This window comes from Primulina tabacum, chromosome 15 (assembly GCF_025594145.1).
Source record: "Primulina tabacum isolate GXHZ01 chromosome 15, ASM2559414v2, whole genome shotgun sequence".
NCBI lineage: Eukaryota > Viridiplantae > Streptophyta > Magnoliopsida > Lamiales > Gesneriaceae > Primulina > Primulina tabacum.
Genome location: NC_134564.1, coordinates 17,143,962 through 17,216,050, shown reverse-complemented (window position 1 = coordinate 17,216,050; position 72,089 = coordinate 17,143,962). Strand labels below are relative to the sequence as shown.

At 36.6% G+C, this 72,089-nt stretch overlaps 3 protein-coding genes and 1 pseudogene across 3 annotated transcripts; 2 read left to right on the top strand and 2 right to left on the bottom strand.

Annotated features, from left to right (window-relative positions):
• Window positions 1–24,680: 24,680 nt before the first annotated feature.
• Window positions 24,681–26,321, bottom strand: LOC142527527 (large ribosomal subunit protein eL22y-like). Its single transcript, XM_075632358.1, has 3 exons — window positions 26,204–26,321; window positions 25,864–26,128; window positions 24,681–24,994 (listed from the first exon to the last, which is right to left on the bottom strand). Exons 2-3 carry the CDS (start codon window positions 26,109–26,111, stop codon window positions 24,850–24,852), a joined length of 393 nt encoding a protein of 130 aa, XP_075488473.1. The 5' UTR covers window positions 26,112–26,128; window positions 26,204–26,321; the 3' UTR covers window positions 24,681–24,849.
• A 10,851-nt stretch (window positions 26,322–37,172) lies between these two features.
• On the top strand, window positions 37,173–44,620 carry LOC142525918 (uncharacterized; annotated as a pseudogene).
• A 463-nt stretch (window positions 44,621–45,083) lies between these two features.
• LOC142526687 (uncharacterized) lies at window positions 45,084–48,139 on the top strand. Its single transcript, XM_075631233.1, has 3 exons — window positions 45,084–45,380; window positions 46,061–46,351; window positions 46,696–48,139. Exons 1-3 carry the CDS (start codon window positions 45,225–45,227, stop codon window positions 47,884–47,886), a joined length of 1,638 nt encoding a protein of 545 aa, XP_075487348.1. The 5' UTR covers window positions 45,084–45,224; the 3' UTR covers window positions 47,887–48,139.
• An 8,448-nt stretch (window positions 48,140–56,587) lies between these two features.
• On the bottom strand, window positions 56,588–57,565 carry LOC142525917 (uncharacterized). Its single transcript, XM_075630202.1, has one exon. It carries the CDS (start codon window positions 57,563–57,565, stop codon window positions 56,588–56,590), a length of 978 nt encoding a protein of 325 aa, XP_075486317.1.
• Between the last annotated feature and the right edge of the window lie 14,524 nt (window positions 57,566–72,089).

Genomic DNA, 72,089 nt, shown 5'->3' with positions numbered 1-72,089 from the left:
CTGAACATTTACCGGCCAAGGGTTACATTAGACCAAGTGTTTTTCCTTGGGGTATTTCAGTTATGTTTAGAGGTTAATGAAGCGTGTATTTTAGAAGTACTTTGATGATTTTATGATTATTCTATCGATGACATTCTGATATATTTGAAAAGTATGAATGATTATGCCGAACATGTGAGAATTTTGTTGAGTACTTCGAGAAAAGAGAAATTGCATGAAAAACTGTCAAAATGTGAGTTTTGACTGAGACAGATTGTATGTTTGGGGCACAATATATCCAAAGATGGTATAGAGGTTGTCCTGAATAAGTTGAAGACGTGATCAGTTAGCCAAGACCGACATTAGTGTCAGAAATTCGCAGTTTTAAGAGTTTAGCAGATCAGTATCGATGATTGATGTTTCGAATCTGATTGAATATTGCTGTTATTCTGAATCTGTGTTTAAAACAGATAGTAGACCGTGGAGAATTTATATTGTTAAGGCCGAACCAGAGCTGATTTTGAGAATTAAAGCGGCTCAAAAAATTGGTCAGAACATTCAGAACTCGATATCGATAGTCAGAGTAGGGCATTGATCCGAGTATCAAGTTTGTGACAGTGAGTTTTATGTGAATAATCGTCTTGTTGTGCCAGATGTTTCAGATTTGAAACGACAGATAGTGTCAGAAGTACATAGCAGTCGATTTAGTATTCATCCTGGTAGCAGGAAAATGTACAATGATTTGAAAAGACAGTTTTGGGTGGAAATAGATGAAAGCTGATATTACGGAATTTGTATACAAGCGTCTGAATTGCCAACAGGTAAAAGCTGAAAGAAAGAAACCAGGAGATCTGTTACATAGTTTGTCCATTCCTGAATGGAAATGTGATCACATTTCCATGGACTTTGTGACAAAGTTACCACGATCCTCCCGAGGTTGTGATGCGATTTGGGTTGTGATTGACAGATTAACCAAATCAGCATGTTTTATTCTGTACAAGATGTCGTACAGACATGACCAGATGGCAGAGATTTATGTCAGAAAGGTGGTCAGATTGCATAGAGTGCCGAAGTCAATTGTATCAGACTGTGATCCTCGGTTTACTTCGCACTTTTGGCACAGGTTGCAGCAGGCTCTAGGTACGAAGTTACATCTGAATACCGCATATCATCCACAGACTGACGGACAGTCAGAGCAGACTATCCAGACACTGGAGGATATGCTTAGAGCTGTAGTGCTAGATTTTGGCACTACTTGGCAAGATTCATTGCCACATTGTGAGTTTTTGTACAACAACAGCTATCAAACGAGTATAGAGATGGCTATGTTTGAAGTGTTGTACGGTAAGAAGTGCAGATCCCCTCTTTATTGAGATGATACCTCTGAGGTACCTTAGATTGGACCTGGCATGATTATAGATATGACAGAGAAAGTGAAGCTGATTCGACAGAGAATGAGAACAGCTCAAGACAAACATGCCAAATATGCCAATGTTCGACGTAGACCGTTGGTATCTGAGGCAGGAGACAGAGTATTTTGAGGATTTCTTCGTTCAGAGGTGTTGTCACATTTGGCAAGAAAGGGAAGTATATTCCCGATACTTCATATATTCTTCAGCCAGATGAGGCAGAACTAGATGAGACTTTGAGTTATTTCGAGAAGCCGATCCAAATTCTTGATCGTAAAAAAAAAAAAAGAAAACCAGCTCAGAACGAAGACTATTCCTCTTGTGAACGTTCAGTGGAATCGTCATGTCATTGAAGAAGCTACCTGGGAGACTGAATCAGATATGAGACAAAAATACTTAGAGTTATTTCACTGATGTGAGTTTCTTATTTAGCATCTATTCTCCATTCCTTATTGTATCTGATTGATATCTGATTTGATTGCCTGTGATTTCGGGGACGAAATCTTATCTTAGGGGGGGAGAAATGTAAAGCTCGGGATTTGTTTTATCTGCTAATCTGCGATTATTAATTTTGAATTGATATGATTATGAAGGATCATTTTGGGACACGATTTGAGGTAACGTGTGATATAGATTGTGCGAGGACAGAATACCTCGCGCATATGCGCGCCACTAATGCGCGAATAGGCGCGAGGCAGGCAGAGGACCTCGCGCCTATGCGCGAGCTGTGCGGGAAGCCAAATGCCAAGTCCAAAGAAGTTGGAGCAGGTGTGCCGAGAGTGGCGCGCATATGCACGAGGTGGCCAAGAGCCACGATGTCAATTCCAGAGAGTGTCGCGCACATGCGCAGACGAAGTACGCGCATATGCGCGAGCTATTGAATGTTCAAGTGCCGAGACCTACAGACCAGTAGGTCTCGCGCAAATGCGCCGAAGGAAGTCGCGCATATTCGCGAGACGTGCAGCTTGAAGGAGTGATACACGTTTCTTCACCATGAAATATATATATATATATATATACTTCATGTTTTCAGAATAGAGATAAGAGAGGAACGAGAAAGGCTTCCGAGGAAAGTTCAAGTTTCTTGATAGTAAATTCAATTCACGCAAGATCCGCCCGTCTGATTTTTAATCCGATTTCAGTACTGAGTTTCTATCGACGAGAGCTTCAACTGGACGTAAGTTTCTTATGTTTTAGATATGATTTGAAATTATGATATTGCCAAAATCAGATATGATTGATATATGGTGTTCTTGACATAGTAGACATCGTATAATCAAAACCAGATTGAAGAACGGATACCGTACAGAATTGTTATGATTTTCAGAATTGATTTGATTGAGAGTTGATATCAGATTTGTATTGTTATCGATTATGAGTTGTAGGAATTGATATTTGTTGATTTGTATTGCTGGGTATATTGAGATTGTGTCGTTATGCCGTTGAAACAGAATTAGATTGAATTCCGATTATATCCAGTATTGATTGAGATTGTATATTGATATTGTACCTATTGGGAATGCCCTTCCAGATTGATATATCAAAGGCTTCGAAGACAGATCAGAACCAAACCCAACGAAAGAAAGGTATAAATCAATGTTGATCCGGGATTGCACAACTCGAGTTAGATTTAACTTGAGTTTCCCAAAATCACATACTTAATTGTCATTGCCTCGATATGTTGCAATGTCTGAGATTGATATGCTTATTCTATTGATTTATAGTTAAGCATATGTTATGTGAAGAGTCATGGGCGGATGTGCCTAGTCTTTGGGCTGATGTGCCTGATATTTGGTGGAGATGCCAATTTGGCGGAGATGCCAAATCTTTGGCAGAGGTGCCAAGACACCGGACGTTTGGTCATATCGATGTTGCCTAGGAGTGGAGTGACTTCTATCGCGGAGATTCGATATAGAGAGGATCAAAGTCCGTAAATAAGAACGTACCGCCACCACGATCGGGAGAGTAGGTGGGAGATTGTTACGTTTTTATTCAGATCGAGATCCCTAGATTAGGAAAGAGTCGAGTCAGAGATTATGAGTCAGAGTTTGATTTACAGTTTTATATCGATTCAGGTCTTCCAGATTTTATACATATTATTGATATTTGTTTCATGATTTTATATCTGTTTATATGATTGCATGTATACATGAATTATACTAGGAATGTATTTCTCACCGGAGTTATCCGGCTGTTGTTGTGTTTGTATATGTGCATGGCAACAGGTGGGACAGGATCAGGGTCAAGACGAGGATGAGAGATTATACTTTAGCGTGTAAATTCAGACCCAGAAGTACAATAGGTTTCAGCACTTGATATTTAGTGGTTGAACCCTAGTTTGATTTTAATTTAATGGTACCAGACTTGTACTTTTATTTCGATATTTATATTAGATGGATTATCATGTGTTGTTCATTTAATTAATACATGTTCCACATTATAAAAAAAATTTAGACCCAGTTCATTTAATTGATCCAATTATTCCCAAAGACGATTAAGAAATGAATTAGCGTCCGGGTCCCCACACAAAGCATGAAAATTTCAGCCACTCTCTTTTGAATAGAAGTTTGAGCAGCCTCTCAAATTTCGATCTCCTACTTAAAAATCTCTTCTAATTTTTCTAGTGCAAATTGTAAGATAAACAAATCTTCTAGTCGTTGACATGATTAGAAGGATTGAAGGAAAGAGTTCTTGAAGAAAGTTCGTAGGGAATTCATCAAAAACTGTATCCTCTAACCCCGGAATTATTGAAGCCGTGTGAATCTTTCACCAAAGGTATAAAATTTTTAACTCCCTATGAATGTTTAATCATAAAACCATACGATAGCTCAAACAAATATATTTTGATTGTCAAAATAAAAGAACAATATTTTAAACTTCCGCTGCTTTTTGGCATGAGAAAATCGAGATCCAACACACCCTAGGACCCAACATAGCCCTAGACCATGACCCTTAGGACCCAACCCCAGACGTGGTCGAGCCCCAAGACCCCATGAATAGTGATCGAACCCTTTAAGCCACAACAAGCACACAAGCCTACAACAACTCTCGGTTCTTCTTTCTTCCCTTGTGTCCTACGGTTCCAGCCTAATTCCTATTGATTTTATCATGTTTCAATCACAATTTAACCATATTTTTATCATGTATTGGCAGCGTATCCGTTGGATTCATAGCGTTTTTCAAATAAACGTAAAATCGTCGTATTTTTGAAAATAAACGTTTTACCGTAAAAATAATTAAACCATCATATTTTTCATGCATAAACAATTAAATCAAGCATATTATGATTTATATGATGTTAAAAGAGTTTAGGAAACGTGTCTTTGTATTTATAACGCTCGAATATACGATTTTCGGCGAGGGTGCGACGTTGGACGACCGGACGACGAAGAACACAAGCTTTTCTCTCCTCCTAAATTTTGAAAATTCTGAATTGTGTGTGCAAGGTGTTTCACGGCTGATGAGGCTAAATTATGAGTTGTAGAAGACTAGGTTTAGTTATTTATAAACTTAATTATTTATTAATGGATTTTGGTTTTGGGCTTGTAAGCTTAAGGGTAATTGGGCCTACTTTAATTAATAAAATTAGGCTCAATAACACTTAATTAATTAAATAATAAAATTTATAAAATTAGTTTCCATAAAATAATATTTTTGATCTTTTAAAACTCCTTATTTGCTCGAAACCGGCTTCCCGAGAAAAATCGAGCTCGACTCGTAAAATAATTCGAACTCCAACATTTTTAGAAAAATTAAATCATTTTTAATCATATTAGGAAGCCTTGCTCATTATTTAAATAAAAATATATATTCTTGTCTTGGTCGCCCCCGGTCTCCTTTTCCCTGCCTATTATCGAATATTCGAGTAAAATCCTTGATTTCATGTAATCATGTCATATAATCAGTAATTATGCAATCATGATTTCAATCATATAATAAATATCATGCAAGTATTTAAAAACAATTAAATAAAACAATTAAGCAATTAAAATAATTTTTCATGCATGTGGTTTACGTAGGTTGATTTTCGGACGTTACAGTAAAAGCGTTATCCAAAACAAGCATTTGAAAATACTTGTTTACCAACAAAATTTTGAATAAATAAAAATCATAGTAAAAAGTTTAACGTGCATAAAATCCTTTCATAACAATAGCAGTCCTCGGATTTGCACTGCACACAGTCCGAGAAAGCTTACTGGTCAGCACCTCCTATCTCCTCAAAAGCATCAACATCTGCATCGATCAAGTCTAGTGAGCCTAAAGACTAAATAAACATAAAGCATGAATAGCAAATAGTACTTAATAAAATCACATGCATTTGAAAGTAACAAGTACGAAATAACAGCTGAACATACATAAATATAGACGTGTCATAACTGCATAAACATTTTCATAAAAGTGCTTCCATCATAACATACATAATCATACTTAATTTTGCATAGAAATATGTTCAAAGCAAGTGGTCCGTAACATAAATCGCCTTATCAGACTAAACCATAGTACTAGGCTGGCAGGGATCACCACAACCTTTCGATCGGATGTCCACTCCCACATACATAAATCCTCGGTCATACTTTACCGAGTGGAGAGGTCTCCGGTCATGCTATACCGCTTTCCAATCCCATAATCATAAATCCCCAGTCATGCTTTACCGGCTGGCCACAAGACAAATCACATACCTCCAAAATAAAATATTTTTGCAGGTCGATCATACTTAAAAACGTCGAGGGCTTCGTTGGAAGGCTTTGGACATGCTGCCCCAAGCACATAAGCAAATATCCAAGAGATCCCAACGAAGCCTGCAACCAAAACTTGAGAAAATGTGAAGAACATGTACAAGCTTACACAGTTTGAGCGGTTTTACGATAAAAATCATATATCTATCATTTTTTATCAAAAAAATTACCAATTTGCTATCACATCGAAGATAACACAGAGTACTATAAATCATATGTTGAAAACATTTCCAGAAAACCAATATATCGCAGAATTAGAAATAACAGAGGGTGATGGGTTTTGTGACATAGAACTTTCACAGCTTGTGCGGTTTTAAGATAAAAATCATATTTCTCTCATTTCTTATCAGAAAATTACGAATTTGCTACAGAATCAAAGATAACACAGAGTGCTACAAATCGTATGTGAAAACATTTCCAGAAAACCAACCTATAAGCTGCAGAATTCGAAACAACAGAGGATGACGGGTTTTGTGACACAAATTTCACAGCTTGTGTGGTTTTACGATAAAAATCATATCTCCCTCGTTTCTTATCATAAAATTACTAATTTGATATTTAATCAAAGATAACACAGAGTGATAAAAATCATACATTGAAAACATTTCCAAAACATTTCAAGAAAACCAACTTATAAATCGCAGAATTCGAAATAACAGAGGGTGAATAGTTTTGTGACAAGGAAATTTCACAACTTGCGCGGGTTTACGATACAAATCATATCTCCCTCGTTGTTCATCAGAAAATTACAAATTTGCAATCAAATTGAATATAACACAGAGTGCTACAAATCATATGTTGAAATCATTTCCAAAAAACCAACATATAAGTCGCAGAATTTGAAAAAACAGAGGGTGACGTGTTTTGTGACACAGAAATTTCACAGCTTGTGCGGTTTTACGATAAAAATCTTATCTCCCTCATTTCTTATTAGAAAATTATGAATTTACTATAAAATCGAAGGTATTACAGAGTACTACAAATCATAAGTTGAAGACGTTTCCAGAAAACGGACCTATAAGCCGCAGAAATCGAAATGACAGCGAATGGCGGGTTTTGTGACTCAAAATTTTCAGAAATCGTTTAAATCATAACCCATCAAACTTTGCACATAACGAACAAATTTTCATGCTCAATATACATGAAAATACATAATATGACAAGATTAATGTGTAAAAGAAAAGTTTATGCTTGCCTTTGCGTCTAAACGCTAGAATAAACGATACCGGCACGAGGGTACATGGAGGATGAACGGAGGACGATTCTTTGACGTTTTGCTTGACAAAAACTCACCAAAACCTCCAGGAATATTGCTAAGATGAGTGATCAAGATGCTGCTGCTCAAGGGAGGCAAAACCCTAACTTTTTCCTCCAAATTAACGTGTATGTGTGTGTGTGCATGTTTAAGTGTAGGTGTGTGTGATTAGTATAAGTAATTAGAATTAGAAAAAGTCTAATAAAATAAATTAGTAGGCTAAACTCATACTAATTTAATTATTTAGACCAACTCAAAAATTTAATAAAATATTCAAGTACCAAATTTTTATATTAAAATCTCCAAATTTCGAAATCGTTAAATGGAGTACTTAAAATCTTAATTTAACATAAACACCAATTAAATGATTTAATTAAGGCATAAAATTTAATATAAAAATATTTTACACCCAATTTAAGGATTAAATCCTCAAATTCCACATTTACATTTAAAGCACTTAAAATCTTATAAATCGTCTAATAATTTAAATTGAACTTTAAAATGCTAAATTCATATATCCTTAAAATAACTAATTTCTTGGCTTAAAATAAAATAAAACATTTAATTTTATCGCATTCATCGTCTCCGGTCTCCTATCCCCGGCCAAGCATCGAATATTCGCCTGAAAAACTTAAACTCAAGAAATGTATTTAAATCTCATAAAAATAAACATATAAATATTTAAAATAAATAAAATATGTTGAATTCATCATTCAATTCTTTTAAATCAATTAAATTAATTAACTTATTAAATTATGCATGTGGTTTATATATACTGATTTTTGGGCACTACAATTCCTCCCCCCTTAAAAAAATGTCGTCCTCGAAATTCGTATGTTCTTGATTAAAGAAAAGCTTAGGCTCACTTATTCATTTCATACTTAATCCAATGGACTATAAAAGTTTTAGTCGATCTATCACGCTGTTGTTGTATACTCTGATAAGACATCTTTCATTTTTATACATTTAAACAAAATTTCTCGATCTCAAAAATCAAATATTTAACTAACTCAAGATCTTCTATCAATTATAAATCCTAAAATACCCTAAGTTATTTTAACCTACAAAAATCTAAATAATTAGTCAACTTTATCGTAAGTCGCCATAATCATATGTTTTAATTCACCCAAAATTTATTTCAATTGTTAAACCCAATATCGATCCATAGTCATCATATCGTATCCATGATTGTAAGAAATAAAACACTTTAATAACTGGTGGTTAACTAAAACTTCATTTCTATATATGCTAAACATATAGTTATTGACACTATCATAAACTTTCTTAATTTCAAAGCACTAAAAGTACTTAAATGATTCAAGTCTATCAGGTCACAATTTCATATCATGATTTCATTTTAAATCTCGCTATAAAATCAAACACTTATATGTAACATCGGAACTCAAGATAATGTCAAATAATATTACATTTACTAAAATCTTAACACATTAGGGAGGTAAAAAATTTAATTCGCCTTCCAATATAATTACTAATTCCATGATCATTTTTTTATATTAAATTTCTCTATGGGTGAATCACGATATGAAGTTTGTAGAGCCCAAAATCAGTACACGTAAAAATCATGCATTTATTTAATTGTTAAATTATTTATTTAAGTTTAAAATGATTTTTAGTGATGCATAATTTGTGTAATTGCATTATTCAAATAAGTTATGTTTATGTGATGCACGTTAAAATATTTTCTTTAGTTTCATGTTCAGCAATTATTCGTTGCGGGATCGAAGAAATGAGACCGGCGACGATTTTTGGTGATTTTATAATGCGGTATTTTATTTTAAGTTAGAATGGGGGCATTTTAAAATATTTAGTTAATTTTTAGCATTTTAAAAGCCTAATTTAATTATTAGGTGATTTTATGATTTTAAAATTTTATAGATATGACACTTGTGCATTTTATTTTAAATTAAGAGATTTTATTAGAGTTAGAGGTTGGTTAACATTTTTAATTAGTTGTTAATTATTAATTAAGCCAATTCTATTCCACTAATTTAACTAAACACAGGACACACACATACTTTTACACACACTACACATCCGAGACACACACACATGTTGTGGGGACCCGAACGTTAATTAAAGCTTTTTAATCATTCTTAGAATTAATCAATCAATTATAATAAACAGGGTCTAAATTTTTTTTTTTTAAAATACAAAGCGGAAACGTTATGTAAATCAATCTGAATTACATATTAAATATAAACATACAAGTCCTGTATTGTCTACAATAATCCAACTAGGTTCAACTACATATCAGTGCTGACTCCTAATTTATTTCTGAGCCTGGATCTCCACGCTATCTAGTCCAGCCTTGTTCTCTTTTTTACCCTGATCCTGTCCCACCTGTTGTCATGCACACATACAAACAAGACAACAGTCGGATAACTCCGGTGAGAATTACATTCCCAGTATAAATCATGTATACATGCAATCATATAAACAATATAAAAGCATATAACATATATTCATAACATGTATCAAAATCAGAACATGAATCAAATATTCGTAGCATGTATCATAATCCGGAACATGAATTAATATCAACAATAACCGTTACTCTAAACATGTACCATAATCAAGAACATAAATCAACATCAATCAATGAATCAATATCCGTAACTCTTAAACTCAGACTAGACTCAATCCTAGTCTAGGGATCCCGATTTCCAGAGGTTGGCATTCCATATCAATCACCAGTAATAGAAGAAACTCCAATTCTATCCACATTGATATGGTATCGATCACCAGTAATAGAAGAAACTCCCATTCTATCCACATCGTTTGCCAATCGTCCAGTGCCCTATACGTGATAGACATTGGCACTTTCGCCAATTTACTATCTTGTGACATCGTGCAATGTGCCCGTGGCGATCCCGCCACTATCAGGTACTTCTGTCACAAGATCACTCGACTAATACCTGCTTTCTATACATTCATAGAACAAGCATATCCAGTCAAATCAATGAACATAATAATAAGAAGTATGTGATTTAGGAAAACTCAAGTATATCATACTATAGTCGAGTCGATCTCCCGGTACCACATTGACTTATACATTTCTCTTCTCGGTCTGACGAAGACGAAGTCTCAAACTCAGCTCTGTCCATCTTCAGTCTGACTCTGTCGAAGTCTTGGACTCACTGCCTATCTATGTCAATCTGGCAATAACAATATCGAATATACTGTATTAATGTATAACTCAATTCAAGACATAATCTGATCGATATCACGACACCATAATACAATCTCAATCAATACTGAATCTGATCAATATGAATTCACTAATGTTTCGACGGCATGATAATACAACCTCGATAACCCCGTCAATTTCAACATCACAGATATAATAATACGGCTCATAATCAATATCAGATAAAATCATAACATAATCGAATTCGGTTTCAACGGCATAACGGTACCATATAAATATACCACGCAATATAAATCAACAGATATCAATTCCTGTAACTCATACTCGATAACAATACAAATTTGATATAAAATCTCAACCAAATCGACTCCGAAAATCATAACAAATACATACACAGTATGTTCTTCGATCTGACTTCAATTATATACTGAGTAGTATATCCAGGACACAATATATCAGTCAAATCATAATTCTCCCCAATATCATAATCTCAAACGATATCAGAATTCAATAAAACTTACGTCCCGTTGTAGCTGTCGTCGCTAGTAACACGTTACTAAAGTCAGATTGAAAATCAGACGGTTGGATTTCACGTAACTCACACTTCTACGTACGGGACTTGAAGCTTCTTCTTCTTTCCTCGTTTCCCTTCTCTTTGTTGCTGAGGAAGGAAGGATTTATATATATATATATATTATATATATATATATATATATATATATATATATGTGCATACACGTTGCATTGATGAACCAAGTGTCGATTTTTCATTCTGCATGACTCGCGCATATGCGCGCCCAAGCCCCGCGCATATGCGCCGAGAGTTCTGTCCGAATATCTATCAGCTCGCGCATATGCGCGTCCTCTACTCGCGCATATGCGCGACTTCACCCCACGCATTTGCGCCCAACTCTCTGCCTACCTCGCGCATGTGCGCGGCTCACGTCGCGCATGTGCGCGCAATGTTCTGTTATAGCTCCTTGGCTACTGGACACCTTGCGCATATGCGCGCCCTCACGCCGCGCATATGCGCGGGGTCTTCTGCCCGAATCGCGCATGTGTGCGCACTAGGTCGCGCATATGCGCGAATAGCACCTCCCTCGCACATATTTACGCGTCTTTCCCGGCCTAATCCATTCCATCTATATTTACCTCAATTAATCACTAACTCATTTCAGATTAGCTTCAGATTACAGTAATAAAATCTCGGGCATTACACATGTCATTTGTTTTGTTTTAATTTTTGAGAGCAAAACCTAGGGTTCATAGAGCTTGAGCAACCACCCCTTTCCTCTACATTTTTCCAACACATCTCGTTGAGTTTTCTTCAAGAAAATAGTTCAACGTTCGTCCTGGATCGTCTCTCGCATCCTTCCCACTTCGATATCATCGTTACGGTATTTTTAAATATCAAAAGGCATGTATATTCTTTTTTTTATGCATCGATCTCGTCATAGTATTTGTTTTTATGTTTATTATGTGTAAAAATTCATGTATGTTGCAAAAAATTTGAGCAGAAATTGGTTGGATCGATTTTGAAACGGCTTTAGATCTGGAAACTCGAAATTTTCTGTCATTTTAAATACTGCGACTTTTCGGTCGATTTTATGGAGAAACTGTAGAACCCGAAAAATCAGATTACGTATAAGCCATGAATAATTGCTATTATTTAAATTAAAAATGATTTTTATATATACATGAAGGGTTTAATTCATTTTAAACTTTGTTAAGTCACGACTATTTATTTTAATCGCAGAAGTTTAGTTTTATCTTTTCGGATAAGTACGCGAGGTCGGACTGGAGTTTGGAGAATTGAGATAAGATTAATAATAAGAAAATATTCCTAAATTTAATTTAAGCCAAGGAATAATTTATTTTAATGATAAAGAATGTTTTTAAGATTTATTAAATTAATTGGATTTAAGTTATTAAATAAGTTCTTTTATGTCCAATATTGGGTTAAAAGCCTAAATTAAAATGTGTAACCAATTGAGATAAATTAATCTAGGCCTAATATATTCAAGAAATTATAACCTAACCTAAATTAAAATGTATAACCAATTGAGATAAATTAATTTAGGCCTAATATATTCAAGAAATTATAACCTAACATTTTAATTAATTAATTTTAAGACCAAGCCATGCCATGCAAGAAATTTTTATCCTAATTTAATTTATTAATTCACTAAATACATAATGGGTGTTTAAAACTTTAAGAATTTAAAATACAAGATTTAAGCAATATTATACCCTACAAATTGTTAGCGAATTTCAGTCATCCCATAGACAATTTAATTATGCTTGGTAACTCTCCATTCTAGTCACCCTTCAATGGCCCTTCATGATATAATAATTTCCTCGCCTTTAACTCAACAATAATTAGTAATTCAAGCACCATTATGCACCTAATTTCCCTCAAACCACTAATCTAGCCTACCAATACCACACATTTCGTTCAGCAAGAAGGGAAAGAAGCAATTGATTTGCCATTCAAAATTCGCCACTTGTAACCCCCATCTAAATGCATTTCATGACTCATTTATCACCCCTTGTAACCTTCACCTTCATTATCTAACATTCCTCCACCGTTACCTTATAAATTATCGGAAGAAACAGCTGCTGAAATCGTGAAAACATCAGCAGAAAAACAAGAAAGAAAATCCAACTCCGACTCCATCGCGCCGTGTTCGTCGTATTGGTTTGTTTTCTTCAAAACAGATTTCCAGGCATGTATATGTTGTTTATTTTCTCTTCAATCAAGTCCTATAGATATTTTTAAACCATTATATGTTCTTGATTCATGAAACAAACATAATTTGACAACAACCATGCAAAAATCTGTACAGGCCCCTTTCTCGGCCATTAGTTTTAAACTCACGGGTGATGTGTTTTGCTGATTCCAGGGGGTTGCTTCGGTTCCAGGCACTCAAGGCTGCATCTATGCATGATTTAGAGTGTGTTAGGGTGTTGTTGGTTCATTTATTTAAGTCCATGCACTAAAGATTAAAGGTTTGACAGCAAGAAATTTCAATTGTGCAGAAATGGGCCACGATTTTTGAATTCTTTGGTGGTTAAGGTGAGTGTTCGCACCAAGGCTGTTCTAAGGACTATATACATGGTTAGAACCCTCCCTTAGCATGTCTAGAACGTGACCAATTCGGTCTTTCAAGGCTTGGTTCATGAATCCATCAAAATTTTACAACAACAAAACAAGTGCTCTTCGATTTTCAATTTTCCGTGTGAGTGAAGCTTTCGGTTTTGAGTGTTTTGGTGGATGGTGGTTGGATTCTAGCCCATAGCCACTGGTTCACTCAATGCCTCATCATGTCTAGATCGAACAATGGTCGATCATATGGCCACTGGAACGACACAAGACAGCAAAACAATTCAACCCATCACACTACACAAAATTTGGTGCTCTCGGTTGGAACTTTGGGTTGTCCTAGGTATTTGCTTGGATTGTGGTTGGCCTATTGCCCTTAGCCATGGTTCAAGCCACGCCTTAGGATGTGGTAAGAGACTCTGGTCGGTGGTTCAAGCCTAACGGCCATTAGTTTCATAAACTACACAATATATGCACAGCTGCTGCCACTGCTTTTTAACAGCAGCCTTGCTTTGGTTCAGGGGCCTTGTTTGAGTCCTTGGTTGGCTTTTAGCCTATGGCCTTGGACTGGACAGTACCCCAATGAGTTATGAAAGTCATGTTTTTGGCCGTTTGTGATTTGGGCAAGTTTAGAGGTCGTACGAGAATTTACGGTGCAATGTGCCAAAGTGACTCTCGAAAGAGTGTTTCATGATTTTGGCCTCCATTCACTATTTTTCGTGTATTACAGTCCCTATGGATATTATTTTCATTATGTTAGGTGTATTTTGATCATGGCTAAACGGTGGTTCAATGTTGGTTCGGGTTGGTACAAAGCCATGGTTGGAAACTAGGTTGTTGGCCTCGTTTGTCTCGTTTTTTGTTCGGATATGAAGTTTTTGTCAAGTTGAGATTATTTGCATGTGTCTCATGTTAGGATTAGGTCGCAGCAAGCCTGGGAACGATCCAACTTATCCGGTAAAAACATGGTTATAATTATATTACGTTCATAAAATATAAAATGTTTATTTTGAGATATATGCGATATGTCTTGTGGACACCTCACGCTTATGGGATCTCTCCACCCGGTGACTTACTGACCGGTTTACGATTATGTATGGGTACGTACATCCAGTCCAAGGGCTGTGGTGATCTCTATCGCCCAGTATACTGTGGTTTAGTCTGATCAGACAGTTCATGATATGTTATGGGCCACTTACGTTGAAACATTATCTCTACCAGAAAAATCTCGATATAGGTATTTTATGACAGAGCTCAATCGAGCAAATATTTTACGTACGATTTTCAGATATGCGCGTATTTATATTTACCCATGACACGATTTTTATGTTACGCTTTACGACACGATATTTTACGTTGCATACGATTTTATGATATATTTACTTGCTATTCACGATATATGCATGTTGAGTCATTAGACTCACTAGACTTGATTGTTGTAGGTACGGATGAGGCCGAGACCGAGGGCGGAGACCAGTGAGCTAGCTTGGGTCAGCAAGTAGTAGGAACCCGAGGACCTCATGTTTCAGTTTATTCACTCTATTATGTTCAAATTCAGATTTTAATACGTTGGATTATTTTTAAGTTGTTGTTTTGAAACACAATATTTACTTCCGCTAGTTATTTTAAAGTTAAATCTATTTATAGGTTTATTTTATGAATGAATCAAGTTATTTATTTAGAAAATTTTGATAATTCCGTAAAAATACGAATACGAAATACGGGCCTTTATAAAAACTTTCAACATATAAAACGTAGTACTTTTCGATACCTTCGATTTACCGTAAATTCGAAATATTTGGATAAGAAATGAGCGAGTTATGATGGTTTTCAGTGGGACTGCTCAAACTGTGATTTTTTGAAAATGCGTTTTTGATGTGTTCTTGAAATTTTATTGTGGTAGGCTTCGTTGGGGAGCGACTGGTGATCGCTGCTACGTTTAAGTATGTTGAGTATGATGTTGGGATGAGTTTTGATACTTCGTTTCGTTTCGATGGTCCTTGGGTGCATTAGAAGTCGTAGGAAAAGCTTTGGTGTTAAATTATCGTGTTCATGGGTTGTGTTACGTTGTTTGTGTTTCGTAGTTATTTTGGGGCGTTTGTTTGAGTTTGAATCAGTGCCATAGCATCCTAGGATGAGTCTTGAGGTGTTGGTTCACGGTCCGTATGATCGAGTGAGTAGGATTAAGTTACAAGTGTAAGGAATTTCGTTGGTTCACGATTCCAGTAGGTACACGGACCCGAAGCCGGACCCTTACACGGGGTCCGTGCCTTTTTTCCTTCAAAATACGAAATTCCACCATCTACCTGGACCCCTACCCGGAGCCTTACATGGGGTCCATGTACCCCTTGCAAAAAAATATTTAATAAATTTTTTTTTGGATTGTTTTGGGGTTTGATGTAATGATTTAGTACGATGATTAAACGAGGTCAAGTCCCAAGATATTTAGAACATCATAAGGAAATTTGGCATTTTGGGTGTGAGAATGACTAATACGTCTAAGCTATGAAAGATAAGTGTTTGAACTCATGTTAGTATGTGCAGCAGTGGCCTCAAGCGAGATCCAACGAATCCCTCAACGCCAAGTAAGTTTGTTCGACGTGCAAAAGAAAATACTTTTAAATTTTTGAGGTATACTAAATGTCTTGTGACCAAATTATGAACTGGTTTGGAAGTCGGTGAACGTGGCCGAGGATTGGAAAGTGGTAAAGTATGACCAGGGACCAATCCACCCGGTAAAGCATGACCGGGGATCTCATGTATGTGGCAGTGGATTTTCCCTGTCAGCCCAGTACTGTGGTTTAAGTCTGATCAGGCATATTTATGCTATGGGTCACTTGCTTTGAAACATATCTCTACGCAAAATGATGAAGTTTATGCATGTTCAAGTATGTATGATGCAAGCATGTTTAAGAAAAGTTTTACATTGATGGCACGTCTATATTATGTATGCATGTTCAAGCTTATGTATGCATGTTCAAGTTTCAAGTATGTAAGCTCTACTTTAAAAATGCATGTGGTTTTATTATGTAGTACTTGCTATCTCTAGTTTATATATGTTGAGTCTTTAGACTCACTAGACTAGATCGATGCAGGTGATGATGACTTTGAGGAGACGAGGGGTGGGGACCAATGAGCCGGCTTGGACTGTGCAGGAGGCTAAACCCGGGGACGTCAATGTTTTAAGATTTGATGCATGACAATTTTAATACTATCATTTTCATGAAGTGGTTTATGATGTTTAAACGATTATTACTTTTGGCAAACTTTGTTGTGGTTGTTTTCATTGCAAATATTTTGGATGAACATGTTATTGATGATCGAAATTTGAAAGTTTATTTTGTATTTAAGAAAATTATTATTTTTCCGCAAATTTTAAAATAGTTTAAAAGTACGGTGCGTTACAAATGTAGGTTATTGTGATTAAATTGTTTTTTTACCCAAACTTTGAGATTTGTCTCATCACTCTTAGTAGCGTATGAAGAACCAAAACTTATTGTCACTATGTCATCGATACCTATCAATATTTTGTGACTTACCTTACATAAGGTAGTTGTTTACCTGTTATACCAGAAATAAGAGTAATTTCTTAACCTCAATATATCATTTCTTAAATTTATTATAGTCAAGATAATCCAATGTTCTACATATCCAATTTAAACGCTTAGCATTCTTTAAATCTAAACTTAATGTTCACAAGGTTAATTATTGACCCAAAAATAATTTCTATATTGGAACATGAAAAATTGATTATAAAATTTTATCCAAAGATTTTTAAGTACCAGCTTCCTTAAAGAATTTATTATTCCTGAGTCAAATTTTTCCTTAAGTCGTAAGCTTAATTCAACTTATTCATTTACAAGTAGCTCCTCATCTAAATTCATAAGTAATACTAACCCATAACATCCAAAAGAAATTTAATGAAAATCGCCAAAGAGAACATAAAAGTCTACTAATAACAAGAATATGCTTAAGTGTTTATTTTCTATGTATGAATTTAATCGAGAGTTAAAGCTAAAATTTCCCATTTGAACGAACATCTTAATAAAACACTTAAACCCTTTACGAAAAATGTTTTGATTTTCTAGTAACACCATTATATATAGCTTAACAATATACCCAATATAAATACCCAATTGACTCTAATAAATATTTTTTTAAAATAATAAACCTAAAATCTGTTATGTTAAGACCATCGTCATTTCATTAATTAATAAAACTTTAGTTTCATCTAATTCTATAAATCTCATAGTCTACATAACCTAGCATCTATAAAATCATATATTATTTACTTCATAAAAGTTACTACAAAATCCCAATGCATATTTCTAATAAGTCTCATAATACAAAATAAATGTGTCCCGACAACAACTATGCTCTTAATCACCAATGAGAACATGGATTCAAATTTTCATAATCTCCAAAAATAAATATTTTATGATACTACAAATTATTTCTTAATAATTTTAGACAATTCTCCTAGTGTCTTCATCTTTATAAGGTTTAGCGACCAAATTCTAAAATAGAGGTTTCTGAATCATAGAAATCATAGTAATCCCAAGTGTCAATCAATTTAAACATAATTATAAATTATGTTACCTACTTCCAAAAATTCGCAATTAACTCATATAGTAATCCTCACATAATATTTTCTGAAAATCATATAAACTGAAATTTACAAAAATTATACGAGCTTATGTATTCTTGTTTGTATTCCATTATTTTCCATAATATTAATTCAATAATTTTATGTCTAATAAATCCAATTTATAGATGAGTCTTTGTACATATCTTAAACTTTATTCTTTTATTTCAACATCTGTAATTTCTTAAACACAAAAAAAATATCTCTTCAAAGGTCTATAATGACAAATCTCAAATAAGTCATTCTAGTGCTAAATTTTTACTTTCTCTGCTAAGTCATGAGCCTAATGTTCTAACATAAACATATTTAATTTATTATTTCTTTCTCTCTGTCATCTGATCCCTCAATTGCTAAAAGTTTAAAAATCTAAAATATAGATTTCTCACATTTTCAAAATAATATTAATCGTTGAACCAAAATTCTTATATTTTACGATAAAACCCAAAAAAAAATATTGTTGATCATTAAATCTTATTTTTAACACTTATATCCTTTATTTTTCATGACATACACTCATACCACTTGTAATAAAAAAAATTAAATCTCTATAATCCACAATAATACCTAAAAATTATTAATTTGAACAAATGTTACTTCATCATCAAAATCACTAATACCAATATTTCTAAATAACCTGAAACAATTCCTTGAGCGTCTTCATTTCTTATAAAATATAACATCTAAATTTTTTTATATCATACTGGATTTACTTTCCAAATACCATAATTCTTAAAAGCCTTTTAAGGACAAATATTCTTACAGTCCCAAAACATGACAATTATTCAATTACTTATATCAATTTCCAAAGTAATCTATTAATCAATCATATATTAGTAGTATCTAAAAAAACTCTACTATAAAAAACCTATAAAATTAACTCTTAAGGTCATAGCCAAAACTTATTTAATAGACTGGACATAAAACTCCAAAAATACTATGGTGTCAAACTAGAATCCAATCACAAACACATGCTTGTATAATTTACTTGTTCATCCCAAATTTTATGACCTATGTGAAATCAAAATTTAAGTTCACAAAATATGCTAACTTAAACATCAAATCCCATAAACTTAATTTGATATCTTGATAACATGAATTATTACCTCATACCAAATATCATCCAAATTCATTTTCAAAACTAACTCAAAGAAATATTTTCCCAAATAACATAAATGCTCATACTTTACTACCCAAAGGCAAAATCTTAATGAATAACTCTAGCTATTATGATATCTTCAATCTTAAACTAATAGAATTTGTGAAATGTACACTTAATTTTCAAATTTAATAACCTTGCCGCTATAAGGTAAAAAAAATTTATTTCAACCAAATAAAGAAAGGAAAAACATGATACATATCCCAATCAAACGATTCCAGACCATACAAAGCAATGACTAACGCTTACTCAGTCAATACGAGAGCATAATTGTATTCTCATCCCAGTACAACCCGTAACCAACATGCATGACAATAATATTCATATAGCATGCTAAGTGTGATTCAAATCTTTAATAATGAAACTAAAGAAACTCATACTTTAATGCTTATTACTTATAAAATCGTGAAAACTTACAGACTTGAGGCCTGACTTCATGAGCTTCTCGCAACCGACAGTAGGCACAACCCTTTACAAGAACACCGCTCTAATAGCAACTGTAACATCCCGTAATAAAATAACTAATACTACTTTAAAATTTGCAGAAAATAAAATTTTTTCTTATTTAAATAGTGAACCCTCGCCTTCTGAATTCAACAAATGATCGACTAAATTCTTGAAGATAACACAATTACAAGATATTCTCATGGCATAAAAAAATATCATTCATCACTACAGTAAAAGCGTTATCCAAAACGAGAATTTGAAAATACTTGTTTTCCAACAAAATTTTGAATAAATAAAAATCAGAGTAAAAAGTTTAACGTGCATAAAATCCTATCATAACAACAGCAGTCCTAGGGTTTGCACTGCACACAGTCAGAGCAAGCTCACTGGTCAGCACCTCGTGTCTCCTCAAAAGCATCAACATCTGCATCGATCAAGTCTAGTGAGCCTAAAGACTCAACAAGCATAAACCATGAATAGAAAATAGTACTTAATAAAATTACATGTATTTGAAAGTAACGAGTTCGAAATAACAGTTGTACATATATAAACATAGACGTGCTACAACTGCATAAACATTTTCATAAAAGTGATTCCATCATAACATACATAATCATCCTTAATTTTGCATAGAAATATGTTCAAAGCAAGTGTCTGTAACATAAATCGTCTTATCAGACTAAACCACAGTACTGGGCTGGAAAGGACCACCACAGCCTTTCGAACGGTTGTCCACTCCCACATACATAAATCCCCAGTCATACTTTACCAGGTGGAGAGGTATCCGGTCATGCTTTATCGTTTTCCAATCCCATAATCATAAATCCCTAGTCATGCTTTACCGGGTGGCCAAAAGACAAATCACATACCTCCAAAATAAAATATATTTGCACGTCGATCATACTTAAAAACGACGATGGCTTCGTTGGAACGCTCTTGACATGTTGCCCAAACCACAGCACCAAAGATCCATGAGATCCAATGAAGCTTGCAACCAAAACTTGAGAAAACGTGAAGAACATGCACAAATTTTCAATGCTTGATCGGTTTTACAATAAAAATCATATATCTCTCATTTTTTATCAGAAAATTATGAATTTGCTATCAAATCGAAAATAACACAAACTACTAAAAATCATATGTTGAAACAATTTCTAGAAAACCAACCTATAAGTTGCAGAATTCGAAATAACAGAGGGTGACGGGTTTTGTGACATAGAAATTTCACAGCTTGTGCGGTTTTACGATAAAAATCATATCTCCCTTATTTCTTATCAAAAAATTACGAATTTTCTATCGAATCAAAGATAACATAGATGCTACAAATCATATGTTGAAAGCATTTCCAGAAATACAACTTATAAGCCGCAGAATTCGAAACAACAGAGGATGATGGATTTTGTGACACAGAAATTGCACAGCTGTGCGGTTTTATGATAAAAATCATGTCTCCCTCGTTTCTTATCAGAAAATTACGAATTTGCTATCGAATCGAAGTAACACAGGGTGCTACAAATCATATCTTAAAACAATTTCCAGAAAACCAACCTATAAGTCGCAGAATTTGAAATAACAGAGGGCAATGAGTTTTATAACACAGAAATTTCACAGTGTGTGATTTTACGATAAAAATAATATCTCCCTCGTTTCTTATCATAAAATTAGTAATTTGCTATCAAATCGAATGTATTACAGAGTACTACAAATCATATGTTGAAGACGTTTCCAGAAAATGGACCTATATACCGCAGGAATCGAAATGACAGCAAATGGCGGGTTTTGGGACTCAAAATTATCAGAAATCGTTTAAATCATAACCCATAAAATTTTTCACATGATGAACGAATTTTCATGCACAATATATATAAAAATACATAACATAACAAGATCGATGCGTAAAAGAAAAGTTTATATATTCTTTTGCGTCTAAACGCTCGAATAAACGAATACCGACGCAAGGGTACGTGGAGGATGAACGGAGGACGATTCCTTGTCGTTTTGCTTGACAAAAAATCACCAAAATCTCAAGAATGTTGCTAGGATGAGTGCTCAAGAGGTTGTTGCTCAAGAGAGGCACAATCCTAACTTTTTCCTTCAATAGTAACGTGTATATGTGTGTGCGTTGGTGGGTGTGTGTTTAGGTGTAGGTAGGTGTGATTAGTATAAGTAATTAGAATTAGAAAAATTCTAATAAAATAAATTAATAGGATAAACTCATATTAATTTATTATTTATACCCACTCAAAAATTTAATAAAACATTCAAGTACCAAATTTTTAGATTAAAATCTCCCAATTTTGAAATAGCTAAATGGAGTACTTAAAATCCTAATTTAACTTAAACACCAATTAAATAATTTAATTAAGGCATAAAATTCATTATAAAAATATTTTACACCCAATTTAAAGATTAAATCCTCAGATTCCAAATTTACATTTAAAGCACTTAAAATCTTATAAATAATCTAATAATTTAAATTGAACTTTAAAATGCTAAGATTCATGCATCGTTAAAATAACTAATTTTCTTGGCTTAAAATAAAATATAACATTTAATGTTATCGCCTTCATCGTCTCCGGTCTCCTATCCCCGGCCAAGTATCTAATATTTGTCTGAAAAACTCAAACGCGAGAAATGTATTTAAATCTCATAAAAATAAACATATAAATATTTAAAATAAATTAAACATTTTGAGTTCATCATTTAATTCTTTTAAATCAATTAAATTATTTAACCTAATAAATTATGCATGTGATTTACATGTACTGATTTTTGGGCACTACACCAAGAATTCTTATGATATGATCGAGTAAGTTTTGTGATCATGGAATAAATTTGGGCTAGAAATGTGATTTCTATTAAAGTTGCTAATATGAAGTTATGGAAGAAGGAGAAAAACCGAAGAGGTCGTGGAACAACGCGTGATCACGCCTTGTGCCTGCTTCACTCATGCCTTGACAAAACAGAAAAGGTCCTGAAATAAGGCGTGATCAAGCCTTATGTCTGATTCACTTATGCCTTATGACAACATGGAGCTCGAATTTAAGGCTTAAAATACCATAATTAAAGTCTTAATTGTGGTATTTGATTTGTTGAATAATTTGAAAAAAAAAAGCTTTTAAAATTAAGATAATGAAAGATTTGATAGGGTTTTTATGCTTTAAAAACTCAATCTTGTTTATGGATAGGGGGATTCTATCAAAGAAGGAGCGGATATTATTTGGAAGAAGATTATTCTCTATCCTCTCTCCCATATACACCAAAGGAAAAAAAAGACTTTGGGGATCATCAAGATGAGAAGAACAAAGAGAGAAGACGGATTGGACGAGAATATTCACGCACCATCGCTGAGATTTTCTAATTTTTTTATTTCTTTTATTTCATGAATTCAAACATTAGATTGCTATCTAATTTTGATTTTATGGAGTAGTCGTCTTATGATTGAGACCACGATAGGACCAAACTTGTGATTGTTGTTTGCATATTGGATCGATCAGATTTATTTATTTATTTTATGTTATTGATTGATATTTGAGTAGATCTCTTGCATTTAATCTTGCCAATTAATTGCATGTTTGTTGTTTGATTGACTCGAAAGAGAATAAATTGAAAATAACTTCAAAAATATTGATTAACACATGGTTAAATCGATTGGAAATAGTATTCGATTTAAGTGTGATTTTAGACAAAAAGCTAGAATTTCATAGTTTGGTACCTTTATGTGTTCCCGGTCATTTATTTGAATTTGAATTTATCCTAAACTTAATATGTTATTTAATTGAATTGTGTTATTTTCTTTAGAATAATTTAATTTATTTTGACTATTAACAAAAATCACTTCTTCTATTTAACCTAGATTAAATTAAATAATTTACATCCTAGTAATTCGACGATACTCTATCCAACTATATTATAACTTGACCTAATGCTTGCTAGCTTTCCCAACCAAATCATCGGTTAATAAGTTAATCAATTAAATAATGATTATTTAATTTTAAATAATATGTATGTGCATATAGTATATTTGCATATGTAGATGTATTGATATCCACTTTATATGAAGATCTAAAGATATGTAAAAAAAAATATCATCTATTATCAAAATTTATTAACACATGATATAATTATATGAAAATTTAATTAATGAAAATTAAAAGTTCTAAAGACAGATTAGAAATCCTAATGATATAGTACTTATTTTAACAAATATGTTTTAAAAAATTGATAACACAACTCACAACACAAACACAGAAAATACACAACAAAATCCTCCTCTCCTCCTTCCACAAACTTTCGGCCTTCACATTGTTTGAAAGAAAAAAATTCGACCCACAGTGCATTCATCGCCTCTGCCCCGTTGTCATCGCATCGACTCCGAACTTCTGAAATTCGAGTATTCTAATTTCAACGCAAAAATTATTTGTGATATTTAGTACAATCTAAACAAAAAATTCAGTATCTGACAATGAACTTAATTTGACAATCAGAGGAAGAGACTCGTTCAAAAAGATATACAAAAAAGACTACCTCAACTTAAAAATCGAAATATTTTGGAGTCATCATTAAATCCATAAAAGATAACAATTCAAAACTAACTATGGATATTTAAATTCATACGACGCCCAAAGAATGTTTTGATAGCAAAACATTCTTTGGAAACTTCGCGAGAAAACGATACTCCAACCGTGAAAGCATAAACAAACAAAATTGGTAATTGAAATAGAAAAGGCTTAAAGATGGGTCCAAGGAATTAATTTAACAAGGTAAACTGAGAAAAACAATAACCAAAAAGAATGCATATCCTCCTTTTCAATGAAAAGGATAAAATATAAAATAGCATCTCTGGTTCAACAAAAAAGATCATAGTTGAGACACAAGCGAATTGATACTAGACAAAAACAAGCAAATCGAATTGGAAATACATTAGGCAGCATAAGATACTCTCTTGGATCAATCCTCCTCTTCAGCCTCGTTCTCAGCGATATTGAAATACCTCAATTCATACACACTACGATCTTTGTTGGAAGCTATAACTCGGAGCCAATCACGCACATTATTCTTCTTCAGATATTTCTTTGTCAAGTATTTCAAATACCTTATCCACATAAGAAAACAAAGCATAATGATGAAACGCACTATACATAACAAACACGACCATGATATAGATATACTAAATTAAGTTAACTGAAATAACATCAGAATTTGCAAATACCATAAACCATAATGCAAATTCTGGCTATGCCCATGCAGGGTTTTGCAAGAGATCATTCAACAACTCCACGGCCGTTTTTTTATTCTGTTTTCCTTAACTATTCGGTGCAGTGGAAAGATGAGAATGAATTGACAAAAAATGTTCTTAAAGTCCAAATCCTACACTACAGTAACAGATGCAGCTGGTTGTGAAATCGTTACACAAAAAGGCACACAAACAAAAATATCTATTTTAAAGACGAGGAACGTCAAGTCCACCTATAAATTGCATAGTTAATTTCCTAAACAAGAATAACACCCCACCCACCCACTATGTGCATAAAATTTATTCAAAAAAGCTGCTCATCATGTTAAAAAAATTTCTTCGTTTTCACTGCACCAGTCCCGAATCATGGATGAATCAGATATATACATCAATGAATCAGATATATACATCAGTAGCACCACAAGAGAATTTCCATTTAGTAAAAAGGATAAAAATTATTTGCATTAAAATACTAAAACTTGATGCAGTTATAATAGAGGTTCAGCTTCTCTACAACATAAAAATCTTCTCTTTAAAACCTTCATTTTCATTTGTTTGTTATCCTTCAGACTATCCCCTCTGCCGACATAAATTAACATGGTATCCAAAATAATTCAGGAAATAGTTGGGACCCTACCACCAGTCCACCACATGCTTCCACTAAACAAGAACAATGCAACAAGTTAAAAATATGCGAAAAAATAAATCTTGGGCATAAATTAAGCTACCGCTTAGAGAAGTTTGTGTCATTAGCGGTAACCGTGATCTTTGTTTTATCCCGGGTGACAGTAACGGCGTCTCCCAGAGCCCCAGGCTTTCCAGCAACCTTGATGCGCTCCTGAAGGAACTTTTCCAGTGAGGCGATTTCCATGATCTTGTCCTCAACCGGCTTCGCGCAGTCGATAACAAACGTCGCGGCCTTCTTTTTCCCCCCTTTCTGAGCGCCAGCCCCGACTCCTTTACTCAGCTTCGCCATAACTTCTACGAATGTATCTGCCAACAGAACAAGAAACAATTGAGATTCAAATCAAAGTTAACTATAAAGAGAGAGACGTAGAAGAAACAAACCTGGAGAAGATGGGAACAGCTATTATGTGAAGAGAGGAATTAGGGTTTATATCAACGACCTGGCTACCGGGCGTGGCAGGCCTGTTGGGCCTAAAAACCAAAATACAGAACGAAGGTTGCCCAAATATCGAACTTATAATTACAAGCCCTTGGTCTCGATATTTAAGGATACAAAATATTATGCTTTTAACTGGGTCTTGAGTTGATAAAATGGTTGATTGTTTAAACAATTTTTCACTACTATGATTTTTCATGCTAATTAATATATTCTCGGACATGATTGTCACACAGGATTCCTCAACGTGGTTTTACATGACTTGCATAGTTTGCAAGATATTATATTAGTCTCGGAGTTGTTGATTGTTTAAACAATTGTTCAGCAGTATGATTTTTCCTACTAATTAATATCTTCTCGGACGTGATTGTCACATAGGGTTCCTCAATATGATTTACATGATTTGCGTTGTTTGCAAGATATTATGTTAGTCTCAGAGTTTATCAAATACATACCGAAAGTAGAGATTGAGGATTTTCAAGTCAAAAAAATATAAAATATTATCAAATCAAATTAGAAAACAAATAAAATTTTTTATGGATAATATATAAAGATTAAGAAAGCGTTTGGCTAAAATTTAAGTTTATGAACTGATTTTATAGGTTATAATTATTTTAAACGAAAAGTTATAATTACAAATTTTAATAATTTTCTATCCATCATTCTCGAACTCTACTTTCATAATGCCATTTTTATCATGCTCACCTTTTTATTCTCGTGAAAAATCAAACTTATTTTAATCAGATTTATTTGGAAGTTGAAACAAATCGAGCCATGGGTTCTTTTTTATGTTTATATCGAGCATAGATTACCACTCTTTCATTTCTTTACCAAATGAATCTTTCTTTCTGTTTTCTCATTCGATGCCATGGAACTCTTAACTTTTCATTAAAATGTTCGCCTAAAGTTTTTAATGGCTATAAATTCGTTATGAAACTCTATTAAATTATTTAATAAAATCCTGCTTCTATTTCTTCTAATTTACTTTTTATCAAGCGACATTTTAAAGACATTTTTTTTTTATTATTATAAGTATTTTCGTGAGAGAAAATTAAACTTGGATAGTTTGGGAAAACATGGCATATTTTCATCTCATCGCTTTTGACTAGGTAGTTTGTCATGATTTGTAGTGCTCGATAAAAGAGTCGTCATTGTATAACTTTCTTTGAATCTTTCTCATGTTTTCCACATACATTTACATCGAGAAAATTGCATGTAATATCATGTAGTCAAAAGTCAACTTGTTAATAAATTGTTAATAAACATACTTCTCTATAATTTAAATTGATGGCCAAACCCTCCTCCGATAATTTTTTTTTTAAAACTATACCAACCAAATTTCCATTAGACTATTTGTCTTTTTCATATGCAACAACTGGATCTATTAAATTATTGAACGTTTTCGTATTAATCCACCTTGTGAACCTGAGCTCATGCCCACGGAAACGTGGTTGTGTTCAAATATCGTTTTCTCGTACTCAAGCAGTAACGGAAGTTTTAAAATTTTGTTTAGACGTTCAAAATGTTCATTAAGGATCGTATGACTTAAAAAACATTCATAGGTGTTTATATATGTATACATGTTAGGATCGGGAAAGAGTTTAGAGGGGGGTGAATGAACTCTTTCAAATTTTTTCTTTTAAAATATTGGTTTCGACCGTTTTTAAGAGGTTGAAACAATTCTTCTCAAACGGTTGGAAATGTAAACCACTATTTAGTGCGGAAGACGGTTCACACTTTCCAAAGGAAACTTGAACACGTTAACAGGCTTATTCAAACAATTAGAGACAAAGAGAATGCTTGCGATAAGTAAAGTGACACAATGATTTTTATGGATGTTCGGAGATTGAATACTCCTACGTCACCCTTCTTCCCCTTGGGAAGGTTTCCACTAAAAGACTTTGGCTCTACAAATTTTTTGCAACCGCCCACTCCAATCGGGACTTATCACACTGCCTGTTTTGGAACTCTTAGTGATCACTTTACACTACTGAATTTTAAGAACACTTTGTTCACCAGAAACTGAGACTAAATCAAATAACCAAAAGGTTATTGAGATGAACACTTCAGTTTGTTTTGAGTAGCAGGACGTGCCGAAGGAGCGATAAAGTATGTAAGCTTTTGATAGCGCTCTGAGATCTTTGTGTATGCTCGTAACAAGATTTTTAGCTGTTGATCAAGAGAGGTCGCTTAGCTAGCACACTCCTCCGTTAATATATATGTGATCTTCTTAACGGTAGGAAAAGATGCAGCAACGTTAACCTGATCCACTGAACTGATGAGTTGCTGTCGACTTTGATGAGCATTAAATGATCTTTCATAGAGGCATTTAATGTTCCTTTTGCTCGGCATAGTTCTGAAGCGCTTTACCTGAGGAGTTCCTTTTATTTTAACTGTCTTCTTTAATCAGAACTTGAATTCTATACTTGGTCTATCCTTTCTGGGATAAAGATATAAATGCAGATCATTATTGGTACTGATGAAAATATGCGTTGACTTCAAGGCGGTGTAATATTTTGAATGTATCAAGCCGGTCAGAGAATGTCTTTGAGCAATAAATAGTTCTCTTTAATGATCTGGTTCTGAGAATCATTAAAGTCCAAGCTGACTCTGCTAACTGTCAGAAGTAAGCGGTTGAGATTTCTTTGAGCTTCAGCTGGTTAGGAAGATATACCAGCTGATGAGCCGAGCGGTCGAACTGATGCATATCTCAAATACGAACCGCAACTGATTTTGAGCTTATTTGTTTTTGTCATACACCAAAATTCTTGGGAATAATATTTTCTTAACAATACATTTATGTATTTAAAGCTGAGCAACAAACCATTTCGGGGTTAGCAGAATTAATCCTTTTTGTAAATCCATACAAACTGATTTCTCTTTCTTCGATCGTAAAACAAGGTCCACGATTATGAACTGAATTTCTAGTATAGATCGAACTAGAGATCTAAACGAAATTTGCGTCGAGATTGGATTGCAGGAATTTCAAAAATTCGACGAGCGGTGGCGGTTTACAGGTGGAAGTAGTGTGATATGAATCCTCGAAAGAAATAAAGGAACACGATAAATTGGAATCGCGCCCTCAATTCAATAACGTTTAAGGATCCTTGTTGATGTCCCGATTTTTTGAATCAAGTGTGTGCGTGATTTTCATCACTAAACTACGTCGTTTAGCAATAAAGAATCACAAAGAAAACAACCGAAACACGAACGAACCTTCAAAGAACTCACCCTTGACAATCTGCGTAAGAACAATCGACAAATACCACAAAGTAAAAACTTTGATAAGTTTAATTTTTTTATGCAAAGCAAAGAGCTTTTGTTGTTTGATAGAAAACTCAAGAACAATAGAATTCTATTTAATCAATAATGTCAAAAATTTGCAAAATTAGTTAAAATATGTTTAAAAATTCAAAAGATATCAAAAGATAAGTTCCCAAATTATCTAATGATCAAATTAAGGAAAATATCTATTTTTCCGCAGGCCGAGCACCGCGGCGCTGATCAAGTAGCGCCTAGGCATTGCACCTTTGGCATAGGCAGTGCCTAGGCACTGCAGGTACACAAAAGTAGCTCCTAAGCACTAGAATTAGGCCACTTTCACCTAGCGCGGCAGCGCTTCTTCCTGAGCACTGTGGCGTTGGTCCACCCATATTGTTCCATACTTAAATGACATTCATATGGCCTCCAAAGTCACTCTCATGCATCACGACTCCCTTGAGACTTGGATTGTTGCTTGAAAGTTCTTCTTGATTTCTCATGAGTCCATTCAATGCTTCCTTGAATCTCTTCATTCGTCCCCTCGTGATTGGTCCCTCCGGCAACTCTAAAGAAAGGAGAATACTTTCAAAAGTTTACAACAAGTCACGAAGGATATTACTTCACTATTTCTCCAAATAGATCAGTTAAAAAAGGACCGAATGGCGATTCAAGCTCATTTCCAAGCTCAAGAAGTGTTCACAAACCTCATGGATTTTCTCCAGAATGTGGTCACAAAGAGAATGGATTTGTTGCGAGAACATATAGTGCACACCTTATTAAACATCACTTCAAAAGTTTGAGCTTTGTCCAGCAGGGTCGATAAGTTTGACAAAAAAGGGGAAGAAGAAAAATAAGAAGATCAGTAGACGCAATCCAAGAAGAGACCGAGTCAACTGACTGATCAAGGACCAGCTGAGAAAAGAGCAAAGAAATAAAAGTTCAGTTAGAAGACAGTCTCTATATTCTTATTCAATTGAAGAGTTTGGCAGATTTTGAAGAATTATTTTTAGTCAGCAGAATATTCTTTTATTCTTTCATTTTTTGTACGAATCTTTACATTGAAAGAGTTGATTAATAAAAGATTATTTTATCTAAAAAATATTCAGCTTGATCAGTTCACATTTTCTAAGTTTTGTCAAACACCACAAAGGGAAAAATTGTTGGAAACTTAATTTTGGAAGTTTGACAAACCGAGCGTATAAAATTGAACAAATTGATCAAGAAAACTGAAAATAACTTATCTAAAAATACGCAAACTATTGGATGTCTAACTGAAGATTAGTGCGCAGATAAGGCAACTGAACTAAGCTAACTGAACAATGTAGTGGACTGGATGATCAGTTGGAACTGATCCGTTTTACTACAATCAGTTGAGAGCTATCAGCTAATTCTATCGGCTGTGTCAAACTGATAAAATAATTTGACACGTCATCAGTTAAGGAATGTAACTATCAACCGACAACTGTACAAAGGCAGACTACAAAATGTAGTGGGAACGCCGCATTTCAGCAATGCTACAGTGTACGATTTTCAGAAGGATATTTACATGGCAAATAACGGATAGAAAGATTCAAACGTATTAATTGTTACCGTTGGAAGCAAAACCTATAAATAGCCGAGAAGAGTAGCTGAGAACAAAGCGAACAAAATTACCAAGTTGTTATTCTGCTGAAATCTCCTCACAAGCTTTCTATTCATATTCAAAACATTTCAAAAGCTCACACTTAGCATATACATTCATCGCATTCAAGGCTATACATTGAGCTTACAAGCACAAACACTTAGTTGTAATATTCGATCTTATAGAGATCATTTGTACTGAGTAGTTTCATATCAATTGAGAACTGCTAAACTGTATTGAAACTAAGAGTTTCAGTTTGGCATTGTTAAGTTCAAAACTAAAACGGGTCTGTACAAGTCTTTTAGTGAATTTCTTATTTTTTAGATAGAAGGGGTGACGTAGGAGTGATTGAAATCTCCGAACATCCATAAATCTCGTGTAATATCCCAACCTTTTTATCATGCTATTGTCTATGATGTATTCTATGGTTTGGTGTTTAAGAAACATGGTTATGGATGAGGTTTATTACGGTAAAGTATGGTAATGGTTATCGTAGATGGTTATGTTTATTGAAATGGTTAAAATATGGTTATGGTTTTGATATTATGTTCATAGTTGGTGATGATTAAGGAAATGAATGGGTAGAATAGAAAGTTAATTTTGAGTCTAATAGGAAATGAAAGTGCAGAAACGGTATGAAAAATGTGGCGGTAGTTGTGGTTTTTAGCATAATGTTTTGTATAATGATCCAATTGATATGAGGCCACTTCATTAGAAAGATAAGATATAAGGCTATAACTTTCTTGTTTTGAGTTTTGTTCAAATCATTGTGGAAGACGAGCCTAAAGCACCCCGAAGTGTGTAGTGTGTTTCGTTATTCTTGTTTTGACACATGTTGGGAGATTGAGCATAAATTTTTACTCAGACCTTCAAATGACATGAGGCTAATTGGAGATGCAAGTCAAGACATAGAGCTACAACTTTCTTGTTTACCACATTTCCTAATTATGAAGGAAAGAGGCGTTTCGGAAGCGATCTTTGATGGAGCTGTGCGCAGAGCGGTAATAAATGACCGCCCGAGCGCCCCTCATTCTGGATTTTTAGATTTTGGGCAGTAAGATCCGAGCTAGGGCGGTATTATGTGACCGCCCGAGCGTCCAGCAAGTGTAAAAATGTGTTTTGAGGTATGGAAAGGCTTATATATGTCTTTTCTAGATGCTTCTACTCTATTCTTCATTCCTCCATTAGTGTCCAACGGTTCAAGCTTCTCTTTTCCCTCAAATTTTCTCTCCAACATTTCTCCACTTCAAGCTGAAGGATTTTAGTGAATTTCTTAACTTCTCCTACTAAGTTTCTAAGCTTCAAGGTAAGGGTTCTATCTTTTGAGCTTAGAAGGGTTTGAAGTAATTAAGGTTTAAGTTGAATTTATTGATTTCTATGGTTTTGAGTGATGATTGTTGGTTGTTATTATGTATTGTGTTGTAGGAATTCATTCAAGGTCACCTTAGCAACCAAATTGCTTGTTGGGTTGTAAGTAGAAGCTTTTCCTTCTAATGCTCACATGATATATATGTATATAAGCCATGTTTATTGATGTCTAGCTCCTTCCATTGTTAGATTATGGTTGTATGTACTATTATTTGTTCATTGAGTCAAGAATATCATTGAATTCATTGATAAGAGCTAGTACTCTATTGTTGCTTACCAAGTGTTTGTTAAAATGTCCCAATGAAGTTTCCTATTATTAAAGCCAAGGAATGATATTAATTCATGCATGTCATTGGCCAATCACATGATTATGCGCATCTCTCACAGTTTTGATATATTTATATATCAAAGAGATACTATCCATAGGTCACAGGTCACAGAATTATCATTTCCTTTTCTTTAATTCATGCCATAAAATACCATCTATATTGCTTTGCTACCTATTGTTCATTGAAGATGGTATTATTCATTGTTCATTGCCATTGATTCATTGTTTATTGACATTGCTATATCCATGTTTAAAGCCAAGCCAATGTATATGTACTTGTTATGTATAGCTTTCTGCTTACTGAGTTTTATCTCATTCCAGTTAATGTCATGTGATGCAGGTGATAAGAAGGATTGAACTGGATTGTTCCAGGCAGGAGAAGTCATATAAAAAGAAATGGGAAAGATTTTGTTTGTTCATGTCACTATTGGTTTGTGTTTAGTGAACATGTTAGGTTTGAAGATATCATGTATTTTGTTAAAATTAATGGGGTAAAAATTATATTGGTTTTTGGTTTTCTTTTGGAAGATTCAAAAGTGAATGTTTATGTAGATTAAATTTGGAACATGTTTTTTTTATGCTTATGATGTAAATGGTTTATTATTTCTTTCCCATGTAATTTCAAATGCTTCCGCGTATGTTTTTCCTGTTTAATTTAAATGTCATGAGAGGGGGTTGTCTCATCTCGTGTCTCTTAATTTCAGTTTTATTCTATCTGTCAGTCAGTCAGTTTATATTTCCGCACTTTCATTAGTTAACTGATTGACATTGACATAACAAGATTTTCGAGTTCAGTTTATCACTAAACTGACTCATTAAAAGAGTAAAATTGTCAAGTGTTTGTTCAAACCCCTTCTAAACACTCTTTCACCTACCGACCGATCTGATCACATGGCGTGCCTTAACGTTTGTGTGCTCGAAAATTCAAAGGTTCTTGCGTAGAACGCGCATCGGAGAGGCGGGGAAGAATTTTTCCTTGAAAGCTTTGAGGGAAAACCGAGATGGCTGCTGGATATTTTCCAAAAAGCTGCTGATGGAATGAGGGAGGGGGCGGCCACTTGGTGTTATTAGATTTAGGATTTAGTTTATTAGGTTTAAGTCATAAAATAATACACTAATGAGCCCTTAATTAAAATTTAAAGGGTTAAAAGTGTTTTTGGGTCCATTAAGCACTAAAATAAACTCATCAAGTCCAATAACATTCCCGAAAAATATTTCGTTTTGGTATGTTTTTGAAAATATTGTCTGAACCCTAAAAAAGTCTTCTAATTCGCTAAATTTTGCGTACCGGTTAAAAATATACAAGAAGAGTAAAAATAATAACCAAGACCCATTTTAGAAAATCACACTTAAATACACCCTATATTAAATAATTAAAACTAATTATTCAATAAAAAAAATTTCCTGATTATCACCGGTCTCCGTTACTCGTTCGAGCGCGAAATGCAACTTAAAACCCTAATACATGAAGCATTAACAAACAATGAAATAAACACATATCTATGCAATAATCACGCGTTCAATGCATAAAATTCATTAAACACATATTTTAAATAAAACTCTAGATTGCATGCAGTCATGTTACGTAATTCGAATCTCCTAGACCTTACAATAAATGTATTATGGTAATAATAATGATGTGTCATACACTCATTTTATATAATAACATGAAATTATTAAAATATATATACAATAAAAAACAGTAACACAATAAAAATATATAAGAAGTGTAATAATATAATCACATCACGTTATTATAATGAGGTGTCATAAACTCTTTTTATATAATAACATGATATTATATATTAAATATATACAGAATAAAAATAAATAAACATTAAAATAAATATTCTTACTTTATAATATTGTTACATTTTTCTTATGTTTTGGAGCTTGAAAAAATATGGATAATAGAACTTTCGAGTATCGTGTTGATAACGTGTTAAAAATAAAAAATATACGGTAAAAAGTAATATCAAACTCACAAAATATATTAAACTACACATTTTATAAAATTTTCTCAACTCAATTGCGTTTTTCTTCACAATTTGAGAGACCTATATATAGAATTTCTTTGGAAACAATCTAAAAATAAATACATCATTACATACATTATCACACACTAATTTTCAATATTTACAACTCTTATTTTCAACATCCAACTTCAACCCTTATTTTCAACAGACCCATCATTTTCAATTAATGAACAAAAACAAAAAAACTTCCGAATCAAATTAATAAATTGAAAAACAAGTTAGAACATCATCTAATATATTGCTCTGATACCAACGACGGAAATCTAACTCGAATATCGTATATGATTATCAAATAAATTCATACTTTGATTGATGCAAACGTGGTTGGTCAAGCACCAAAGAAGGCATGGGAGTCGTTGGAGTTGCCCGAAGGACCTATAACGAGGGGTCGTAGCAAGAAGTTTAAAGAAGCACTTCAAGAATTCATGGTGAACTACCAAGGAAGTTCAACAAATGGGGTGTCTAAATTAGAGGAGCTTGAGAAACATGGACACAATGATGGAAGTGTTTGGAATGTAATTCAAGTGCTAAAAGACCATGAGGACAGTAGCAAGCCGCCCCCCCCCCCCCCCCCCCCCCCCCCCGCGCCAGAAGCGGCGCACTTGCGCGCCCCGCGCGCGCCATCGCCTGTGTTTCGGCGCTGCCGCGCGCACCGGGCTGGAAAAGTGCAGAACATGATGCGCCCCCGCGCGTAAACTTGCGCCACCGCGCTCCCGAGGATGTCTAAGTGCAGAATCTCGCGCGCCACCGCGCGAGATCACGCGCAAGTTCCGTGTAAAACTTTGTTGCCAACTCTTTTGATGACTTTTTACACTACTTTTTCTTATTTTATTGAATATATATGCATTGTATCAACCTATGAACGGGAGATTCAGACTTTTAAACACATTATTGGAGATTTCTCTCAATATTCAAGGCTATTTTAGCTTTGTTCTTCACAAAATCAAACTTATCAAAGATTGCATCTTTGTGGCGTTTGTCGATTGTTTTCGCACGGATTGTCAAAACAAGTTTTTTGAAGGTTCTTATAAAATTTGATTGTTATTATCGTTGATATTTGTTGCTAAGTGTTAATCGCTTAGAGTTGAATATCACAAATCGTTACTTGTTTCAAAAGATCGGGACAACTTAATCGATCCTTGTTCGTTGTTGAATTGAGGACGCGATTCTAATTAATCGTGTTTGCTTCTCATTCGTACGAGGATTCGTATCATTTGGTATCAGAGCTTTTGGTTCTCTTTGATTCAAGTAAGTTATCGTTGCTATTTTCAGATCTGTTTAAAATTTCGTTCTGTTCTCAGATCGGTGTTATCTTTTCCTTGCTATTTTCAGATCTGTCTAAAAATTAAAAAAAAATTCGTTCTGTTCTCATATCTGTGTTATCCTTTCGTTTTTATTTTCAGATCTTTATAAAATTTTGTTCTGTTTTCAGATCTGTGTTATACTTTCGTTTCTATTTTCAGATCCGTGTTATCCTTTGTATTGTTGTAAGATCTGCGTTATTCTAGTGTTCTTTGTTTTGTGCAGTCCAAGTGAGACAGTTGCGAGTGTCCACGAGTTGGATCTTGTTAGTTTGATTTACAAATATAAAGATTGATCACACTTTTGAGAGAACTATCACATTCGAGTGAAAACATTTGAGTGAGAGCGTTATTTCTTTGGAGTGATCGTGAGAATTTGGGTGAGGAACATCTTTTATTTCTACTAACATTTTCTTGCAGGTACAAAATCTGAAAGTAAAATGGAGAGGGAGGTAGGAGATAGTTCGAACCAGGGGTTGTCTAAGGTTCAAATGGAGGCGTTATTTGGGTATTTCAGTAGGATGATGAGGGCTGAGTTGGATCCTTTATATGAGAGGTTGGATAGGCTTGAGGTTAGTACTAGTGAAAATAAATCTAAGCCTAAAGGTTTGGGTAGAGGCGAAGAAGAAGAGTATGATTATGATTTGGAAGGAGAAGAGGAGAGTCAAAACGAGAACTGGGGTAGAAGCGGAAGAGGTAGGATTTGGTAGGGGAAGAAGAGAAGCTGTACGGGGTAGGTACGATGATGGAAATAAGGAAGATAGTAACATAGGTAGCATTAAGATGAAAATTCTGTCGTTCCATGGTAAGTTAGACCCAGAGGCTTATTTAGAATGGGAAAAGCGAGTTGAATTTGTTTTTGATTGTCACCACTATTCTGAACTCAAAAAAGTTAGGTTGGCCGTGGTTGAGTTTGTTGATTATGCACTTATTTGGTGGGATCAATTATTGACCACTAAGAGAAGATGCAATGAAAGGCCTATAGAAACTTGGGCTGAGATGAAAAGCGTAATGAGGAAGAGGTTTGTACCAAATCATTAGTATAGAGAAATGTTTAAGAAGTTACAAACTTTGAGACAGGGTGTGAAGAGTGTTGAGGACTATTATAAAGAGTTGGAAGTAGTCATGATTAGAGCAAACATAGAGGAGGATAGTGAGGCTTCTATGGCTCGTTTTCTGTGTGGTTTAAACAGGGAAATTCAAGACCAAGTGGAGCTTAGGCACTACTTGGATATAGATGAGATGGTGTAGATGGCGATAAAAGTGGAGCAACAACTCAAGAGGAGAGGAGTTGGTCGCACTACTCAAGTGGGGAATGCATCAACACCTTGGCGTTCCAACGTTGTTAAACGTGAAGAAGGCAAAGTTGTGGCCAAGGCCAAAGTTGACATTAAACAGGAGGCGCCTAAGCAGGGATTGCAAGGTAAACCTGAAACTCCTATTAATCGTTCTAGAGATATCAAATGTTTTAGGTTTCAAGGAGTTGGACATATTGCTAGCCAATGTCCCAATAAAAGGGTGATGGTATTGAATACTTATGGGGAGAATGAATCTCATAGTGAGGGAGATAATGGAGAGGATGAAGATGAGATGCCTGCATTAGAGGATCCTGATGAGGGATATGAAGCAGTTGTGGGTGAGGCATTAGTGACTAGGCGTATCATGAGTGCCCAAGTCAAAGAAGAGGAGACGAATCAGCGGGAAAACTTGTTCCATACTAGATGTTTTGTCAGTGGCAAGGTTTGCAACATTATTATAGATGGAGGAAGTTGCACCAATGTGGCTAGTAGTGAAATGGTAGAAAAGTTGGGTATACCTACGTTAAAGCATCCTCAACCATATAGGCTTCAATGGTTGAATGATTGTGCGGAAGTGAAGGTGACAAAACAAGTGTTGGTTTCTTTTTCGATTGGGAAGTATGTTGATGAGGTGTTGTGTGATGTGGTGCCAATGCATGCTTGTCATATTTTGTTAGGGAGACCATGGCACTATGATAGACAAATGACACATGATGGGTTTAGGAATAGATATTCTTTTGTACTCAAGAAAGAACCTATTGTTTTACTTTCTTTGTCCCCAAAACAAGTGTTGGAGGACCAATTGAAAAAAAAGAAGAGAGAAGAGGCAGAAAAAAAGAGTGAGACCAAAAGTGAGATGGCCCTTGAAAGAAAAGATGAGATGGCTGACAGAAAGAGAGATCAAAACGGTGAGATAGCCATACAAAAGAAAAAAGACAGGAAAGAAAATGAGGGAAAAGAAATTGAGAGGAAAGAGGCTAAAAAGAAAACATATATGGTCCAAAAGAATGAGTTGAAGCAATTGTTGCACACACATGATCCACTTGTGTTGATTCTTTACAAGGAGATTCTCCTTAACACAAGTGATATGGCCGGTCCCTTCCGAGCATTGTTGTTTCACTTTTGCAGGAATTTGAAGGTGTATTTCCGGAGGAGCTACCTCAAGGATTACCACCATTGAGGGGAATCGAGCACCAAATCGATTTCGTGCCGGGGAGTGTATTGCCAAATCGTCCAGCTTATAGGAGCAATCCGGAGGAGACTAAGGAACTTCAGCGGCAGGTAAGTGAATTGTTAGATAGTGGTTTTGTGCGTGAGTCCATGTCACCTTGTGTTGTACCTGTTTTACTAGTTCCTAAGAAAGATGGCTCATGGCGTATGTGTGTAGATTGTAGAGCAATCAATAACATAACCATTAAGTATAGGCATCCCATACCTAAACTAGATGATATGTTAGATGAATTGCATGGTGCTTGTATCTTTAGCAAAATTGATTTGAAGAGTGGTTATCATCAAATTAGAATGAGAGAAGGTGATGAGTGGAAAACTGCTTTTAAAACCAAATACGGGTTATATGAGTGGATGATCATGCCCTTTGGCTTAACTAACGCTCCTAGCACCTTTATGAGGTTAATGAATCATGTTTTGCGTGCACACTTAGGAATGTTTGTTGTGGTTTATTTTGATGATATCCTAGTGTATAACAAAAACTTGGATGAGCATGTTAACCACTTGAGACTTGTGCTAATCACACTAATGGCTGACAATTTGTATGCTAACTTAAAGAAATGTGATTTTTGTACAAACAAGCTTGTTTTTCTTGGTTTTGTGGTAAGTTCACAGGGAATACAAGTGGATGAAGATAAGGTAAGTGCTATTCGAGATTGGCCAACTCCTACTACTATTGGTCGAGTCCGAAGTTTTCATGGTCTTGCAAGCTTCTATAGGAGGTTTGTAAAGGATTTCAGCACACTGGCAGCACCGATGACGGTGGTGATTAAAAAAAATGTTCCATTCCATTGGGGCGAGGAGCAAGAGAAATCTTTTAATATTATTAAACAAAAATTAATTAATGCTCATTTACTTGTTTTGCCGGATTTTTCTAATACTTTTGAAATTGAATGTGATGCTTCAGGTATAGGTATTGGTGGGGTTTTGATGCAAGGAGGACGACCAGTGGCGTACTTTAGTGAGAAACTCAATGGAGCAGCGCTGAACTATCCAACGTATGACAAATAGTTGTACGCACTTGTGAGAACTTTGAAGATGTGGCAACACTACTTGAGGCCAAAGGAGTTTGTGATCCATACTGATCATGAGTCTCTAAAGTACCTTAGGGGACAACAGAAACTGAACAAGCGGTATGCCAAGTGGGTGGCGTTCATAGGAACATTTCCCTACATAATCAAGTACAAACAAGGTAAGGAAAACGTAGTGGCAGACGCACTATCACGGAGGTACGTACTAATCTCTACCTTGGAGTCGAAAATTTTGGGGTTTGATCATGTGAAAGAGTTGTATTTGTTGGATGAGGATCTTAAGGAGATATTTGAAAAATGCTTGCATAGTACACATGATAAATTTCATTTGCAGAATGGGTTTTTATTTAGAGAAGATAGATTGTGCATTCCTAAGTCATCAATTCGTGAATTACTTGTAAGGGAGGCACATGGAGGTGGTTTGATGGGGCACTTTGGTGTGGCTAAAACTTTGAGTTCCTTGCATGAACATTTTTATTGGCCACATATGAAACGTGATGTTGAACGTGTTTGTGAAAAGTGTATAACTTGTAGACAAGCTAAGTCGAAAACACAACCACATGGATTGTATACACCACTTCCTGTTCCTAGTGAACCTTGGGTTGATATTTCTATGGACTTTGTTTTGGGTTTGCCTAGGACTAAGAAGGGGAGGGATTCAATATTTGTTGTTGTTGATAGATTCTCTAAGATGGCACATTTTATTGCTTGTCATAAAACCGATGATACATCAAACATTGCGGATTTGTTCTTTAAGGAAGTCGTTAGGTTGCATGGTATGCCTAGAACTATTGTATCTGACCGTGATGTTAAATTTTTGAGTTACTTTTGGAAATCTTTATGGGCTAAACTTGGCACAAAACTATTGTTTTCTACTACATGTCATCCTCAAACGGATGGACAAACTGAAGTTGTTAATAGGACTCTAGGAACACTTTTGCGTGTTATACTTAAAAAGAACTTGAAAAATTGGGAAGAATGCTTGTCATTTGTTGAGTTTGCTTATAATCGTAGCATGCATTCTACTACGAATTATTCACCATTTGAGATTGTTTATGGTTTTAACCCTTTAACTCCTTTGGATTTGATGTCTTTGCCTGTGAGTGAAAGGTTGAACATGGATGGTAAGAAGAAGGCTGAATTTGTTAGGAGTTCGCATAAGAAGGTCAAGGCTAACATCGAGAAGAAGAATTTACAATACACGAAGCAAGCCAACAAGGGGAGAAAGAAGATGGTTTTTGAAAAGAGAGATTGGGTATGGTTGCACTTAAGGAAAGAAAGATTTCCAGAGAAGCGACGTTCGAAGCTCCTACCTAGGGGTGATGGACCATTTCAAGTGCTTGAAAGGATCAACGACAATGCCTACAAACTAGACTTACCAGGAGATGATCAAGATTTGAGGACAAATATTTTTCAAGAAGGGGGGGATGATGCAAACGTGGTTGGTCAAGTACCAAAGAAGGCATGGGAGTCGTTGGAGTTGCCCGAAGGACCTATAACGAGGGGCCGTAGCAAGAAGTTTAAAGAAGCACTTCAAGGATTCATGGTGAACTACCAAGGAAGTTCAACAAATGGGGTGTCTAAATTAGAGGAGCTTGAGGAACATGAACACAATGATGGAAGTGTTTGGAATGTAATTCAAGTGCTAAAAGACCATGAGGACAGCAGCACGCGCGCCCCGCGCGCGCCATCGCGCGTGTTTCGGCGCTGCCGCGCGCACCGGGCTGGAAAAGTGCAGAACATGGCGCGCCCCCGCGCGTAAACTTGCGCCACCGCGCGCCCGAGGATGTCTAAGTGCAAAATCTCGCGCGCCACCGCGCGAGATCACGCGCTACCGCGCGCAGTTCCGTGTAAAACTTTGTTGCCAACTCTTTTGATGACTTTTTAGTCTACTTTTTCTTATTTTATTGAATATATATGCATTGTATCAACCTATGAACGGGAGATTCAGACTTTTAAACACATTATTGGAGATTTCTCTCAATATTCAAGGCTATTTTAGCTTTGTTATTCACAAAATCAAATTTATCAAAGATTGCATCTTCGTGGCGTTTGTCGATTGTTTTCGTACGGATTGTCAAAACAAGTTTTTTGAAGGTTCGTATGAAATTCGATTGTTATTATCGTTGATATTTGTTGCTAAGTGTTAATCGCTTAGAGGTGAATATCACAAATCGTTACTTGTTTCAAAAGATCGGGACAACTTAATCGATCCTTGTTCGTTATTGAATTGAGGATGCGATTCTAATTAATCGTGTTTGCTTCTCATTCGTACGAGGATTCGTATCATTGATTTAGGATCTTTGTATTTGATTTACTAACCTTTGTTCCGGAGATAACAATGCTTTTCGATGATCCGATACCGATCACAAATGGAAAAGAATCAATTTTTGCACAATCCAAATGCTTGATAATTGTGATATGATTTGTGTGCAATCAAAATGAATGTCTCGACCACTTCATCTCTTTTTGTTGATAATTATCTAATTAATCATGTAGGAAGATTAGGGAGGTTATTAGACAATAACCACTCCCTCCAATAAATTCAAATTACTAATTTGAATTGTTTGGGTCGGTCGGGTCGGGTCGGGTCAGCCTTCATGGGCGACCCATTACCATTAACACATATATATAAATTCTTACAAAAGCAATTGAAAAGGCTTCGAATTTTCTAATAAGAAGCAACATCAAATGGACAGTTTAAAGATGTTTCCTGATAAGTTCAATACGTTCAAGAAGAATACGAGAGAGAACTCTCAAATTGGAAACAAAATCACAATTTATTGATAATAATGTACAATCTCTCTATTCTGGCTTATAAGTCATATTTATATATATATTTATACAAGAAAACATATCTAACATAGCTATATATACTTAGATAAGTTATTATTATATATCTAATTTATTTGGTAAAACTATCACAAACACTAGCGGATAATTGAGAAAATAAATTATTTTCACATAACTATGTTGTTTATATAAAAACGTAACTTTTTAAATTATTTGAAATATTTTTATATTTTTTGCTAAGACTTTATTGTGTGTATATATATATATATATATATATAAATTATCCTATAATTTACCCCACACTTTCTTTTCCTTTGATAAAATAAAAATATACATCTTTCCTTCCCATCCAAAGAAAACTTACCTAATTAATATACACTTTCCTTCCCATACAAAGAAACTTACTTCGCTAAATCATCTCTCCCCGATTAATCAAATCCCAAATTTCCAATTCACAATTTAGTATTTATTATTTATTTCATTAAACCAATTTATCTATAAGTAAAAAAAACTTCGTTAATATAAAAATATATAATATCTTATTCAAAATTTGTTATATTTTGTAGTTCTTTGCTAATCCGAGGCTTCATCATCCGAGTATTCCTATCAAGGTTAGAGGACACCTTGTAATCTCTCTTCTTGTTTTATAATTAATTTTAGTTAAGAAAGATTATTATTTCATTCGTATTGGGGTTTCTTATAAAAATACTTTTAATTTTTTATTTTGTATAGTCTCTTAAATTATTTTTTGTGCGAATTATTAATCTTCACACTTACGATCATAATATTAAAACTGAAAAATCAAACAAATAATGTTAAAAGTTGAAAATATTATATGCCAAATATTAGTTAAAGGAAGATTAAAATTTTATTTTTTTTCAGGGAAAGTTTAAAAATTGTTACTAATGGGAGGAAACAAGCCAATATTGACCATAATAATGAGAGGAATAGCGGTGGTGTCGCTTTTGGTTGCAGCCATTGTGATGTTTGTAAGCTACCAAAAAGTTGAGGTAGAATCCTATATTTTCGAAGCCAAATATTACCATTGGAATGGATTCATGTGAGTATTTTTCATGTATAATATTTTTTCCAACTGATTATTTTAATCAAATCTGTTAATTATAATGTTTTTTTTTTGGTTGGTAGATGTATAACTGTTGAAAATATCACATTTGTTCCATCAATAAACTATATCTTGTTAATTATGGATAATTAAAGTCAATTTGATTTAATCACGCCCTAAATAAGTGGACATATTATCCTTTTATTTATTTTATCAAGCATTAGTACTATTTTGGGTAGTTTGGCATTGCTCAAATTTTTATATTACATATAAAATTTTTGATTAAAAATATATGTCTCTTTTTTAGGCAATAAGCAGTGGATTAGTTCGAGGTGGTGCTTAATTGTTCATGAAGAAATCATAAAATTTTAGTATTTGATTTTTATGCAGGTTTTATGCCGTCCTAAGTAGCATAGGATGCATTTATAATCTTGGAATCTTATTCATTCCATCTGGTAGTCAACTCTGGAAAACAATAATCCTTCTAGATGTGGTACGTCATTAATATATTTATGATAAAAATTTGTGTGAAACGGTCGCATAGGTCGTATTTTGTGAGACAGATCTTTTATTTGGATCATCCATAAAAAAATATTACTTTTTGTGCTAAAAGTATTACTTTTTATTGTGAGTATCGGTAGGATTGGTCCGTCTCATAGATAAAGATTCATCTATATTTTTTATGCAGACAATGGAAATGGCTTGTCCAATTCTCACCTGCCAATCTTTTTCATCTCTCGTTATTGTAATTTGAAATTTCAATTCTCTCTCATTTTGTTTTTCTTGAAAATACATGTATAGATTTTGAACGTCCTCGTTGGTGCCACGAGCCTTGGAGCTGCATGGCAAACATATTTCCTAGTAAAAGATGGCAACATTTATGTGGGATGGGCACCTCTATGTGGGGTGGTTCCTCATTTTTGCAGCAAAATATTGGCATCTCTTATTACAAGCACCTTAGGATTCTCATCCACCTTCGCGCTTCTCATGTGTACTCTTCATGTTGGAGTAGATCCTTTCCTTGTGGATAGTTAATCCAAGTTTCATCGAGCTCTTTAAATTTTGGTTGATTGAAGTTAACACGATGAAATATTGAATTTTCAGTTGGTTTTTGCGATTTGCTTATCTTATTTGATTTTAATGTATTCCTTTTTTGAACTATAACAATTATCTACGATAAAATCAAATCATAATAATATATTGTATTTTGAATTATTCTATATCTAGATGCAATATGTTTTTTTGGAATCAGAATTTAAACAAAAAATTATCTACAAATTTTTAAATATAAGAATGAAAAATTGTTAATGCATAAAGTTAGTATACTAATCAAAAGAATTTAACAAATGAATCTAATGACTTGTTTTCTTTTTCACCGAAATAAAATAATATAAAATAAGATGGCTCATTTCAATCCATAAAATCTGTGACGAGAGAGATATCGTGCAACGACTTTTGCATCCTCAAAACGTTTTCGTCCTCATTCCAAACGTGTGCATAAAGTTCAGTCAGCCAAACAGATCCTTACTCAAACCCTCGTTTTCAAATCCTCTGAGCTAAGCAAAAGCAACCCCATTAATATCAGTTTTCTTCCACAAGAATCTCTACGTGCGGAATTTCTCTACCATTTTCAGCAGCTATGGCTTCTGGGTCATCGGGCCGGGGAGGAAATTCGGGCTCAAAAGGATTCGATTTCGCATCTGATGACATCCTCTGCTCCTACGAGGATTACGGTAATCAGGATGGGAATAATGGAACCCACTCCGATTCTTCGATCGGAACGAATTCCAATAAGGTAAACTTCTTTGAGATTGTGTTGTTATCTTACTGTCAATTTCTTGGCGAAGGGGCTATTTGTTTCTTAATTGTTTCATCAATTTTTATTCTCCTGTTTGGGTTTTAACGTTTGGATTTAGGATTCACCTACATTAGGTGTTGACTTTTGTGTGTTTGTATGGTTGATACAAATTAGGGTTTTGTTCAAGGAATCTTCTGAAATTAGCTACATCTCATAGAACTGTTTTTTATATTATTATTTTTTGGGTAGAACTGATTACGTTCTGTTAAAGATGGTTGTTTTGCACAGAGGAGTTATTTCATCATGCGTAGGTTTTACTTGGTTGAATAATGTGAACAAGTCTGCCATGGTATCCCGAGTTTTAAATTTACTTGATGTAAAAGTTTTATGGTCATGCAACTAAGAAAGTTGTTATGGTTTGACCCTAAGTGATGGATTAGCTGCGAGAAAAAGATGAGAAATGAGTTCATCAGCATAGATATGACAGTGCTTTGGTGCCACTTACTTGGATTTCATGTAAAATTATTTCAACTGTCGTGCTTTTGGCTATTTATTGTATCCTAATTTGTTGATTTGTTATGAATCTATCCTAATTTGTTGATTTGTTATGAATCACTGATTTTAAACTGTTTACAAAAGATACACTTTGTGACGAGTCTCTACTCAAAATTAAGCAGGAGTTTCACAAAAGCAGAATGGCTAGGACACCTTTGTATCCTACTACGACTTATAGTCCACCTGAAGAATCTTCATTTAATCAAGATGTCGTCTTGACTGTTGAGAAGACCGTGAAAACACACACTGATGATCTCATGAGATTCCTCGAGGGAATTAGTTCGAGGCTGTCTCAGTTGGAATTGTATTGTTATAATCTTGACAAATCGATTGGAGAAATGCGCAGCGACCTAGTTCGTGATCATGAAGAGTCAGAGTTGAAGCTGAAGTCTCTAGAAAAGAACATGCAAGAGGTCTGTTTCTTAATCTGCGTGTATTGCTATAATGCATCTTGACTTATATTAAACATGAAGTGAGTCTTCCGTATGTTGAGGTTGGTGTGATATGTGAATAGTATATTCTGGAAATTTTGAGAACTTCTAGGATAGGATTCTTTGCTAAATGATAAGAGTTATGGTGCATCAGTACAGTGCAGATTATGTTCTTTTTCATATGTTTTGACCCACTAAATTATACCTTTATATTTTTGGCTCCAACTTTATTTACATTTTCTTACTTAGTGTCAACCTTGTCATAAACATTGTTTCACTATTACTCTGTTAATTTTAATGAAGTATTTATTTTGTTTTACATGTAGGTTCACAGGTCTGTGCAGATCTTAAGGGATAAACAGGAACTGGCTGATACCCAGAAGGAGCTAGCTAAACTTCAGCTTGCACAGAAGGATTCTTCTTCAGCTGCACGTAACGAAGAGAAACCTTCTCCTCTTGCTTCTGAAGAAAAGAAAAATGAGAACTCATCTGATGTCAAAAGTCTGCAATTGGCCCTTGTACCACACCAAGCGATTCCTCCACCGTCTCTCCCTGCCCGACCAGTCGAGTATCAGCAGCCATCTATGGCACCTCCATCTATGCCTTCCCAAACTATGCCACAATCACAAGTACAAGCTTATTACTTACCTCCACAAATGAATAATCAACCTGTCCCATCTCATCCATCTCAGACTCAATATATACCCGCACAAGCTCAACTTCAAGATTTCTCTAGGATGTCACCACAGCCAACACAATCTCAGGTTAACCAGGGGCCCCAGGTTCAGTCATTACCTCCATATCAGCAGCAGTGGCCACAGCCACAGCCTCAGCAACAGCAACAGCCACAGCCACAGCCACAGCCACAGCCTGTTCAACCACCCCAACAACCAGTTATGCAAACACAGATTAGGTCCTCTTCTCCAGCAATTTACTCATCCTACCTACCTAATCAATCAAATCAGTCTCCTGCAGATATGATTCCCAATAATATGCCAGTGCAAGTGTCCTACGCAGGTGCAACTCAACCTGGTTCAGTTGGTCCTGATGCATTACCATATGGTTACGGTGCTGTTGGCAGACCAATTCAACCACAGCCTTCATCTCAAAATCTCAAGTCTGGTTATGTGGCTCAATCAGGAGATGTATTCATGAATAGTGGGTCTCGCCCAGTACTTCCCCCTGGAGCTCCTTATATGATATTTGATGGTGAAGGAGGAAGGGCGCATCATGCTCTCCCACAGCCTCATTTTCAGCAAGGTGCTTATCCTCCTTCCAGTATCCCTCTGAATGCACAGCGCATTCCTGGTGCTAACATGGTTGTCCCTCAGTCCACCCGCAATCATCCTTACAACGAGTTGATCGAGAAATTGGTTAGCATGGGCTATAGGGGCGATCATGTCGTCGGTGTCATTCAAAGGCTGGAAGAGAGTGGTCAGCCTGTTGATTTCAATGCCGTACTCGACAGGCTGAATGGGCACTCTTCTGGAGGTTCTCAGAGAGGATGGTCCGGTTAAAACATCTTAGAATTCACTTGATTACGAGTACTATTTCTGTGTTTTCTGTTTTTGTGAAATGAATAAAGGATGACCATGTATGCGTTGTTTTGGTATATATTATAGGGATACCGAGATTTGTTTTAGTTATGTAATCTCGTACCCGAAGTTCGTACTGGTTGTATTACATGCTTTGATTCATTGCGCTATGTAAAGACTCATTTGGATGTATTGCTTGGAGTTTTAGTGGTTCTCATTTGATTGCCAAGTTTGATGTAATTTTGTTCAAAAGCTGTTTTTATATTCACCACCTATTGTTTATACTGTGGCAAGAAATTGACACTAATGATCACTTGTGAGTTCTTTCAGCTTTGTGGTGTTTTTCCAACTGGAATTTTAGGCTTTTTGCATGATCCTGCAAAATGGCACAAGGAAGACGTAATCCTACAATCCTTGGGACCATGACAAAGCTAAACAGCAGACAAAGTGTTACTTGTATATGAGCGGAAGCCTGAAAGGTCGATCATTGGAAGAGAAGAAGAAATCGGCCGTCCCGATAAGGTTTTCTTTTCCTACTATCTTTTGGTGTAGACTTAAAAATCCTCTTACTCGTCATTCGCTGCGTCTCTATCTTTATCTGTTTTTGCGAAGAAGCAACCTTCATCCTCGTTGTGTCAACCGGTACAAATCATTTGCAGTCGTTAACCATTACTCCATTAGCAGCTCAAACAGGTTGAAAACGGAGGGTCCCAAAATCTACACAAGGGTATTGTTGATTTAAATAAAAGAAATATTTATTTTATTGTTCGATTGTTTTGTGCTATTTTGCGAAAAATGAATATCTATAAAAAAAATCCATCATATATTATTGTTATTATGATTTGAGTATATAAGACATATAATATATTTAAAATATCCATGATTGATTAAAGTATGAATTTTTAATTGGTAATCATTAATGGGTTCTTCTGATATTAGGAATATGATAGTTTTATCCGGATTGTCAGTGTGATTATACTAAGCATAGACATTTTGTATAATGTGTTTATATATGATAAGGATCACATGTGATTTTAGAATATGTATTTAAGTATTGTTTTAAAGACTCACTTCAATGTCTCTAAGATGATCTTACGAAGCCTGAGTAATCATAAAGTCCTTGTTTTTGTTAACGGGTCTTTTGATTTGTTTGTGTTAACTTGTTTCAACAATGAGTAACTCTCTTGTGAGACTGTCTTACGAATTTTTATCTGTGAGACGAGTCAATCTTACCGATATTCACAATAAAAGTAGTATTTTTAGCATAAAAAATAATATTTTTGCATGTATGACCCAAATAAAAAATTCGACCCATGAAATTGATCCGTGAGACAGTTTCACAAGAAATTTTGTGTTCAATAATAAGCTGAACGCTTATATTTTGGAGACTCAGTTAATACATTTTATCTGAGTATATGATTTACAAACACGGAATCCGTAACTTCCGAAAGGATGCTAAAATAGTTTCCTTGAGTGTTAGTTTTGGTACGAAACAGTTTGAGCGCTCTAATTCGTAATCAGATTATGAATTAACTGTTGACTGGTGGATCAATGGTACTTGAGGCAAATGAATGGGTAAAACGGTAATTTCGCCTAACTCTATTTGTGAACCATGAACGAAGAAGGGTTGATCAACATGTACCGATTATATCGATGAGCTGTTCAAATCTTTTGGGTAAACACAGCTCCACATTTCGATAGTGCAGTTTCGAGTTTTTTTTTAGTGGAGTAACATTGGAATTAATAAATTAGATAATTAATCATCTTCATGAAATGTGATGGATACTCTTGAATAAGATTAATTATTAATTCTCATAAATTAATTAAATAATAAAAATGTTTATTATTTAAGATGACATTTTTATATTTGTAATTTGTTTATAAAAAAAAATTAATTAGGAAAAGGGAGAGAGATACACTTATTGTTTTAAATATTTAAAATCAAATATCATATATTTTATAATTATTTGGAAGTCAAATAATTTCAAATTACAAATAGATTTGATTTTCTAATTCAAATCTAAAACTCGTTCCTTGATTTTATGAATCGTGATTCTCGAGAATTCCAAAAATAATTGGTTTAAATTTTGGATGTCAAATACTAGATTTTTTTCTCACCAATTTTTGGAAGTCGAATATATTCAATTTTGTTGAGGTTTGGTTTTATTAATTTGAGAAGATGAAAGGCTCGAGAATCCTAATATATTATAGTTCAATATTTTAACTAAAATATTGGATATCAAATACTATATATTTGATAATTTATTTAGGTTAAAATTTTGTAGGGTTTATAGAGATTTTATTTCTTGACATTTGAAAAATGATTTTCCAAATTCTTGGATAGTTGATCGTAACTTAGCAAAAGAAATCATCAAAGATCTTATCTCAAAATGCTCGTGTCCTTCTCTATGTTATTTTAGAATTTTTTGCGAGTGAAAATCAGCCCACTTTTGTCCGTCGGTTGATTCGAAAGATTGGCAAGGAAAATCGTGTTACCTGGAAAAATTCCCGAGAATTGAATCATATACACAGACTCAAGTATCCAAAGATTTTCGATAACGATTCTAATATATTTTTGGTGTTTGCATATTTATTTGTAAGAGAACTTGTAAAAGTTTTTATATTTAAACTAGATTCTTTGTTCAATCTTGTTGTGAAATTTTTTAAAGCTGTTTAATATTATTTTTTACATATTTCCACCGCGCGTCGAATATGAAATACCAACAGATGGTATCAGAAACATGTGTTACAAAACATTATAATGTATTTTGTCTACAGTTCGTACTCATGTTTATGTATGATTGATCGTTCCTTCAGGCTTTAAGTTTTATTTATTTTTTATTTGATAAAAAACGTGTATTGCACTTGATTTGTGTAACGTATTTATTTGTAGTATTTGTTCAAGTTTTCAACCACCAAGTATCCGAATAGAACTGTTTTACTAAAATATTTTAAAGTTCTGATAATCAATGTAATTATAGAAAGGTTAAATACTTTAAAATATTTTAAAGTTTTCGAAATCGACATTTGGTTTTGTATGTACGCTCAATGGTGTGGCTATATCTTGGAAGAGTTCCAAGCAAGATACCGTTCTAGATTCCACCACTGAAGCTGAATATATTGATACATCTGCTGCAGCCAAAGAGGCAGTTTGGATTAGGAATTTCGTCCAAGAGTTGTGCGTTATTCTTAATGGAGTTGATCCTAGTCCCGGTATACTGCGACAACATGGTGCTGTTACACAAGCAAAGAACCAAGGTCTCATCAGCGATCCAAACATATACTGAGAAAATTCCACATCATTCGGGATTGTGGGAAGTGGAGATATATCAGTCGAAGTAGTCGCCTTTGCAGATAACGTTGTTGACCCACTTACAAAGCCCTTGCCAGGATCATTGTTTGAGAAAAATCGCGAAGCAATGAGATTAAAGTTTATGGGTAGTTGGCTCTAGGGCAAGTGTGAGATTGTTAGAGTAGATGCCCTGCAATCCAACTGTTGGCTAGGGAATTTATTGACTCAAGTGTAATAAATAGTTTTTATTTTAATATAATTTAAATTTTTGTGGTTTCATTTTGATTAATCTGTATAGACATGTAATCAGCATATATAAAGTTCTTGATTATACTTTAATACAAATGAATCGTAATTTGATCTTAAAACTCATTTGTAAACACTGTATATTCTAAATTCGTTCCTAGTCGATTCAGCCGCCTAAAAATAAGGATTGATGCAACCCGGCGAAATGGAAGAGTCAGGTAGGATACTCTGCCGGATTTGCTATCAAGATGTTAAAGGAAATATGAGTTGAACATTTGAACTGAACTTCTTTTCTTCCTGAGATATTTGAGAGATCTGCGAACAAGAAAGTAACCACGTGAATGGGCGCCGGAGGGGTGTTCGGCATGACCACTCCGATGCTTAAGTCAGTGAGAAACTCAAGCAAGAAAACCAATGTAGCCAAGTGATGGCTGTGTGATTGATGTGGAGAGTGGGAGTAAATGAACAATAAATGAGAGCATTCAATGTGTGAATTCAATATCTTGAATAGAGAGTAAATGCAAGTGAAGAACCTTGTATTTATAGTAGAGGATGTAATGATGACCTCGTTTTTTGTGTTTGAGCATTAATTATAATAGGGCGGCTGATTATACCCTATTGTTCTGACATGTCAAATATCATACTAGTCACATCCAGCCCACCTGATTTTGTCAACCACTTGCACTGGTGTCAGAGATAGATTGACTACACACACCTTACTTTATCGGCGGTATTAAATGCGGCACTCATATGTCGTCTTATCGATCCGGGAGCAATCCATGCTTCGGACCCGGGCAGTTTTCCATGAACAATCCCCATGGCCCGGGACGTCCCGGGGTATCATCACTCCCTCCTTAAATAGTCGGGCTAGAGTCGTACTTGCTGTCCCGATTAATCTTATGTGCCCGGTCAAGAGAGATATTCTGTCGTTTAGTCTCCCCGAGATGATAAGGATGATGTCATATTTGTCAGTGCTGACGTACGCCTTATCATTAAAGTTGTCAGGAACTTTTCGTATTCCGAGAAGATAAATATCATGGCGTCTCGAATCCCAGCGCTTGTCTTTTCGACTACCCGACACAACTTCCGAGGCATATCTGAGCCGTCCACGTGTCCTCCCATCGACGACCCAGATCACTTTTTACCCCCTATATATAGCAGCATAGGAGATTTTCAAAAATCACGTTCAAAATCAAAAAGGCGGCCAAACTCTTGCAATTTTTCCTCTCAAGTTTTCCGACGTACAAATCGTGTTTCCGGCGACTTCTACGTTTAACAGTCACCACTATTCATCTTTCCAGTAAGTCTTTTTAAACTACTCTTCTTTTCATCATATCTAACTCCACCTCTTCTACCTCCGGTCTTAACGCTAAGGGTCTGTCAAAGGATAACTCCCCGACCCCTTCCGCAACTTCCGAGCACATCCCCATAGCAATACATTTTCTTTCTTCCCGACCCCCTTCTAAAAAACAAGCCAAAGCCTCTTCCTCCCGACCTACTGGGGTTTCTGGCAAGGGGAAAGACAAGGTAGTAGGGCCCTTGTGGTTCTCTACCGTGACTTCTACCCTTCGCCCGGGTAGCTTAGAGGAGATAAGATCATAAGGCTCCATCCCTTTTACTTACAAAATCAAAATTCCTGGGCCAAACGATCACCCGGACACCCCTCCTCCCGGCTTCCAAACTTTCTTCCTAGAACAACTTAAAAGTGGCCTCCGTTTCCCAGTTCACCACTTTTTTGAAGGGGTGGCCCGCTTCTTTGATCTTCCCCTTAACCATCTCCATCCTAACGCCTTTAGGATCATGACCGCTACTTTTATTCTTTTCCGCATGAAGAACATTCCTATCAATTCTTCTATTTTTCATTATTTTTACTCTTGCCGGTTCAATGACTGGGGTCTTCTCTTTCATGGCCCGTATGCATTACCAGTTTCTAACTGACATCCCTTCCTCTCTGAAGGGATGGAAAACAAAGTTTTTCTTTTTACAATTCCCGACTCTTTCAACCTGTGCCCTGAATTTTCTATCTTCCTTGCCCACTCAACCCGAGCTTTCCCGAGACTTCAAACTTCTTCCCCCCTTCACCCACGCCTGGGATGCTTTGGAAAAGTAGTCCTTCCTATCCTCGATGTTGATCGGGGGAAATAATCTGGTTCATTATGGGATCGGGTCCCGGCCTGAAGACCCTGTGGACCGAATTATAGACGAATTTGATCAAGCCGGGTCGCAAGCTGGTAAATCACTATCTTAATTCTTTTATCTTGGCATATTAATTTTTCTGACTTGTTTTTCTCCGATGCAGCTGAAGAAGATATGATCAAGGCGAGATTTCTTGAAGCAGCTGCCAAGAGAAAAGCAGAGCAAAAGAAAGCCCGGGCGGAGAAGAGGGCCCGGGAGGTTCAAGAGCGGGAAGAGCGCCAAGCTCGGGCGGAGGCTGAGGCTGAGGTCCGGGAGCTAGAGGAGAACATGATCTGGGGAGAGGCCGGGGTCCAAGAGGAAACGACCCCCGCCCGGGAGGAAACTACTTCCCTGGCCGCTGAAGAGGACCCGACGCCTCTTAATCACCGAAAGAGGAAAGCTGCTATGGAGCCGGTAGTTGAGACGGTGGCCATAGAGGATGAGACTGAGGAGGTGGTCCGGCCTCCTCCTCTTGCTGGGTCATCTTCTGGTCCGCAGGGCGAGAGATCCTGGGTCCTTCCCAATATTTTTGGGGATGACGTCAGCTCGGATCTAGTCAAGATGATCCGAGGTCTCTTATGCCCGGATGAGGTGGGACATCTCCAAGGACTCCATCCGAACGAGATGTTGTGCGAAGGAGTAGCCCGGTCCTTCTCTGTAAGTTCTTCTGTGTACTTTTATCGTTTAATCCTGTACCCATTTTACTTACCTCTTTCATATTTTCAGGGCTTGCAAATCCTCATGGCATCATTTGAGCGAGTGGCTCAGGCCGCCAAAAGGGCCAACATCCAGGCCAGCTCTGCCCGGGAGACGCATGCCAAACTCCAGGAGGAGGTAGGCCGGTTGAAGGAGCTCCATGAGCATGTTCTGGCCCTAGAGAGGGCTGTCTGGGAGCAATAAATGAACTTGACCCGAGCAGAACTAGCTGAGGCCCGGGCAGAGGTGCAGGCGGCCAGGGAAGAAGCAGAGTCCTCCCGAATCCAAGCCGAGGATTTCCAGGCTGCTGTAAGCCTTATAAAGACTGCCCAGGAGGAACAAATGGCAAATTTCCTGAAGTCCCCGGAGTTCAAGAAGATGGTGGCTGACAAAACCTTCCCTTACTTTGAACAGGGCTTCAATAAGTGCCTGGAGCAGTTTGAAGAGGCTGGGCCTCGTCCCAGCAGACCGAGAGGACTTCCCGGACTTGGAGAAGGCTACTGCATCCCTCCCGGATGAGGAAAAGGAGGAGGATCCCAAAGTAGTAGACTAGGACTGTATATATTTTTTTATATTTATTCCCGGGCTTCCGAGCATCTTGTGAATTTTTTTCAGTATTAATGAAATACTCTTTTCTGGTATTTGTCAACTGCTTTAAAATATTTCCAAGTAGCATAAAACTCTGCTTCGAATACCCTTGTAGATTTTAATCAAACTTCACCAAACACTTAAGTTGGGGGCATGATCCTTTAAACAACTGATCTTGATAACTAGTTAGGATGCGAGTCCCTTAATCGTAGGAGATAACTGGGGTAAATTTCCCGGGCCAGGGTACGGGTCCCTGGGCTTCGGAGATAACCGGGGTGCGGATCCCCGGGCCATGGTACAGGTCTCTGGGCCAGGGTACGGGTCCCTGGGCTTAGGAGATAACCGAGGTGCGGGTCCTCGGGCCAGGGTACGGGTCCCTGGACTTAGGAGATAACACGGGTCCCTGGACTTAGGAGATAACCGAGGTGCGGGTCCCCGGGCCACGGTACGGGTCCCTGGACTTAGAAGATAACCGAGGTACGGGTCCCCGAGCCAGGGTACGGGTCCCTAGACTTAGGAGATAACCGAGGTGCGGGTTCCCGGGCCAGGATACGGGTCCCTGGACTTAGAAGACACTTCTTTGGAACAATTTCTTTATTTGATGTACAAGAAATAGATGCAAAAGCTTCTAAATATAATATTTCTTCAAATGAAAAGCATTCCAAGGCCTTTTAAGAGAGTGTCCCTGAGAATCTTCGAGATAATAAGCTGCCCCCTAGCTGACTCTCTGAATTATTTTGAAGGGTCCTTCCCACCGTACTTCCAATTTCCCCACATCACCTACTGGCTTTACTCTTTTCATGACCAAGTCTCCAACCTGGAAATCTCATGATCGGACATGCTTATTATAAGATTTCATTACCCGGCTGCGATAAGCTTCCATTCGAATGGCTGCCCGATCTCTCTTTTCTTCAACTAGATCAAGTTCAATGGCTCGGGATTGATCATTGTTGCTTGGATAAGATTCTATCCGAGTAGAGAATTGCCCAATCTCCACAGGTAGGACTGCTTCTGAACCATAGACTAGGCTGTAGGGAGTTTCTCGAGTAGATGATCGTGGTCTAGTTCGATATGTCCATAATACACTCGGTAGTTCCTCCACCCAATCTTTACCCTTTCCATGGAGCCGGGCTTTCAATGCTTGCACAATGATTCTATTAGTCACTTCAGTCTGGCCATTAGCTTGGGGGTAGGCTACTGAGGTGAAGGATTGAACAATCTTCATTTCTTGACACCACGAGGTAATCTTCTTTCCCTGGAATTGCCTCCCATTATCTGAAATCAATTTTCTTGGGATGCCATATCTGCAAACAATATTTTTCCAAAGAAATTTCATGACCTCTTCCTCAGTAATTTTGGCTAATGGCTCGGCTTCTACCCACTTGGAGAAATAATCCACAGCCACAAGAAGGAATTTTTTCTGTGCTCGGGCTATGGGGAAAGGACCCACAATATCCAACACCCATTGATCAAAAGGGCATGATGCTGAAATCGGTTGCATGTTAGCAGCGGGGCGATGGTGAAAATTAGAATGGTGTTGACAACCCTAGCATTTTTTAACAAGCCGGACAACGTCTCGATTCATTTGGGGCCACCAAAATCCGGCCAATATAGCTTTCCGGGACAGGGCAATCCCACCGATGTGTTCACCACAGCACCCTTCGTGTATTTCTTGGAGGACATACTCTACCTCATTTTCTGATAGGAATTTGAGCAATGAGCCTTGATATGATCGCTGTATAAAACATCATTCAAAAAGGCGAATCTGGGTGCTTGTTTTTTGATTTTCCGAGCTTGAGCTTTATCTTCAGGGAGCTTATTATGGACTATATATTCGATGAGAGGGGTCATCCACGAGCTTCCTTGGGCAAATGATACTTCTTCATCGACGGAAAGCACTAGCCGGGTAAAACAAAGAACTTCCCGGGTGCTTATATCTGACATGGAAGAAGCTAATTTGGCTAAGGTATCAGCTTCTGCATTTTCCTCCCTGGGAATTTGCTCAACGCTCCAGTCGGTTAGAGACGATGCCCGGGCCTTGATGAGCCCCAAATACTTGAGCATTTTTTCATTCTTGGCCTCATATGCTCCCTTGACTTGCTGGGTGATCAACTGAGAATCAGAATAAATAATGACCCGGGAGGCACCGACTTCCCGGGCAGCCTGCAACCCTACCAGAACAGCCTCATACTCTGCTTCATTATTGGTGACCCTGGAGTCGATCCTTAGAGCCACCTTGATCTTTTCTCTTGATGGGGCAATCAGGACCACCCCCACTCCACATCCTGATAGATTCGATGCACCATCAACAAAGATTCTCCATACCTCTTCTTCTCCCGGTTGAATCATCTCTATTAAGAAGTCTGTTAAGGCTTGGGCCATAATAGCAACTCGAGGTTTGTATTCAATGTCATACTCCCCAAGCTCTACATTCCATTTAACCATTCTTCCTGAGACTTCGGCGTGTGTCATGATCCTCTCGAGTGGAGAATTGGTGAGAACCACAATTGGATGTGAGAGGAAATAAGGCCTGAGTTTCCGGGCAGTCATCACCAGAGCCAGGGCTATTTTTTCCACTTCACTATATTTCAATTCTGCTCCTCGGAGGGCATGAATGATGTAATATACCAACTTCTGGTCAGCCCCTTCTTCCTTGACGAGCATCGAACTAACAGCGTACTCAGTAGCAGATAAATAGATCCACAATTTTTCCCCGGGCTCTGGTTTTTATCAAGACAGGCAGCTTGGCCAGATGCTTCTTCAAGTCTTGAAAAGCTTGTTCACATTTTTCATCCCAGCCAAATTTTTGTGCTTTCCTCAAAACTTGAAAAAATGGATAACTTCGATGAGCAGACCGGGAAATGAAGCGTGACAAGGCTGCAATCCTCCCAGGTTAATTTTTGCACATCCCGAATAGATTGAGGGGAAGGCATGTCCATTATTGCTTTGATTTTTTCGGGGTTGACTTCGATTCCCCGATCAGTTACCAAGAAACCCAAAAACTTCCCACTTCTCATCCCAAATACACATTTAGCCGGGTTGAGCTTTATTCCATACTGTTTCAGAGTGGTGAAGGTCTCGGCCAGATCATCAATAAAGCAGGAAACCTCTCGGGTCTTGATTAGAATATCATCCACGTATACCTCAATATTCCGGTTTATCTGCCTCTGGAAGACATGATTCATCAAGCGTTGGTATGTAGCCCCAGCATTCTTCAATCCAAAGGGCATAACAACGTAACAGAAGGTGCCTCCGGAGGTGATAAAACTGGCCTTATCCTGGTCTTCAAGAGCCAAGGGGATTTGGTGGTACCCCTGATAGGCATCCAGAAAGCTTAATAATTCGCATCCAGAGGTTGAATCCACCAGCTGAATCAATCCGGGGAAGTGCATAACAATCTTTGGGGCAGGCTTTATTCAAGTCCTGAAATCGACACACATTCTCCACTTCCCGGTGGATTTTGGAACGAGAACCACATTTGAGAGCCAAGTAGGGAATTGGACTTCTCTGATATGGCCGGCCCGCAACAGCTCTCCTACTTGCTCTTCAATGACTTTATCTTTTTCAGGGCCAAAGTGACTCTTCTTTTGTTTCACAGGCCGGGATCCTGGGAGAATATTCAATTTGTGCTCGGCCACTTCTGATGAGATCCCGGCCACTTCCTGTTGAGACCAAGCGAAAACACCAATGTTAGCTTTTAAGCAATTTAGAAGATTTACCCGGGTGGACACGTTGATGTCTCGGGCCACCCGGACGTGCTTTCCCGGCTCAATTTCCACCACTTCTTGCTCCTCATCCGCAACAAAATGTACTTCTCTCTCTCTGGCCACCTCCTCTTGACTCCCCTTCCCCTTCCCCTCCCTTCTTGCCTTCTTCTGGTCTACCCGGACAGTCTCCCCGTAGCATCTCCGAGAAGAGGGTTGATCCCCCTTGACTTCCCCGACCCGTCCTCGTACTGGAAATTTAATTTTTTGGTGATAAGTGGAGGCCACAGCTCTCATCTCATTCATAGCTGGCCTCCCCAAGATGATGTTGTTGGAGGACGGGGCGTCCACCACGGTAAAGACTGTCACCACAGTTTTCCTCAAGTCCCCGGTTCCCAGGGTCAGTGGCAGGGTGATTTCCCCCTCAGGGTACACTGCATGTCCAGCAAAACCAAACAAGGCAGTCTCAACCGCTTCTAATTGATATTCATGCAAATCCATTTGGATCAGTGCCTCTTTAAAGATGATATTGACAGAGCTGCCATTGACAACAAATACTCTCAAGACATCATAATTAGCCACTCGGGCTTGGATAACAAGAGCATCATTGTGGGGTAGACTGACTCCCCTGAGGTCTTCTAGGCCAAAGCTGATAACTGGCTCGTTTCTCCCACTTTCATCAACCTCCAAGCACTCCCTTTTGCTTCTTGCTTTTCGAGCCCGGTTGGAATCGCCATCTGTTGACCCTCCCGAAATCATTTTTATCACTACCCAGCTCGGGGAAGGGTCCTTCCTTTCAGTTTGTCGGCTTCTTTCTCCCCGAGAACCTGCTTCCTCCTCCCTTCTGCTTCCACTCGAGACGTCTGTTGACTTCTGGGGAATATTAGGTCCGGGACGTCTAGACAACCAAGGTGGCTGTCTAGACTTATCTCGAGGAGGATGAGATGCTGGCGTAGGATGCCTACTAGACTCCTTCCTCAGTGTTCGGCATTCATTGGTATTGTGATAACACTCTTTGTGGAGGGCGCAAAACCCTTTCTTCTCCAGTCTGGGTGGTTGGGCTGCTGAACTCAGACGAGGAGTCATGTCCGAGCTACATTCTTGGATTTCCTGACCCAGGGCAATTCTCAAAGGGATATGAGAGAAATGCCCCGGGCCACTCTTCTTGTGAGCTCTTTCCTCAGGCCTGACAGCCCGATTTCCCCTCGATCTCTTCAAAGCTTCTCTCTTCTGGTTCTGCGCTTCTTCCATATTGATGTATTTCTCTGCCCGGGATAGAAGATCTTCAAAGTTCTCGGGCAGTTTTTTGGTCAGGGATCGAAAGAAATCCCCTTCCCACAGTCCTTGCATGAACGCGGTAGTTTTTGTCTCGGGTGCACAGGATGGGACATCAGGACTACCCGGTTGAATCTCTTGATATACGCCCTTAAGGTTTCATCTTGTCCCTGCTTCACCTCAAACAGGCTGAAAGCAGTCTTCTTGTATTTCTTGCTACTACTGAATTGATGCAAGAATACTTCTGAAAGTCCTCAAAACAATGAATGCTCTGCGGTGCCAGCCCTTCGAACCATCTTTGTGCAGAGTCGACCAGGTTGGTTAAAAACACTTTACATTCGATCTGGTCTCCGTAGCAATGCAGCATGGCCATATTCTCAAAGCGAGCAAGGTGCTCCTCGGGGTCAGAACTCCCGTCATAGTCCTTAATCTTAGCTGATTTGAAGTGCCCGGGCAGTGGTTCCCGGACAATGATATTAGAGAATGGACAACCCTTTACAACTTGAGCACTGCTCTTAGAAACAACCTGCCCTTCCAACGCCCTCACCTTCTTCCTCAATTCCTCCAACTCCTCTGCCACAGTAGGAGATTTGGAACCTGCACTTGACTCCTTCTTTCTTCCTCCTGCGACTGCTCACGTTGTTGCTCGGGGTGACTGGAATGATGAGTAGTGGTATTTTTTGCCATGGCTGTCTTAACAGCATCAGTTATAATCTTATTCAACTCCTCGAGTGTTAAATGGATGGTGGGCGGAGGACCATTATGTGGGGGGCCACCTGCAGAGAGACGAGTGTTGTTCTTTTCCTGGACTCGGGAAGTGTCTTGATTTTCTCTTCTAGTAGGAGCCATATCAACGCCTTAGAACTCAAATTTCCCACAGACGGCGCCAATGATGCAACCCGGGCGAAATGGACGAGTCGGATCGGATACTCTGCCGGATTTGCTATCAAGATGTTAAAGGAAATATGAGTTGAACATTTGAACTGAACTTCTTTTCCTCCTGAGAGATTTGAGATATCTACGAACAAGAAAGTAACCACGTGAATGGGCGCCGGAAGGGTGTCCGATGTGACTACTCCGATGCTTAAGTCAGTGAGGAACTCAAGTAATAAAACCAATGTAGCCAAGTGATGGCTGTGTGATTGGTGTAGAGAGTGGGAGTAAATGAACAATAAATGAGAGTGTAATATCCCAACCTTTTAGCATTTTATTGTTTATGATATTATTTTTGGTTGGGTGTTTAGGAAATATGGTTATTGGATATTCATGGTTTATTATTGTAATGGATATTGATATGGTTGATGGTTGAGATTATGTGGAATGGTTAAAATATGGTCATTGTTTATGATTATTGTTTTGGTATTATGTCCATAGTTGGTGATGATTAAGGAAATGAATAGGTAGAATAGAAAGTTGATTTTGAGTCAAATAGGAAATTGGTATGAAATATGGTTATTGGATATTCATGGTTTATTATTGTAACTGGTACCAAGTCTCTTTGAACTATGTACTTTTGCCAAGAGGTCATGGGTTCGAGACTTGAGGAGGTATCACTCCACCAACCTGGTGTGGAGAGTCCTATGAGTAATGACGCATGTGGAAAGCTCGTGAGGGAAAAGGCCCCAGTGGGAACCCAAGATGGGACAAGGCCCCCGAGGGAGCCCAAGATCGGGATAGCCCATGGTCGTTACAGAGAGCATTCAATGTGTTAATTCAATATCTTGAATAGAGAGTAAATGCAAGTAAAGAACCTGGTATTTATAGTAGAGGATGTAATGATGACCTCGTTTTTTGTGTTTGAGAATTAATTATAATAGGGCGGCTGATTATACCGTATTGTTCTGACATGTCAAATCTCATACTAGTCACATCCAGCCCACCTGATTTTTTCAACCACTTGCACTAGTGTCAGAGATAGGTTGGCTACACACACCCTACTTTATCGGCGGTATTAAATGCAGCACTCATATCGAAGTAGCCTGGGTAAAATGCTTCTCGGGATTTCTTAAGAGAGGCCGGGCATACAACGTCCCGGGAAGATAATGTCCCGGGTGCTCCTATGGCCCGACCTCTCAACTGACTGGCCTCTCCATGAATTCTTCAAGTCGTACTCTCTTCGTCCCGGGCAATCATATGACTCGGATGTCGGTCCAGTTTGTCGTCTTATCGATCCGGGAGCAATCCATGCTTCAAACCCGGGCAGTTTTCCATGGACAATCTCCATGGCTCGGGACGTCCCGGGGTATCAAGGATAAATGCCGCTTAAGGTTGAGACTAGCATCTGTGATGTTGTGTACCGTGTTTCATGGTAAGGGCATAAAGATGTCCAATCGTAAAGATGAGTAATCATACGATAATTGTACCGAAAAACCCTCCCTTGGAGTTTCCAAGTGGTTATCATTCATCGAGAGGAAAAGTTTGTGGTTGTGATTGTACATGATTAGTCCTTACGACTCGGGACAACTACTGAGGCTCTGCATACAAGGATTGTGCTTTTGACTCATTCACCGACTCCGCGAGGGTCACAAGGTGGCCAGGTTGGGTGCAATTACGACATATGTAGGAGTCAGTGCATTGTAGTCGAGAATTCATCGCTCACCTATGGGTGTGGATATCATATGTGATCTAACGAAATAATAGTGCAAGAAATCTCTGGCTGGAGTGTGGGATATACATTCGGGAAAAAGTTCTCTAGTTGTGCATATGATGACACTATGAATATTTCATGATTGTATCACGTAACTATCGAATATAATATGCAACCCTCGATGAACCAATAGTTGCCGATTCGATCGTGATATATGAGATGAAGGGACCGTACTGTACGTTAATCATAACCGATTGGTTCTTACAGGCACTATCAGTGATACTGAAACGTCAACTACTTTTTAACTTTAAAATCCTACTATTTTTTTTTTCTTTTTGAAACATAAAATTTTGAACTACCAATTTAAATTAACTCAATTTAACATTTAAAATCTCAAGTGCATAAAATCCCTATAATCGTCAATTAACAAAAATCTACGTCAATTTTTAAATGATCAAAACTAAAATTCAAAATAATGCATAAAAATCTTTAATATATCATTATCAAAATCTTTAAAACTTTAACTATCAAACTAATGCGGAAAGTAATGTCCCTCAGGAGTGTACTGTCAGACTCGATCCACTCAAGCGTCAGCGCTGTAACGCCCCGAAAATTCTAAGGTCCACGCGAACCACATGCATGCAATTATTAAATTCCTTGTGTATTTTAATTAAATGTTTAATTGCATGAATTAATTATGTTGCGTATATTTACATGTTTAAAATATATTTTTCTACATGATTGCATTAAAGTGTCTTTTTAAAAGGTTAATTGAGTTGCGATCGAGGAACGGAGACCGATGGCTGAAAAAAATAGAAAATGTTTTTATTGGTTATTTGTTTTTAATTATTTAAATTAAGGGTGATGCTTTTTCTTATTTTTGAAGGGGTTTTGAGGTGATTTTATACGTCAGAATGTAATTTTTATCGGTGTTGGATTTTCAACAAAAATGCAAACGTTTTAGCAATCCGGCTAATAAATTCAGAAACTTTATTAAACAAAACTATTTTAATATTTTAATTAAATCCTAATCAAGCATTAATGGGTCTAAGCCTTAATTAGTGTTTAAATATGATAAATCACCCCAAACTTCACACAAAACTCACGCCTCACTTTTCAGAATTTTTGCATACCAAAACTCTCTCCCAAAACACTCCATCACACGACACAACATACACAATTAAGAGGAAAAAATCGAAGCAAGCTTCAAGGAAAAATCAAGCCTTGGTTGTCGTCGCCGTTCTTCGCAATCGTCAACGAGAATTCGTGCGTTTAAAACGCAAAGGCATGACATGCTCTTTCCTTCACATATCTATCACACCATAGTATTTATTTAATTGTGTTTTACATAAAAATCAAGTGCCATCATGTTATATTTTCGTATATGCTTCATAAGTGATTTTTAAGGCTTGGGTTTTCATTCCAAAACATGTTTATTATGTGCCTAAAGGGGCTGCCATGAATTAAGATGATATAGGGCATGTTTTACACGAGTTTAAGGCCTTAGACACACCCCACACACGCTGCAAAAATAAAGGGAACAAGATGGGACCAGGTTGCTATCATGGTGGTTCGAGGGGTTCGATTTTGGTCTTGAGGGCTAGGCTTGGGTTCGGATTGGGACCAGGGCTAGCTAGGGACGTGGTTGAGTCAGGGGAAGAGTCCTAGCCACGCTAGGACTCGAGACCAGGGGCTGGAAAGGAGTCCTAGATAGCTAGGACTCCACCCGAGAACAAGCTATGGATGTCACGCAGATTGTGCAGCAGTGTGCAGGTTTAAGGGGCTCGGCCAGGGGCTTTGGGCTGGGCTAGGCTAGGTCCTTAGGGTCCTATGAAGGTGAACAGGGGGCTGCTTCAGGATCTGGTGTGGTTGGCTAGGTCCTAGCAACAGAAACGTGGAATGGTAGGTGGGTTTCTCGCCCATATTATGCTACTGCTGGTAGAGCTTTGGTTTTGGAGCTTTGGGGTCGAGTCCTTAGGTACTAGGGGTCCTAAGAGGGTGCACAAGGGTCTGGGCAGGGGCTGGAGCTGCGTCGTTCACTGCTGGATCAGCTGGAGGTGGAAAACGTGAGGGAAGATCATAAAGTGCATGCAACCTGGGCTTGCTTCAGGCGGCTCGTGCGTGAGTTCAGGGGCTGGGCTAGGCTTGGGTTGGGTCTGGGCGTGGTCCAGGGAAGGTTATGGTCATGAGGGGTCAAGTGGTTAAGGGCTGGAAGGGTCCTAGACTAGGTGGGTTGGCTAGGTTTTGGCTCAAGGTGGCTCGGGCGTGGCTCGAGTAAATTAGGGGATGGCTCGGTGTGTTCGTTAATGTGTCAAAAACGAAAATAATAAAGCTAACATTAGAACCATGGGTCCACGGGTGTGGCTCATTACTTGAAAGGGTATAATAAATAATAAAAATGTTATTTTAAAAATTTGGGATCGAAATAACGAGTTTTGGATTTATCCGAGATTTAATCGCCGCAAGAAACGCTAATTAACGAATTAATTGAAACGCCTAGATTTTAGCTTAATAAAATTATGGAAAATTATGTTTAAGCTCAAATAATTATTAAAAGTCTAAGTTTTGAATTAGGGAATTTTATATTACGGTTTGGTTTAATTCGGGTTTAAAACGCAGTAATATGCTATATTTAAAGAATAAATTAAAAGTCATCGAATTAAGCTAAATAAAAATATGAGAAAATTCAGGTAGACTTAAATAATTATTTGGGACATATTAGAGTCAATTAAATTAAGAAAAAGTCAAAAAGGTGAAATTTTACGTCCAGGGGTAAAACGGTCATTTTACGCCTAGAAATTAGTAAACGTCATGACAGTGTCCTAAATGTTGTTTTATATGCTAATATGATTATTTTCAATGGTTATGAATGTTTATGAAATTTTATATGTTAAAGTACGATTTTTAAATGTCTATGATTTTTGGGCATTTAAAAGACATGTTGCATGATTGGTTTCAAAATAAAACGATATTATTATGCATATTTTTATTAAGTGATGTAAATACGACATGTTTAAGGACGTGAAAGGATTGTGACTAAATACGTGATACGTTGGAAATATCGTGAGGGTTATGGTCCCAGTGGGAGCCCCACGATTGTGTTTCCTTGGATACGGATATGAATAAGAATATGAATATGTTAATACGTTGGCCAAGGCCCAGTTGACCGGTGAGAGTGTTGCTGGTGTCCCCGCCGTCCAGTACTGTGGTTTTCTCTAGATGGATCCATCGCCCAATACGTTTAAGAATACGAGTCATAATCACGATCTGAATTCAACAAACACGAATATGAATATGAATATATTAATATGAACATGAATATGTTGATATGAATATGGATACGAATATGAATATGTTTAGGTTTATATGAAAATGTGTATGAAAATATTTATGCATAAGATTATGAAAACGTTTTTATTTAAAGTTTTATGCATCTTAAAAATGTTTACGAAAATGTTATGTTTTATGTTTATGCATCTTCAGGAAAACGATATTTTAAAGTACAAGTATTTTTCACTGTCGTATGTGATCTGTATATGTAGTACTTGTTATCAAAAATATGATGTGTTGAGTCTTTAGACTCACTAGGTGTGATTGATGCAGGTGATTATGATAATAATGTTAATGGAGGTCTTGATGGTTGACTTTGCTGGGCTGAAGGTACACATAACCCGAGGACCAACGCTAGTTTTTCGCACTAGTTATGATTTTAAGATTTTGTTAAAGATATTTTATGACTTTTATTTATGTTTATGAGGTGTTTTTGAGAGGTTATAGTATGAGCTATACTTTTCAAATAATGTTTTTAGGTTGGTAAAATGTTTGATGGTTTTATGCTTTAAACTATTTCCTTTGCATTTTTAAATGTCAGTTGGTTGCGTTATTTAAAAATGACGTCAAAAATACTTTAATTATTTTATGCAAGTGTTCGGCCAATGCTAGTAAGGGTAAAAAAAAATCTAGTACAAGTTAAGAAAACGAATAACAGACGTTTCAAGCGCCTCCCTCAATCTTATCATCACCTGCAACATTCAAACCTAGTGAGTCTAATGACTCAGCATGTTCTAAACATGAGTAGCAAATAATACGTATACAACAAATGCTTTAAAAATCATACATTTATTCAAAATAAGTTATCATAAATTTGTAAGCATAATTTAATCGTCAAATCATAAAACTTTCAATCATTTATCATTTTGGATGAAGCTTGATCTTGAAAGAGACTAGCTATATCCTCTGGTCATCTGATCAGTCTTAGCTCACCATTACGTATGGGACGGGCACTAGGCACTGACGTAAAATGAAAATACGATCGTTGGGCTCCCTCTGGGACCTTCTCCCTCACGATATTCCCAAAAATCATAAATCATATCTTTCATGTCACAGTCAATTCACATCCTTCAAAATATTTTTCATTTTCTTTTTAATCATAAAATATTGTGTCCTTTCCGCATCGAAAAAATAATATTTTAACGGAAAAAATTATGCAGCTTTATCATAAATCATAAAATTTCATATTTTCATCATAAACAATTTAAAATATCATTTAGCATGCGTTATGATTCTTCGGCACACTGCCAGATCTTTCGTACTACATGGGACGTAAAATGACCATTTTACCCTTGAACTCTAAAATTCTCGATTTTGACTTTTTCTCACTTTTGTTGACTTGAGATTATCCCAAATAATTATTTAAGCTTAAATTTGACTTCTACTTTTTTTATTTAACATAAGCTTGAGCTTTTTGATTTAATTCCTTATTTACTAAACCGTAAAGCGTTTTAATCCCGAATTCATTCTCAACTTTAATATTTTCTTCCCAAACTTTAAACATAAACTTTTAATACCTAAACTACCTTTGTGAACCATGAATCGACCGTTGTCGACCATGATTCGAACAATTTCTTCTCCTAGCCTCAAAGCCGAACCCTAATCTCTCTAGGACTCTTGGCCTCACTCAAACCACGAGCCACCACCGAGCCACCCTTGACCAGACCTGAACCCAGCCCCACTGGACTCCACCTGGACCATCCCTGGGCCAACGCACCAGACCCAACCCACACGAAAGTCCCTGCGCAACAACACCTAGCCGCGATTCATCGAGCCGCCATGGACCAAGCTGCACCAGCACGAGCCCTGACCTCAGGCCACCATCCCTAGAACCTATTGGACTAGCCTAGACCACCACTACCCAACCCGCGCACCCCCTTGAATACTCTAGCCGCTTCATGCACGGGTGAGAGTCCTTGTGTGAAAGGACTCTCCCTTCGCCGCAGCCTCCGAGTCCAGCCACTGTCCAGCCCACCTTGAACCCTTCTTAACCCTCCAGCCGCAGCCACACAGGGCCTGGTCCATGCCCTGGCGTTGCCTCACCTTAGCCGTGCCCTTTCCCGAGAGAAAACCCCAGGACTCTTCCTCCCTTATCCTTTCACGTTTCCAGCCTATGTTCCTCCATTAAACGACCCTTTTTATGACCCTTAAACATCACCTATTGGCAGCATATCCTTAGGAATCATAAAACGTTTCAAAAGTGTAAAAGCTTCACAACTTTGAAAATAATTATCAAATGTTAAGCAATTTGAACTCAAATATTTTTTATGCTAAAAAATACATAAAACATGCATATTATGATTTGAATGGTGCATCAAAAGAGTTTATAAGCGTGTCTTTACGTTTAAAACGCTCGAATATTCGATCGTTGGTGTGGGTTGCGAAGGAAGATGAACGACGACGAAAACTCCTTGAATTTGCTCTTGATATTTTCAAAAATATGTGTGTGTAGTGTGTGTGTGTTTCGGCTGCTTTTCCTCAAGAAAAACCTATGATTTCTTTTTTATAGATTTTAATTTGCATGTTAATGAGCTTAGGTTTTGGGCCTTTGAGTTTAGGAACAATTGGACCTACTAATCTTAGGTAAAATAGGCTAAATAACACCTATTTAATTGAAAAATAAAAGTTTATAAAATTTGTTTTCAAGAATAATAATTTTTTGGCTTTTAAAAGCCCCTCGTTTGTCCAAAACCGGCTTCCCGGGTAAAATCGAGCTCGTCTCATAAAATAATTTGGACTCTATTATTTTTAGAAAAAATTAATCATATTAATAAGTCTTGAAATTATTTATTGAAAAAAATATTTTATCTTGGTCGTCTCCGGTCTCCTTTCCCCAGCCTATTATCGAATATGCGGATAAAATATTCAATTCTCATGAAATCATGCAGTCTAATCGTTTAGTCATGCAATATGTACTATTTAAGCATTAAAATAAATCAATTAAATAAAACAATTAAGCAATTTAAATCATTTTCATGCATATGGTTTACGTGAGTTAGTTTTTGGACGTTGTAGATACCTAGAAAATCATGGGGCGATGCTACTAGACGCTCTTACCATGATTCAATGGGTTTAATCAGAAAATGGTTTCTGACATTCTCATGATCAAATGTTGGTGCATAGAATGTGAGAAAATTAGGATAAGTCGGAATAAAAGAAATTGTCCTGAATCACAATAAGTTATGTACCCACGGCTAGCTGTACCCCTGGATCATTGAGAGCCACACAAGCATTGGATCATTTTGTTCCCGTTGAGAGAATAAATTCAAGGAGTTCTATTTATATAAAATTATATATGATATAGTTTAACGTCCCGAAAATTTGAGGGTCCACGTAAACCACATGCATGCAAGTTATTAAATTTATTTGCATTTTATTAAATTGTTTTAGTGCATTAAATGCATGTTTATTTCATTAATTTGTATTTTAATTCATTATTTATTTAAAGTTTCATGCATTAGGATTTTAAGTTGCATTTCACGCTCAAACGAGGAACGGAGACCGGGGAATTTTCAGGAAAATTATTTTATTCAGTGATTAATTTTAATTAATTAATATAAGGTGTTTTAAGTGTATTTTTCAAGAAATGAGCTTTGTTGGGTATTTTTAACCGCCAGAGTTTTTTAATCGGTACGCAAATTTTATCGAAACGAGAGTCTTTTTGAGGGTTCGGGCAATTTTTGCAAAAAAGTACCTAAACTAAATATTTTTCGAGAGTATTATTGGGCTTGATGGGTTTATTTTTAAGCTTAATGGGCTCAAAACCCTTTTTATCCTTTAATTTTCATGTTATGGCTCATTAGTGCTTAATTAATTATTTTAACAAACACCATTAAGCAACCCTGATGGATATTCAGGCTATTATTAAATTCTCATTGCACTCAAAGATCAAGAAAAACTACATTCACGTGTCTTTTTGGAACATTTGCATTCAGAAGGATGCCATTTGGTTTATGCAATGCTCCAACAACATTTCAAAGATGTATGCTAAGCATTTTTAGCGACATGATTGAAAATTGTTTGGAGATTTTCATGGATGATTTAACTATTTTTGGGAATACATTTGATAATTGTTTTGAAAATTTGGAAAATTTTTTAAAAAGATGTGAGGAAAAAGATTTTATTTTAAATTGAGAAAAATGTCATTACATGATTACTTTTGGGATTGTTTTGGGACATATTGTGTCATCTCATGGAATTGAAGTTGATAAAGCAAAAGTTGAAGTCATTGACAATTTATCCCCTCCAAAAACCATTAAAGAAATTCGCTCATTTTTAGGACATGCTAGATTTTATAGGAGGTTTGTAAAGGACTTTAGTTTAATCTCTAAACCCATTTGTAACCTCTTAACAAAAGACACTGCATTTGAGTGGACTCAAGAATGTCAAAATGATTTTGATAAAATCATTCGATATTTAATATCAGCTCCTATCATGCAACCTCCTGATTGGTCTTTACCATTTGAAATCATGTGCGACGCGAGTGATTATGCAGTCGGTGCAGTATTGGGTCAAAGAAGAAACGGTAAGCCTTATGTGATATATTATGCAAGTAGAACTTTAAACAATGCTCAAATGAATTACTCGACAACTGTAAAAAACTACTTGCTGTAATATTTGCATTAGATAAATTTCGTTCTTATTTGATTGGATCAACGACTATTGTGTTTACTGATCATTCTGCTATTAGATATTTATTGACCAAACAAGATGCAAAGCCACAACTGATACGATGGATTTTTTTGCTCTAAGAATTTGACATTGTGATCAAAGATAAAAAAAAGAACCGAGAATGTCGTAGCCGATCATTTATCGAGACTAGTAACAGGATCATCTTGTGAAATGAAACTGGAGGATCGAGTGTGCTAGAGCCTTGGAAGGCATTTCGAAAACTATATTCTTCAATAAGCTGCAATAGCTCGTGTTCTAAGAATGTTAACACCGATAAGTTAAATCGAGTTTGTTTTAAAACCAAGCGGAAGAAACTCGAAGTAATCCTTCGTGAAAAAGACTGTTATATTAGAAAACAAGGTTAACTCATGTAAACTGAATAACTGAAAAAGGGTAGATTAGTTTTTACATTCATCAGTTCAGTTATGGTGAAAGCTGAACTGATGAATACTCTAATTGATCCAAACAGTTTGAAAACAATAATTAATCAGTTAAATACACAAGATGTGTTTATGGATGTTCGGAGACTTCAACTGCTCTTACGTCACCCCTTCTACCTCCACGGGTAGGATCCACTATAAGAATTTGATTATACAACACTTTGTACAAACTCACTCAGCTACGACTGAAGGCAGTGCCTTCCAGCCAACACTTCTTTAACGTCTATGTGTCAAAGACTACATATACATGTTTAACGTCTTTGTGCAAGACTGTATTTGAGTGATGGTGAGAGTGATTGTGTGTGAGAACTGAACAAGGATGTTCTCACACACTGAGGGAAATAAGCTTCTAATCTAAGCTGATATGACTGTGAAGAATTCCCTCTGGGCTGATTGTTTCTGAAAGCTGATGTGCAATGAGCGTGCCCTTTTTCTCTCGTATTTTTGTTGAAGCTTATTTTCTCTCGATGTGTATGTTGAGTCTTCACTGATCTTCTCTTTATATAGGCGGGAAAGATGGTCGTACAGTAAGATTCAATTATTACATCCGTTGCATCTTAAATTTGTTTCTTGGACTTTGTGTCTCGACTTTACGACTGCACTTCCGAAACGTTTTGTCTTTAATGCTCTGATGCAACATCCATTTATTGTCCTTTGACTAGGCAATTGCTTTGTGCCGTTGTGTAAAGCTGGAATCCACTAGAAGGATCTTGTCTTGATCTACAACTGAAAGATTTTGACTGATGCTTCGAACTAGTCAGCTGAACTGATCTTCAGTTGGGTTGGTGAAATCAATTGACTTGTCAGTTGAACTTATTTCACTCTCGTTCAGTTGAACTGATCAGCTGGGTTTCTTCATCAGTTGAACACTCCTTCAGCTGGCCAGGCTTCTCATGTTCTCCTGCTGAAGCACCTATCAACTAGACAATCAGCTGAACTGCTCAATTGACGTAACAGTTAGACTGATTCAGTTTGTGCAATCAGTTGAGTCTTTAGTTTGCGATGTAAATAGCTCAGTGACTGATTCTAGCTTCTGCACACTAAGGTAGATTATTAGTAACACAAAATAACAAGTTTTGTTAACATCAAAATCAAGATTGCGAACTTGAAAATTTCCAACACTCCCAATTTTTTATGATCACAAAACTTGAGCTGTTAAGCACAATATATTCAGTTCAAGG

What these genes read in the sequence shown, in the direction of transcription:
- LOC142527527 (XM_075632358.1), bottom strand. Translation starts at nt 26,111, where the DNA reads ATGGCGAAGCTGAGTAAAGGAGTCGGGGCTGGCGCTCAGAAAGGGGGG. An exon ending in GACACAAACTTCTCTAAGCG is followed by an intron (nt 24,995 to 25,863) that starts GTAGCTTAATTT and finishes TATGTGGATAAG; the next exon opens with GTATTTGAAATACTTGACAA.
- LOC142526687 (XM_075631233.1), top strand. Translation starts at nt 45,225, where the DNA reads ATGGCTTCTGGGTCATCGGGCCGGGGAGGAAATTCGGGCTCAAAAGGA. An exon ending in TCGGAACGAATTCCAATAAG is followed by an intron (nt 45,381 to 46,060) that starts GTAAACTTCTTT and finishes AAAATTAAGCAG; the next exon opens with GAGTTTCACAAAAGCAGAAT. An exon ending in TAGAAAAGAACATGCAAGAG is followed by an intron (nt 46,352 to 46,695) that starts GTCTGTTTCTTA and finishes TTTTACATGTAG; the next exon opens with GTTCACAGGTCTGTGCAGAT.
- LOC142525917 (XM_075630202.1), bottom strand. Translation starts at nt 57,565, where the DNA reads ATGCTCGTCAAGGAAGAAGGGGCTGACCAGAAGTTGGTATATTACATC.